The sequence below is a fragment of the Gossypium arboreum genome, chromosome 5, assembly GCF_025698485.1.
Source record: "Gossypium arboreum isolate Shixiya-1 chromosome 5, ASM2569848v2, whole genome shotgun sequence".
Classification (NCBI taxonomy): Eukaryota; Viridiplantae; Streptophyta; class Magnoliopsida; order Malvales; family Malvaceae; genus Gossypium; species Gossypium arboreum.
The window spans coordinates 23,184,836-23,256,924 of NC_069074.1; the positions used below are offsets into that span (position 1 = coordinate 23,184,836).

The following is a 72,089-nucleotide window of genomic DNA, read 5'->3' on the forward strand; positions in this document are numbered from 1 at the left end:
ACCAAGATGTCATCAATAAACACAACCACGAACCGGTCCAAATATCGCTCAAGATCCGATTCATCAAATCCATAAATACCGCGAGGGCATTAGTGAGCCCAAACGGCATCACTAAGAACTCAGAGTGGTCATATCTCGCTCAAAGCGGTTTTGGGTATATCCGAATCTCGAATTCAAGAATCGGTAATAACCCGATCTCAAATCTATCTTTGAAAACACCGAGGCTCCTTCAGTTGATCAAACAAATCATCAATACTGTGATAACGGATATTTATTCTTTATCGTCACTTTATTCACCGACGATAGTCAATGCACAACCTCATGGTTCCGTCCTTCTTTTCACAAACAATCTTGGTGCACCCTAAGGTGAGAAACTTGGTCGAGCGAAACCTCTATCCGTCAACTCTTGCAACCGAGCTTTCAACTCTTTTAACTCGGTTGGTGTCATACGACACGGAGCTATCGAAATTGACGTAGTCCTGTACAAGCTCAATACCAAACTCTACCTCCCGAACAGTGGTAAACCCGCAATTCTTCAGAAAAACATCCGGTATTCACAAACCACGCGCATGATTCGGGTTTCTTTTCTAATTCTTTATCATCAAGTATATACGCAAGGTATGCTTCGCACCCCTTTCTTACATATTTCTGGGCCAACATTGCTGATATTACAGCTGGCAACCCCTTTAAGTCCGTAGACTCAACTTGGATTATCTCGTTATTTGCGCACCTCAAATTAATAGTCTTGCTTTTGCAATTCACAACCGCATCATGCACGGTCAACCAATCCAAACCAAGAATAACATCAAATTCATCAAACGGAAAAAGCATCAAGTCCGCCGAAAACAGAACCTCAATTACTAGGGACATTTCTTACACACTTTGTCGACAAGCACGAACGACCCAAGAGATTTGACACCGAATTACGAACTCAAGAGACTCAATAGGTAAAGTCTTCTTGGATGCTAAGGTTTCGCATATATAAGAATAAGTAGAACCAGGGTCAATCAAAGCAATCACATTAGTATCAAAGAGAGTAAAAGTACTGGTAGTAATAACATCCGGCGAGGAAGCATCCTCGCGTCTTGGCAGATAGCATAAGCCCTAGCAGAGCACGAGCCTCGGATCCGGTCGTAGCATCTCTAGATCCTCTCGACCACCACTAGCATTTCTCGTGTTTCTAGATGGTCTACCTCGGCAAAGTGGTAGCACTCGGTTTCCCACTCGGTTTACATTCTGCTCGCACAATCTCGGGCAATCTTTGATAAAGTGGTCAATCGACCCGCACTTGTAACAGAGCGGTCATGGAATCTACAACTTCCGAATGCCATTTTCCACAATCGGCACTCGTTCTATCTCGACGATCATTCCCCACATCGGCGATCAAGTGACTCGTGCACTCGCAGGGTCGATCGCGATCTCGTCTAGAAAAGCCCAAGTGTCTCTAGACCGCCTAAGCCATCTCTAAATTTCTTCGATGATCGTGGGAAGGGCTTCCCAAGACCTCTTACGAAACTCCCTTGCTCCCGCCTCACTTTTCTTTTCTCCATATCGAGCTCCTCGGCTTTGCAAGCTCGCTCGACAAGTGCCACAAATTCTCGGATTTCCAAAATGCCAACATACGACTTTATATCATCATTCAATCCATCCTCGAACCGCTTGCACATTACGGCTTCGAGGAAATGCATTCTCGCATGTCTGGCTAAGCCTTACAAACTTTCGCTCATAGTCGATGAACCGACATGGAACCTTGTTTAAGTTCAAGAAATTCCTTTCGCTTTTGGTCAATGAATCTCGATCGATATACTTCTTTCAAACTCGATTTGGAAGAACTCCCAAGTTACTTGCTCTCTGGTACGACGAAAGTCAACGTGTTCCACCAATAGTAAGCGTAATCACGTAGCAAGGAGATAGTACACTTTAGGCACTCATCGGTGTGCAAGATAGCTCATCGAGTACCGGATAGTGTTGTCCAACCAAAATTCAGCTTGCTCGGCATCATCATCTGTCCGTAGCCTTAAATTCGGTAGCCCCATGTTTTCGATTCATCAATCGGGGCTTATTTGACCTTATTTGGTCAATTACGGAGGTATTATAGGTCTTGGGTGGTATTTGTCGGGAATGGAGGTTGTGGAACAGCCGTATTAGTTCGAATGTATTGGTTGAACCAATCATTCATCACGCTATAGAAAGCTTGTCTAGCTTCATCATTCGGATTACTAGCATTAGGTTGAGAGTCCACCGGCGCTGTCCCTTGTGCGGGAGCAGCGCTACACTCTCAAGATCATCACTACCGCTTCGGTCGGGATCGGGATCCATTACTATAAATAAACACATTTGCAAATGTCAGAAATCACCACACTATCAAATAATCACATAAATGGCATGTATAGCTAAACCCAACGCATTACGGTAGTCCTAGAATCGACTAAACCGTAGCTCTGATACCAATTTAAATGTAACACCCCGCACCGAGACCCGTTGAGTCGGACACGAGGGGTTTGCAGACTTAAATCACTCGCTTTCACAGTCCATTTTAAAAATTTCCAGGCAGTTGGCTAACTGCATCACTGTCACTTTAAAAAGCATAAATTGAGTTCCAAAACTCGAAAATTAGTTTCGTAATTTTTCCCTGAAACTAGACTCATATGTCCATCTACAGATTTTTTTCTAGAATTTTTGGTTGGGCCAATTAGTACAGTTTATTAGTTAAAGTCTCCCCTGTTACAGGGTGCGACTACACTGACCTTCATGCATTACGATTTGGATATCTCCCTGTACAGTGCTTCAATACTGATGCCGTTTGTTTCTATAGAAACTAGACTCAAAATGGAATCTATAAATATATGGCATGACTACTAAATGTCTCTGGTTAATTTATAATGAATTTCCAAAGTCAGATCAGGGGATCCAGAAACTGTTCTGGCCCTGTCTCATGAAAACTTTAACATCTCATAATATACTGTTCATATGAGTGTTTCGTTACTTTCCTATGAAAATAGATTCATCAAGGTTCGATTACATAATTTATTCGCTATTTAATTCCATTCCTACTATTTTTAGAGATTTTTCACATCCATATCACTGCTGCTGCCAGCATCTATTTTTAAGGTAAACTTTACCTATTTCATGATCCTCCATGGATCAACTAGAGTTGGTCATAATCAAACCTTGATGAATCTATTTTCATAGGAAAGTAACGAAACACTCATATGAACAGTATATTATGAGATGTTAAAGTTTTCGTGAGACAGGGCCAGAACGGTTTCTGGATCCCCTGATCTGACTTTGGAAATTCATTATAAATTAACCAGAGACATTTAGTAGTCATGCCATATATGTATAGATTCCTTTTTGAGTCTAGTTTCTATAGAAACAAACGGCATCAGTATTGAAGCACTGTACAGGGAGATATCCAAATCGTAATGCATGAAGGTCAGTGTAGTCGTACACTGTAAGAGGGGAGACTTTAACTAATAAACTGTACTAATTGGCCCAACCAAAAATTCTAGAAAAAAATCTGTAGATGGAAATATGAGTCTATTTTCAGGGAAAAATTACGAAACTGATTTTCGAGTTTTGGAACTCAAGTTATGATTTTTAAAGTGACAGTGATGTAGTTAGCCAACCGCCTGGAAATTTTTAAAATGGACTGTGAAAGCGAGTGATTTAAGTCTGCAAACCCCTCGTGTCCGACTCCGGCAACGGTCTCGGGTACGGGGTGTTACAGCTCCACAACGGAAACAACCTCCAATCAACTTTCTACACTCCTCTTTGTGTCGGTTTCCACAATGCTCACATATTGGAATTTTAGTATTCTGAACTGGACTTCGGATACTGCCAGTAGACACAGTAGTCTGTCTTTTCCGACCTTGATCACTCCTTTCCGATCGAGAACTAAATCTCCAATTACCTTGTGATTCCTTTGACCGCTGTGGACTTGAACTAACCATTCTGGGACGTTTTTCAGTCGAACGAGCAACTTCAGACTTTTTATCCCTTCCGAGAATTTGTTCAATCATCTTAGCTCTTTCCATTAAATCCGCAAACTCAGTGATTCTAAGAGGCATCAACTGTAGTCTAAATTCATCACGTAATCCTCTTAAAAATATTTTACATTGGTCAGCTTCAGTCGGTACAAACTCAGTGGCATATCTGCTCAATCTCAGAAATTCTCGTTCATAATCCACTATGAGCATCTCACCTTGTTTCAGTGTTAAGAACTCTTGTCTTTTGTCCTCTATGTACATTTCTCCCAAATGCTTATTTTGAAACTCTTTTTGAAAGAAGTCTCAACTTATCTATTCCTCAAGTACATTCTGAATCACTGATTCCCACCATACTAAAGCTTCCTCTTGCAGTAATGAGACAACACACACTAAGCTTTCTTGTGGTGTACATTCAAGTTGCTTCAGAACTCTCTTTGTAGTCTTTAACCAATTTTCAGCAGTAGTCGAATCAATTCCCTTTGCACCCAATAATTCTGTAGCTCCATATTTTCTCAATTCTTTAATTGGAGCTCTTCGGGTAGTAGGGATAGAGGACGTAGCAAGCATAGTTCCTACCGCTTTTTGAAGGGCATCGGCGATTATTCTAAAGACTTCAGTATTATCACTTCCAACATTCGGTTGATTTCCCACTGGATTCAAAACTTGGAGTTGCAGACTCCGATTCATTCATATTATACGGTTCATCATCTTCACTATACATCTCTTGATCAGTATCCTCAATGCTTTTATCAGACATTCTTAATGCAATAAAACAAAAATATTCAACAAACATATCAGCATCCAATCCCAACTCAAATTTGACTCAGTAATGGCATGTACCTCTAGATTCACATTGACATTCGATTTAGTTCTAGAACCGACTAAACCTAATTAGCTCTAATACCAATCAATATTGTAACATCCCCCTACCCGAGACCGTTGCCGGAGTCAAGCAGGAGACATTACAAAACTTATCTTAGCACTTAAACAGTTTTTATAGTAAACTATGTCTCTGCGTCACGGTGGCTAAAAAAATCATATCTCGTGTTACGAAACTTGAATCCAATTCCGTAAATTTTTCCTGAAACTAGACTCATATATCTACTTACTAATTTTTTTCTAGAATTTTTTTGTCAGGCAAATTAGTACATTTTATTAGAAAAAGTCTCCCTTGTTTCAGGGTTTAGCTACTCTGACCCTTGTGCACTACGAATCAAATTTCTTCCTGTACAGAAATCCAATGACTATGCCATTTGTTTCAATTAAAAATATACTCAATAAGGAATCCATAAAAATAAATTTTGAGTCCTAATTCTTAATACACAATTTATGGTGAATTTCTAAAGTTAGAACAGGGAATCCAGAAATTGTTCTAACCCTATTTCACCAAAACGTAAATATCTCATAAAATACAACTCTTTTACCTATTTTGTTTCTTCCATATAAAAATAGATTCATTAAGCTTCAATTACATATTTTATTCATCATCTAATTCACTTTATACTATTTTTGGTATATTTTCAAAGTTGGACTACTGTTACTGTCCAAATCTGTTTTAGTATAAAATGTTGATAACTAAGTTTATAACATCTTCATTTCTTCTCTCTACAACATTTACCAACAATTCCTCTTATTACTCTTCACTAACATATCAAAACATACCATACTTAAGGTTTTGGTAACATTTACAAAACATACCAAAATATCACTTAACAACTTAGATACTTTCAAAATAACCAAAAGATATCCTAGGTACAATGCCATTTTCTAAAAAGATAGAAACTTCACCAATTTGAGTTTGGGGATCGGCTTGTATGCTGAGTCCTTATAGTTTTGTACCTAGCCTGCGCACGGAAACAAACCGTACGCTGAGAATACTCTCAGTGGTATTTCTATAAACAATAGCTTAATCAACTTTAAAACATGATAATTCAAACACATTATTGCTATTATTCAATATCAATCAGTACTTTAATAACCTTTACTTTATTTACCCTTATTAACATAACTCGGACATCGACGGATACACGGATCCAACCCACACTCGGGATAAGCACATAGTGCTTCATCGAAATAAATCCGAACTTTAACATTATAGTACACAAAGTACTTCATCGGAACAAATCCGAACTTTAACGAAGAGTCGACACATAGTGTCTCATCGACTCAATGTCGGAATATCCCAATACTTCCAATTCCTATGACATGTCAACTATATCCGACTAGCCCGACAATCGTTAATAGGGTATTCAAAATCACATTCATTTCAATATGGTAAAAATACTTACCTCATTCACATTTTCATACAATATAAATATCAAATATAGCAATAACGATTAAGCTCGGTTTATAGAAATACAAACCACTATTTATCGAATTTAATCGATATCTTCATTCACTTTCTCTTTTCCTTCTTTGATGACGTATCCGGTGCTACGTTTGCTACTAACAATCATACAATTAAAATCATCAATATACTAATTCATAAAACACATTTTTCACTTTCTATCAAACTTTTACAAAAATTCCAATTTCGTCTTTTTCCATTACTAATCTTTTTTCTTTAACTTAAGCTTCATATTCTCTTTTAATCAACTCATTAACAATTTCTAACTCATAAAATTCATTATAAAACATAAATTTTGAGCTCTATTCAACTTAATCCCTATTTAAACCTAACTTAGAATTCTTTTAATAAATCACTCAATTTTCACTTCTAACTTCAATTCCTATCAATTTAACCCATAAAACCTCAATTTATTCAACTAAATCAATATCTAAAAATTTTCTATTTTTCTTCATTTTAACCTCATACATGTAGAACTTTGAATTAGGCATCCATAAACATAAAAATCATAAGAAAATGAGCTAAAACAACTTACCAATCAAGCTTTAGGGCCTTAATCCTCAAATTTCCCTTTTCTATTTCTTTCTTTCTTTCTTTCTTTCTTTCTCACGTTTGCTCTCTGTAACTCTTTCTATGTTTCTTTACTCATTATACTATATTATAATATTATTAACCTATAATAAATATAAAATTAACATGTGTAATAGCTATAACATAAAATATCTTATAGCTATTACACATATATACCATCTATTACACATGTTATATCATACATTCACACACATGGCACTTAGGGTCTAATTGCTAGATTAGTCCCTTTTACTTCTTTAATCTATAATTAAAATTTTATTCCTTATGCAATTTAATCCTTTAAACTAAATTCAAGCTACTTCACTTAATTAAACACTAAATAACCATTCAACTATAATCCATAAATATTTCTAATAAATATTCATGAATAAATTTCACGGAAACAGTACTCAAGACTCAATTTCTGATACCGTAACTTTCGGTTCATTACAGTGATGAAGTCTCCAACGATCCCCGAATCCGAGCTAGCTTTAAAATCACTATAAAACACAGAAAAAAACAATGTAAGCTATAAAGCTTAGTAAGCTCGTATGAATTAATAAGCAAACTCACCATTTATTTACAATCAAATAATATAAACATAATAAGCTACAAAGCATTCAAATCAAAATGTTATCTTGTATTCAATCAAAACTATAACCATGAACTTATAACTTCCACAAATTCGATGCTCACATAGTTTCCGTACATACTTGTACTATTACGTATCTATTCTCACCATTTCATATCTTCGATATACCCGTTGAACCATTTGGAATATAAGTTGGATACTTAGGAGTCTCGCACCCTAAGTGCTAATATCATAGCCCGAAGCCAACTCAATAAATCTCACACCTGAAGTGCCAATATCATGGCCTGAAGCGAACTCAATGAATCTCACGCCCGAAGTGCTAATATCATGGCCTAAAGCCAACTCAATGTAACCCCTAATGACATGTCATTTGTATCCTACTCTATTCTTAAGGTTCAATCGGGATTTCCAATGTTGAACTGTCGTCGAACATGTCAGCAGAGTCACACTCATAATTTATAAAATATCAAAGCATTTTAAAATAAAATTAAATAAAGCTTATTATATACGAACTTACCTCGGATGCAAAAATGGCAAAACGAGTCGATTAATCTAAAATCTTGTTCTTTCCCTGATCTACGTCCGTATTTCACTTTTCTTGATCTATATAATATCAAATTTAGCTTATTCAATTATTCAATAATATCTCTATTCAATTTAGTCCAAAATACACATTAAGACACATTTACACATTTGCCCCTAATATTTTAACTTTTTTACAATTTAGTCCTTATTCCATAAAATCAGAAATCCATGCAATTCAAACCATACTCCATGTTGGCCGAATTTAATACAAGTCCATAGCAGCCCATATTTTCATTTATTTCACATTTTAACCACAAACTTTCAGTATTTTTCAATTTAATCCCTAAATGACAATTTTACAAAAAATCACTTTACAAAACTTGTTTATCTATCAACAAACACACATTTTCTACCATCAAACATCAAAGCACACATGTATTCATCAATGGTAAAAGCCTAAACCTTTAACATTTTTGCACAATAGTCCCTGGGCTAGCTAGATTAAGTTGCAACAATCTCAAAAACATAAAAAACACTAAAAACCGAATCAAAAATCACTTTCATGCATAAAGAGTAGTTGGCCGAATGCTTGAAACTCTATCTATGGTGTTTTTCTTAGCTCCAATCTGTTAGGTGAAGAAGATGGACTAAAAAATGATTTTATTAAACTTATTTATTCTTTATTTATCAATTTACAATTATAACCTTTAACTAAAACATTAATTTTCACTTAAATAATGTCCATCTTTTTCCACTAACTTTATAAATAAGCTAATTACCACTTAAGGACCTTTACTTTAAGGTTCCATAGCTATTAAACACTTTTAATTAATAGAACACAAGTTTTACACTTTACGCGATTTAATACTTTTTATCAAATTAAACACTCAAACGATAAAATTTCTTAACGAAAATTTCACACAACTATACTATCATACTGTAGACCTTAAAATAATAATAAAATAATTATTTTGACTTTGGATTTATGGTCCCAAAATAATTGTTCCGATTTGACTAAAAACAGGTTGTTACATAAGCTTTAAAGCTTAGTAAGTTCATAACATATAATTAAACTTACCATTATTTCATACATAAGGTAAGTATATAAGCAATATTCAATTAACTTGGCCATAGCCTAAACACATATCCTCATCAAACATGTTAGTCATGTATTTCACAGAAATACCAAGAAGCATATATGAGCTCAATAATAGTTAAATTGCCGTATACATATACTTTCAACATCATGAGTCCATATAACATGTACAAATTATTTCCATGTATTTTATATATATTCGAGTAATAGTTCATTTAGAACCCATGTTATCTCATATTAGAACTTTACCCATTGAACCTTTTAAAATATCGATAGATACGAGGATAGTACACACGAAGTGTAAAAATTTGTAATCCGTCAATTCATATTCAAGAATGCTCATACGAGCACATAAATAGGAAGCTCTCTCTCGAGCCATATAATAGGAAGCTCATAACAGCCATAATCGGGAAGCTCATAAAAGCCATTATCGGGTAGCTTCAGAGAGTCATTAATCGGGAAGCTCATGAAATAGCCTTTAATTAGGAAGCTCCGAAGATCCATATATCGGGAAGCTCATAAGAGTTGTTGTGTGTCCACAACATATGCAGGATCACAACCAATCAATATGCTCAAAAGAGCTATTAACGGGAAGCTCGTTAGAGCCATATATCAGGAAGCTCGTAAGAGCCATATATCAGGAAGCTCAAGAGAGCCAATATCAAGATGCTTATGAGAGCTAATAATGGGACGCTCTTGCTAGCTATGATGTGTCTGCAACACATGCAAGACCACAACCAATTCGGAAACCCTGTATTCCATCGAATTTTATTTGTTCAAACGGAACTTAATACTTGTCAGACATTGGCAAATATGTGATTGATTTTCATACATAGAAATTACACAATTCACATACACAACATTCAATTCAAACATATAAAAATATAATTTTAGTTACACAAACTTACCTCGACAATGTTCGTGTACTCAAAAGCTACTAATCCGTTACTTTCTCTTTTCCACAATCTAACTCCGTATTTGATCTATCTGGATCTATACGAATGAATTTAACATCAATTTATATTCAATTCAATCCAATTCATATTTTTGGAAAAATTACCATTTTACCCCTATACTTTTAATTAATTACGATTTCATCCTTAGGCTCAGAAAATGAAATTCATGCAATTTAATCCTTATTCTAAGCCTAGCCGATTTTTACATATAACATTATCATCCCATGCATTTCATAAAATTTTGAATTTTTCCATGAATTTTTCATCTTTTCAATTTAGTCCCTAAATCATGATTTCATCAAAATTCCCTTAACAAAAGTTGTTTATCTATCAACAACCTTTCATTTTCTATCATAAAACTTCATAATTCGTACATATTCATCCATGGAAAAACCCTAACACTTTGATAATTTTACAAATTAATCCCCAAGATAGCTAGATTAAGCTATTACAATATCGAAAATATGAAAATTATTAAAATGGGACAAGGATGCTCACCTAATTAAGCTAAATAAGCTTGTCTTTCTTCAAGTATCCATAACTAGGGTTTCCATGTTTTTAATTTAGGAAAGATGATAATATGATGATATTTTACTTTATTTTATTATTTATCATCTTTTTATCTTTTACTTTCCAATTTCATCCTTTTCTTTATCAAATTTTCCATTGATGACTAATCATACTTATCTACTAACTCCTCTTAATGGTCTATTTGCCATATAAGGACCTCAAATTTTGAATTCCATAGCTCTTTGATCCCTTTAGCTACTAGAATTCAACTTTTGCACTTCTATGCAATTTGGTCTTTTTTATCAAATTAGACTTATAATCAGTAAAATTTTCTTAATGAAATTTTCATACGATATTTCTATCATAATGCAAACCATGAAATAATATAAAAATAATTTTTCTTCTGGACTCGAATTTGTGATCCTAAAACCACTGTTTCGATTTCACTGAAAACGGGCTGTTACACACTCGTATTTTTGAGTTACTTCATTTTGATTTATGGGGGTTTCATGATACTCCATTTTGCAGATCTCATTATTTTTTAGCATTGGTTGATGATTTCTCTCATGCTGTTTGGCTATATCTATTAGTTAATAATGAGGTTTTCAAGATTTTCATGTCATTTATTGTTATGATTAATCGTCAATTTTCTTAACTGATAAAGTTTGTTAGAAGTGATAATAGGATGGAATTTAATTGTCTCCAAGATTATTTTCTTACAAATGGGATTATTTTTCAAATATCTTGTGTTTGTACTCCTCAACTGAATGGGAGAGTGGAGAGGAAATATCAGCATATTTTAAATGTGGCTCATACTTTCCGTTTCCAAGGAAATCTGCCTATATTTTTTGGGGGAGAGTGTATTTTGGTTGCTTCTCATCTTATCAATCGAACTCATTCACCTCTTCTTCCTGGTAAAACACCCTATGAAATGTTGTTTAGTAGACCTTCTTTGTTTGATGATCTTTGAGTGTTTGGTTTCTTATGTTTTGATAATAATCAATGTTTTAAAGGTGATAAGTTTGCTAAAGGAAGCTGAAAGTGTGTTTTTATTGGGTATCATTTTGGTAAAAAAAGGTTGGTATTTATATGATATGGATTTTAAAAAGTTTTTTGTGTCCCATGATGTGAAATTTTTTGAGGATATTTTTCCGTATTTGGATGAGAATTTTACAACCATTGAGCCCGACCCTGTTGCTCTGCCATATGGGAGTGCAGGCGTAATTTTTTATACATATTTTGGTGAGTCAGAAGTGTTGCAGCCCGCGGTAGTTCCTTCACTTGTCACTCTGTAGCCTGTGAGTTCACCACATGCGGATTCTTCGACACATGTGGTGTCTTCTTCTTCCTCCAATGACACGGTGATATATAGGGCTTTGGGTGATGATGCACTTGAATTGGGACGAGGGCATGGGGAGAAATTCCCTCGGTGAAGCTTTGGGATTTTGTCACTCATACCACTATAAAGAAAAGTTCATCTCTCGCCTCACCTACTTTAGAGCCTTCCTCGAGTACTCCATTTCCTATAGTGCATTATGTTGATTATGACAAATTTACTATGAAACACTGAAATATTTTTGTAGCTATTATTGTAGGGGTTGAGCCACAGTCTCTTAAAGAGGCTATGAAGAATGCAGGATGGCGTAGTGCTATGCAAAAGGAGATTCCTGCTCTAGAAGATAATGACACTTGGTTTATAGAGACACTTCCTCCCGAAAAGAAAGTTCTAGGTAGTAAGTGGGTTTACGAGATTAAATATAACTCTGATGGAAGTATTGAGAGACTTAAAGCCAATCTTATTGTTTTTGGTAATCATCAGGTAGAAGGCATTGACTATAATGAAACTTTTGCTCCTGTGGCGAAAATAGTGATTGTTCGTGCTTTCTTAGCTATTGCAGCTTCAAAAAATTGAGAGTTGCTTCAGATGGATGTACATAATACTTTTCTGCATAGTGATCTTAATGAAGAGGTTTACATGAAACTTTCTCTAGGTTTTTCCCCTGATAAGCTTGATATGCTTTTTCATTTGCACAAGTCTTTGTATAGGTTAAAACAGGTTACTCGATGTTGGTTTGCTAAACTAGTAACTACACTGAAAGGGTATGGATTTCTTCAATCATATCCTGATTATTCTCTATTTACATACACTAAAGGATCTGTACACATTAATGTGCTAGTTTATGTTGATGATTTGCTTATTTCTAGGAATGACTCCGTTGCTTTGAAAACTTTTAAGGGGTATCTCAATTCTTGCTTCCATAAGAAGGATCTTGGTGCTTTGAAATATTTTTTGGGGATAGAGGTAGCTCGTAGTTCTTTGGGTATATTTCTTTGTCAAAGGAAATACGCACTTGATATTATTTTGGAGAGAGGTCTTTTGGGAGCAAAGCCCACAAGATCGCCAATAAAGCAAAATCATAGATTGACACATGCTACATAGGCGATTTTGACTTATCCTGAGTCATACAGATAGTTAATGGGTCATTTGATTTATTTGGTAGTAACCAGACTTAATTTAGCATACTCGGTTCATATCTTATCTCAATTTATACATAAGCCGAGGCAGAAGCATTGGGACGCGACTCTGCGTATTTTTCGGTACTTGAAAGGCTCTCCTGGTCGAGGGATTCTATTGAGATCTAATAGTGATTTGTCCTTAAAGGGGTAGTGTGATTCGGATTGGGTTGTTTATCCCTTAACTCGGCGCTCGCTTATTGGCTGGCTTGTCTTTATGGGACAATCTCCTATTTCCTGGAAAACTAAGAAAGAGCATATTGTTTCTCGTTCTTTCGCTGAGACTGAGTATAGGTTTATGGCTTCCATAACTTGTGAGCTCAAATGGCTAAAGGAATTGCTATTGAGCTTAGGTGTTTATCATCCTAAAGTTATTCCTTTATTTTGTGATAGTCAATCTGCATTGCATATTGCATAGAATCCTGTATTTCACGAGCGTACTAAACATATTGAAGTCGGTTATCACTTTGTTAGAGATGCAATCCAAGATGGGTTGATTGCACCTTCTTATGTTTTAACCTTCGTTCAATTGGCTGACATTTTTACAAAGGCACTTAGGAAACTGCAATCTGAATACCTTCTTAGCAAATTGGGCATTTATGATCTGCATGTTCCAACTTGAAGGGAATGTTAGGATATTATTATGCTATATTATCTTTTAGGAATATATTGTATATTATTGTATATCTTTTAAACATATATTTAAGAATATATTTAGAAATATATTATACTATGTATAAATATTATCTCAGTTATGTAATCAGAATCTCACGAGGAGTTCACCGAGGATGCATGCAAGTGATGGACCACAACAGCAAACAAATAATCGAAGGTGCGTGAAGTTTTGATAATTGTTACAAACTAGCAGGTATGGTGAAATGTTAGAAATCTACAAAAGATGATCCAGAAAGCAGGCATAAACAAATTCTTCCCTTACTATATTTATATACAAGTTAATAAAATTATATTTAAATTATCGGAAATTGGATCGTTGCAGAGTATGAAGTATTCTAAGTAAAAATATGAAGTATTCTAAGTAAAAATTGGGTGTTCAAATGATTTAAATTTTTATAGGTAAATTGAATTGAAGGATTGAAATGAATTGAATCCACATTCGAGATCTGAATCTAAATTAACATCTCTTCTATACATATGCACATACTACATTATAAAAATTAATTTACTAAACCAGAAACCCATTTTTTTCCCTCGAGATTACAATTTGCAATATAAACAAGAGCAACACCAATGACACCTTTTCATTCCGTATAATATACAAAGCAAGACTTCACATCCACAATTATTTATTATCCTTTATTTTGGCACTTTCTTTCATTATGCAACGAGTATAGACAAACTCATCTCTCTAATTCATTTTTGCTGTCATTCCGTGTCCCAATGAAGAAAAATACTGCAAATCATGATTCCCATTGGCAATTTCCGGAGCATTAACAGACGCAGCCGCCAATGCCTTGATGCACGTTTCAGCATCGGGGCCAATAAGGCTAACATCGTAGTTCGCACTCATTGCATCTTCACTCAGTTCATCACTTATCATCCCGAACGACCTGATAGAATTTTTATAAACATTCTGGCACGTTTTGAGAGCTTCCAGAGTCGCTGGTGAACTCGGCTTCTTCATCATTTCGACGATGACATTCAGCGTTGTGTGAGCTTTGGCCACCGCCTCTTTCATGGCGACATCCACGAGTTGGTTCACGCTCTTCGCGGCATTCGCTTGGGCGTTGGAAAGAGCTTTCAAGCAGAAGTCGTGGTCGAGGATCGCGTCGTCACTGCATACTTTGGCAATGAGTGCTTTAGAAGCTGATACCCTTGACGGAGAAAAGACATTGACAGACAAGAATAATATTGTGAAAATTACATTAATGAAATGACTTTGTGATGCCATTTCAATTTGAGTTTGTATTGAAAGGGTTGATGGATGTTGCTAGGTTTTGTTTTCGGATGAATGCATTGATTAGTAAGATTTTTCCATAGTTTCTTCAATTCTTTTGTAGGAGAAATTGTTTTCGAAAGAGTTGATTTGGGATGAGCAGCGACAACCACAAATTTCCCCTTCTTTTTATAGCATTAGAACTGAACCTTAGTTGATGGCTAGAATTACGATACAAGTTCAACCATGAATTTACCGTCTGTGAGATTTTTAGTAACGTTTTCTTCTATTTTCTTTTATTAATTTTAAAAGGATTAAACCAAAAATAATATTTAAATTATATCATATTTCTCAATTTAATACTTAAATAGTATTTAAATTATAATATGTTATCTCAAGTGATATTTAAACTGTATTTTATTATTCTAAATTACTTCCACCGTTAGAAAAACACTTAACTAATCATTTTGTGATGCAAGGGACTTTAAAATTAAAAAAAAGTCCAAAAAAAATATCTTTACCTTAAGTTTTTTTTTTTAACTGTAAATATGCATGTCTCTTGTTCTTCATCCAAGAACTTCGGCAAAAAAAAATTCAAGAACACATCAAAAAATTTATCCAAATTTAATATCTGATGACAAAACTTAAATTCCAACAAACTTTTCTTTTCCCTTTTAGACTTCGATTTCAATACATTTCCCACACCGATTCAAATTTCATATATTATTTTTGTTAAAAGTAATTTTCTCAAAAAATTTATCTAATAGTTAAAAAATCCATTAAAAGAGAAGAAAAAGTGTGATGGAGATGGAGAGATTGTCAAACAACTGAAAAGGTTTAATTTAATTAAATTTGATTTTTATAATTTAAATTTTATTTTATTCTTATAATTAAATTTTAATTTAAAAATATCACATATTAAAAATAATTGGTTGATTTTTTAACGCATATTACAAAATGATTTGTTAAATGATTTTTTAACTGCAAAGATAATTTGAATAACAAAATCTAGTTGAAATACCACTTAAAGTAACGAAGCACACTTTAGGTACCATTTATAATAAAAAGAAAATTACATATCAACTTTAAAAAAAGCATACTTGTTATACTTCCTTTAAATTTGGGCACGTGTCAGCATAATAAACTATTCGAAAAACAATCATAATTAGATCTTCAACTCTATCTGATTGTCTTAATGATAAGCCCTCCTAAATCTCTACTCTCCATTCAGCTCTTAGTATCAATAGCAACTTATAAGTTATACACCCACTTCCTTCTAAAAGACCTAAATCTCTCGCTTTTAGTACAGTCCACCTATTAGACAAGCATTATTGCCAATCACTCATTTTTTAAGTATGAACACTCCTTAAATTTAAACACATTCCTAAAAACTATCATGCCCCACCTTAGCATAACAACCTCGTACTACCATAATAGAATGGGTCACACGATACACGTCCTCCCTAATAACAACCACTCTATAATGTGTTGTCACGTCACACTAATAGATAAAAATATCTCTCTTATTAATTCATTTCTAAAAGATAATAAAGGGACCTTAGAGTCCTTAAGCAATCTTTGAGCATTTATCCCTTTCAATCTCCTCCTTAGCTACCTTCATATCCTTTTTCTTTTTCAGCTTTCTGCCTCTCAAAATGAATCAACCTATTCAACACCATCACATCTTCCTCCTTATCTTTCTTTTTATTCTACATTATATTAACAAATTTGAATATTGGAATTTGGTATAAATATGAGGATTAAACAAAGAATGTTGGAAGGAAACTTGCAATGAACACGTCCGTAATGAGGCTGATAAAAGATGTAAAGTTGTTATGAAGTTGCTTTGAGTTACTGTCAATTCATGTTATGGCATGCACCACAAGCATTTTTGAGTTGGGATTCTTTATTTTTACCTCGTAAATCAAACAATGCAATATACAAAATGGAATATTATGTGCAATACGATTAAAAATAGCTTACAATTGATAATTTTAATTTTTTTTAAGTAAAATATAAAATAATTACAAATACATATATAAAAAATAAAATAATAAAATAAATCAATACGAAAATTAACTCATCAAACTAGAACCCAAGTAGAGGTGATCATGGGCTAGGCCCGCCCGGGTTCGGGCCAAGTTTAGACCCAGCCCGACCTAAAATATGGGCTTAAAAATTTATCCAAGCCCGCCCTACCCATATTAAAAAAATTTTATTTCATTAAATAAAAATTTTAAAAATATAATAAATCAAATATATTTAAAAACATAAAACAAATATTAAAACAAATAAAAATGATACTAAAATAATTATTAAAACAATACACAAATTAACAATATAATAAAAATGGTTATATTAAAATTTTAAAATGATTAAAAATAAAATAAAATATATTAATATATAATTCGGGCCGTGCCGGGCTGGGCCTGGACCAAAAAACTCTTACTTGAGGCCCGGCCCGTTTTCTAAACGGGCCTCATTTTTTTACTCAAACCTATTTTTTGAGCCTATATTTTTACCCAAATTATCCTATTTTTCGGACAGGCCTTCTGGGCCGGCCCATGATCAGCTCTAAACCCAAGTATACAGCCTAAAATGAATTTTCTTTTTTGAACTTTTGACCCTTCATTAGAAACAATGACTAAAACGATAACGGAGTGTCGCGTTGCACCGCGTTTTTACAGTCGAAACGATGTGTTGAGGTCGGGACGGGCGGGCACTGGACGTACTCTGTTAAATTACCCTCCTTTTTTTTTTTTTTTTTTGGCTCTCCTTATTGGTTGATAAAGGTGAAGATTATAGAAGATTTGGAGGGAAAAGAGGAGAGCGAGCAATGCCAGTGGCAAAACCAGAATCGTCTGATTCCAGGGTGATTGCTCATGTTGACATGGATTGCTTCTATGTTCAAGGTTTTTTATGCGATTTAATTTTATTTATGTATATGTTACTTAGGTTTCCGACCAGTTCTTCATTTTCCATTTCGGTTTGTTCTGTTCCAATTTCTCAAACTTGTCTTTCTCTATGGAATCTCAATTTCTGGCGTAATTAATATCGTTAAACATTATACTCTATAGTGGAGCAAAGAAAGCAGCCGCAATTACGGGGTTTACCTACTGCTGTTGTACAGTACAATGAATGGAAAGGAGGGGCTTTGATTGCAGTCAGCTATGAGGCTCGTAAATTCGGGATTAAGCGGTAATTATAATTTTTAAAGTAATCATTTTCAGGATTCTCAATTGATAAGCTGTGTTTTCTTTTTTCTTCCCCCTTTTTTTTGTATCTTATGTGTGGTTTTCAGTTCAATGCGTGGCGAGGAAGCAAAGGAGGTTTGCCCACAAGTTCAGTTGGTCCAAGTGCCTGTGGCCCGTGGTAAAGCTGATTTGAGCGGGTACCGGAATGCAGGCTCTGAGGTGCCGGCGATTTGATGAACAATTGTACTCTTTCAAGTATATACTTTCAGTAGTTCATTAGAAACCCATCTTATTGCTGAATTTTTAACAAAATTCACAGGTGGTATCTATTCTTGCAAGGAGAGGTAGATGTGAAAGGGCTTCCATTGATGAAGTGTATCTTGATCTTACTGATGCAGCTGAAATGATGCTAGCCGACAATCCTCCGCAAGGCATGGAGACAATAGATGAGGAAGCTCTTAAATCACATATTCTAGGGCTAAATAATGAGGTTTACTGCCATGCTTTGGATCTTTTGTCATAACATTTAATAATGCTTGATGTTGGAGTTATTTACGAGTTAATGGCACCTCTGTTGATGGACAGATGCCAACATATGTGAGTTTAGCTTAAGTGCAATGTCCTTGGAACATAGATGCCTCTATCGCTACGAAATCTAACAAGTTTGTAGGCTTGTATATGTATCCTGTCTTAAATTTTGGTCTCTAGTTGGGATCATTGTGTACATATTTGGCATTTTTGCAGTGGTAGGATTTTGCACCACCTAAGATATTATACTGTATATGCAACTGTGCAGGACGGAAGTGACGTGAAAGAAAATGTTAGGAAGTGGATACATAGGCACAATGCTGATCACCGTGATAAATTACTAGCTTGCGGTATCCTCATTGTTGCAGAACTTAGGATGCAGGTTTTAAAAGAGACAGAATTCACTTGTTCTGCAGGCATTGCTCATAATAAGGTAGCTAAAAGTTTTTTCGCTCATCTGTAGTTTTTCTGCCAGTACCATAAGGTTCTGTATAAAGGTAACTTTTACTGACCTATGACATCGTCCTAATGCTGACTTTATCACCAGATGCTGGCGAAACTTGCTAGCGGCATGAATAAACCTGCACAACAAACTGTTGTACCTTTCTCATCTGTAAAGGGATTGCTCGATACCTTGCCTATAAGAAAAATGTAAGTTTCTAAAATTTCTGGATGTAACTGAAATGTTGAGTGAGAAATAGTTAATTTCCTTGAGGAATGATATATAAACATCCGCAGCAGAGTAGTTACTTCTCTCCTAATTCATGACACATTATTTTGACTAGAAACTTTCTTGCCAGGAAACAGCTTGGAGGCAAGCTGGGGATTTCCTTGCAAATGGACATTGGTGTGAACACTGTTGGAGATCTATTGCAGTTTCCAGAGGAGAAGCTTCAAGAACGTTATGGCATAAATACAGGGTCAATACCTAATATTAATGGGGCTTTTGCACATGTCTGATATATCTCAGATCATTACAGCTTCTCTTAAAATTTAAAAATTATGCTGCATCAAGAGCTGTTATCTAGCACTTTCCAAATTTACATTTAGATGTTGACTTCTTGTTTTAATCTTTATATGGTCAAGATCCACCAGAAGAAATTACCATTTTAAGATTTTCTTTAACATTTGCTGATTCATTTAACAACTATCTAAATCTGGTTCCTAAATACCTATGTTTTGCATGGGATGTAGAACTTGGCTGTGGAACATTGCAAGAGGAATCAGTGGAGAAGAAGTTGAGGGACGCCTTCTCCCTAAGAGCCATGGTTCTGGAAAGACATTTCCTGGCCCTCGGGCATTAAAGACGGTTCCTGCTGTAAGAGTTTTTCTTAATAAAAAGTGCTCTATGATTTTAGCATGTCATGAAGTCAATGTGTTAATCTCCTGTGCAATCATTTTACCGTGTAGAATTTTGTGCAAACTAAAGAGCATATTTTGTGAGCTTGATCCCTAAGTGTTGGAATTTATAAATAATCATGCAAATTGCAATGCAGTGCTGTCTAATTATGCAATGCCAGTAGTGCTTAAAGCCCCTACGGTTCCCTAGATTGTGGTCTATGATGGTGGTGTCTCTTCTTCATATTCAAGGAATGAAAGCATCAAACATTTTACAGTTGTTGAAAATATTCCAAGTGTCATAAAAATGATAGTCTTAGATCTATCATGCAATGACTATAGCTTTTCCAACACCGGTGCCCTGACTTGTGCTGAATTCGTTATTTATGTGAGTCACGATTGTTGTTAGAGGGATGCTTGACAGGGGTGGCTAACGGAAAGTTTTCTGCTGCAAAAACTGGTGCTGAAATTGGAGAAATGGTTTTCTCAACTATGAGTCTTGTGTACAAAGAAATGATCATAGTTGGTGGAAAAGGGAATTGCTCTGCAGCTTTTTGTTTCTAAATTTGCTTACTATCTGCATTTGTTATATAGCCTTATATCAAATAATTTACTAGCTTCCATCATTTAGTGATTCCTTCAAAGCATTTTGGGTCATTTAGCAATTCTCACTAAAGTTCATATTGTTGTAACTTGCCTCTTTATATGTTAACCAGGTGCAACACTGGCTTAATCAGCTTTGCGAAGAACTTAGTGAACGACTTTGCTCTGACCTGGACCAAAACAAAAGGATAGCACACACGTTAACTCTGCATGCTAGAGCATACAAGGTACCCATCTTTTATCCTTTAGTCTGCATCTCTATGTACCTTTGGCATCTTTCTATTAACCAACCCAGATTCTTTTATACGATGTGCTAACTCCAACATTCTATTTTGCTGATTATGAGTATTTCTACAGTCCAGTGACTCAGATTCTCAGAAAAAGTTCCCCTCAAAATCTTGTCCCCTAAGGTATGGGACTGCCAAGATCCAGGAAGATGCCTTCAACCTATTTCAAGCTGGATTACGCGAGTATATTGGATTTTATGGTGGTAAGACTCGAGGAAGCCATTGTAGAGGATGGGGAATAACATCTCTTTCTGTTTCAGCCAGTAAAATCGTTCCCATACCATCTGTAAGTTCCAATGTACATTGTTTGCAGTAAATGATGACCTTAACATGGTTTTTGAACGACTAAACACTTTGTATTATGTGTTATCTTTAATATTTTTGGCAGGGAACATGTTCAATTGCGAAGTATTTTCATGGTCAATCTACGTCCCACTTTTCTTCAATGCAATCGTCGGATAACCTTAACACTGAAGCAACACTTTCGTTACCCTCAGGTCTTCTTGCTTTTCTGATCATTTTCTGGCCTTGTTTATGATTGTAATGCATTTCTAAATGGGACTAGGTGTTCGTTCAGGTAGTGAATGCTACTCAGAGGTGAATTTATCTGAACCAAAAATTGATTTTCCTAAGGAAGAAAGCTGGATTAAGGATACTGTGCCTGATTTAGATCTGCAAGAACAAAAAGTAAATTTCTTGAAGACGAAGTTACTACTGTTTAGTTTTTTGCAGATTCTCTTCTAAATGGCAGTTTTAAGATGATTAAGCTCTCAAAAGAACAAAAATCAACAAAGTTTCTAGATGTAGAATATTTAGGAGTTTTTCATTTCCACTGCTAATTTTGAATTGTATATAAAAATTTGCAATTTGGCCAGTGATTCGTTTTTGCAATTCAGAATTTGATCATGCGATGCAAGCAACATAGATCTTTAACTGTTGTTGTTTTTCCTTCATTTTAGAAAGCAAGATATTAAAGTTTTCTTTGTCTATAATGTGTAAGCCTCTTGATACGTATATAATGTATGTTGTGTAAGAACTATTAACCTATTTTCTGATGTATTCTGTCTTATCTTCTTATCGTTAAATGCTTCTGGTAGTGAACAATCATATTACGAGTTTATTCTGTCTGCAGGATCTATCTAGTACTCTATCAGAGAAGACACAAGATGGGTTCATCCAGGAGGATATTTCACCATTATTACTCTCAGGTGATATCTTTTGGTACTTGCTATTTCCGTTGGCTCCCTAACTTCCCTTTCTAGTTCTGATTTTGTTGTGTTTATTGAGGAACTTAAGGTTGCTTGGAACAGAACCGGAGTAAACAACAATGGGATTTATCTAAGGATGAAAGTCAATTTAAGTCAGAATACAAGGAGCGAAAGGGAAAAAGATTGAAAGACAAGGTTCAATCATGAATTTTACTTATTTTATCTTCCTGTGTTACTGCTATTTTAGTGTTTTTTATACTGCTATCTAGAGAATACTTATCATGATCTGGTTTGCTTTGATGGAGAAAATGGTTTTAATATCTAGAAGTTGAACTTTCATGGCTTTTCGATTTCACATTAATCATTCAAGTATATTCAAGGCGGAAGCAAAGGGGAAAAAAGAGAAGAATTTTAATGTTTTCTGAAAAAAATCATGATGCAACTGATTATACATTAGGGCTGCTCATGTGGAACTGGTTTCAGTTTATGCACTTCATAGTTGGCTCTTGTTTCGATTTACGCCACCAACTTTTGCTTAGCTTCTTTTGACATTTTGACTCTTAACAGGGAACATATTCAATAATAGAACTTTTTAAGAGCTACAATCCCAATCCCTCTGGCTCTTTTTTGTCCCATGAGTACAACAGAACTGTTGGAGGCACTGATGTTAGTAGTAGCAGTTACAGTAGAGATGGGGAAGAAGGAAGAAGGGAAGCATGGGGTTACAACATTGATGAAATTGATCCATCTGTGATGGAGGAATTGCCGCCGGAGATCCAAGATGAGATTAAAGCATGGATGCAGCCTCATGAGCAGCGGCCTAATAATATGGTCAAGCGAAGTTGTACCATCTCTCATTATTTCTCACCCTCCAAAAAGTCATAATTATGGAAACAATGATTATATGCAGGATGGATGGCGTCAGTGTGTATAAAATCAAATGAGAAATGTATGAGTCAGATGACACCAAATTAAGAGGATATCAATATGAATCTTCTACTTCCATGTATAAAATTAACCATTTTCATAAGCCAATTTTGAATTTTATCTGACACCTAAAGCTAGCTGGTTGAAGGTGTGGATCTGCATGGTTGGTTGTGTTTATATTTTTTCACATCAGTCGACTGTATTCATTTTCTTAATCTTTTGTGGTCATACCTTGATATAAATGTGAAAAACTAGTATTAATTAAAAATAATTGATAGCACTACATGTATTTGGAACTATGGTATAGATTCTAAAAATGTTTTAAATTACTCATCAAAGTATCAGTATTAATCAATTACATCTGTCTATCAATCTAGTTAACATGTGGATCAATTTTAAACATGCATGTACATATTATATGAACTGCTTGAATTTGAAATGTTAAAAAGAAAATTTTAAATTCAAGCTATGCATAAGGTAGGTACACATATATTTATAATTTGATCAATATGTTATGTCATATTCAATTAGCATTTAACGTCAAAATTGACGAATAAATTGATGAAATGACTTGATTAATACAATACTAAAATTTTTATAATTCAATTAAAACATTACAAAATTAATATTTTAAAAATTCAATTAGATGTTTAAAAATAAATTAAAATCGAAATGCTAGTTTTGAAAACCTTTGATGCCATCTACTATTAAAAATGAAAAACCTGAAATCTTATTCTAAAGTACAAGCAAATCAAATCCAAGTTACAAGGTAGGCTTGCTTTGCAATGGTAAGCCATATCACGTTTATTCTATATTAACTCTGCACATACTTGCACTCTTCTTAACCTGTTTGTGTTTGGTTCACGGGTTGCGACATTTTTCAGTATTAAATCGATTATCGTTCAACCAGCCTAATAGTAGCGGTGACAAGAAACAAGTAACAAAACAAAAATATTTTTTCCCAACAACTAGGTAGGAAATATCAAGAGCAATAAATGTTATCATATTGAGTATTCTCTTTCTACCAATCATGACAAGCTTCCTCTATTCTCGTTTGTATTCCCTTATATTATATGGGTTTAAATAGGGAGCTGTTTCAATGAATGACTTGATTCACCGCATTTTGAACATTACTCTTTTTCTTTGGTACATATCAAATTGAAGTAAAAAAAAAATGTCAGGACCAGCTGAAGAGATGTCAACATCTCTTGTTTTTTATGCCTAAAAAAAAATGTCAGGACCAGCTGAAGAGATGTCAACATCTCTCGTTTTTTATGCCTAGCCATTCACTTCTTTCACATCATGAGGATCTGCAAATTAACTATAACGACTTTCTAAGTAGGAAAAAATCCTACCTGCGAAAGAGGGAGAGCCACAGGTCTCGTTATGAAGGGAGACCGAAAGGACTGCCAGAGATGTACAAAAAACAAAGACCGCTGTTGAAAGCCGAGGAAAACTGAGAAAAAGACTGAGGAAGCAAAACAAAAATCGAAGAAAAGGAAAAGATATACGAAACAAGGGAAGAACCGAAGAAGGGTGAAAAGGATGAAAGAAAGAAGATGGTGGGAGAGGGAGGTGACCAAGGAATGGTGAGCCACAGCCGGTGTAATGGTTGGCTGCACTAAAATCGAAAACCTAAGGTTAGAAACGAAGAGATGAGGATAAGCACGGATAGAGAGATATTTGTTACGCTTGATTTATTTTCTTAACATCAATGAATATACTTCTTTTTTTATACAATGTTTACTTCTATCCATAATCAATATACGATTCTTCTATTGTTTCTATTGTTTTGTATAAATGTCTCATACTTTCATTTTTAAAACAAGAACTATAGAAAACGGATACCTTTTCGTAACTTATTATCAATTGTGTGGTAAAGCTCGTCTGCTTTTACATTGAATACGCCCTTATCAAAATAAACCCTTCTTTCAGAGGCCAAAAGAGCTTAGGCTAAGTCGAGGCTAATAGGAATGCAGAAGTTAAAAATTACTTCAAAATAAATCCAAGCTGCTACAATGACTAGGTATGAGCCTATATAGTGTATATATAACATTAACATTAACATGCAAAAAGTTCTTATACGTTGAAAATTATAATGCCAAGCCAAGAACACGAATTTGGTTTTGAATTTGAGAATTGAGTCTTTAACATTCTTATTTTCCATCTGAAACAAACAAATAGAAACCAAATGACGAGGTACATATACAACTTTTGTTGGTAGTTAGACCAACCAAAACCATTGGATAAAGTCTGTAAAAAAAAAAAAAAAAGAAAAGCATTGTCTCAATGACATGTTAGAACCAAGACTAAGCTAAGGCACAGTACATGATATTAATTATTTAGACTTATGTTACCCGTTTTTACTTTTACCTGTCTAAAATATTCTGCATGTCGGACTCTTGACTCTAATGCTGCATGGCAAAGGACGAAATGGGAGCCTCACAATATGCGACAGTTCAACACTAGTAACTAACTAATCAGGCAAGTTGTGATGATACGGCAAGAGTGTAGTGGCAGTAACATTGTCTTAATATTCAACGGCATTTGAACCACTGTGCCAAGGATCCCACACATTGCTGCATCATATTATCATCAGCAGCTACACCAAGAATTGAAAAGCTATGAGAATCTAGAAAACAAAGCAACAGTATTTACATATGAGAACATGGGGTCAAGGTCCCACAAAGAACTCACTGAAGATGGAGCAAAGATGATTTCTTACCACAACAATCATTCCAGAGTGGGCACCTATTAATCAGAACTATCGCAAATATGTTTCTGATTCAAGGCCCATCTTATAAGCCGCTCTGATGATGCCAATGAGATATCTTTAACTTCAAAAACAACGTGAGGATGACATGAATTGTTAGTCTCCCCTTTCAGGGATCTTACCTGATTTGGATTTGGCTCCATTATTGGATAAGGCATCTTTGTGCTCACTTGTCAAGAAACTCATAATCACTCTGCAGTAACCATTGTCATGTTATATGCTGACTCAGGTATATCAGCAATGCTTTTCTTCTGCATTTGCTATACATAGTTTGTAGCAGACATACTAGAGGCAGATCAATTGTTAAGTTATCTAAGAAATGAATTAGGAGGTTATTTGACATTCATCACAGCTGGAAGGAAACATTCTTCTGAAAGCATTGCTGGAAGTGCAGCAGACAGCAGTGGTCAGACATGGACTTCTTCACCACTCTCCTACACTATCAACCTAAGTCACTAGGTATCCATAAAAACATCAACAAGCAAAATAACCTTTTGGAAACCATTGCAGTTGCAGTTTTGGCAATTGCTACAACCACTGCAGTAAACAGCATGAAGAAAACTTCACAATCCAAACAGATAGCAACTTCAGGGAATACACTAGTAATATTGTTAGTGATAATTCCAGGGTTCGCTCATGCCAACACATCAAATTTCAACACCCTTTTTTTCTGGCCAAAAGAATAAAAATACATCACTGTTATATATTGCTTGCTAATACTTTTCCTATGTATGACACAGATAGATCTAGGTGCTTCCTCTTCTGTTGCTGCTGGAATGAAATGGACTAAGTAGTACCTAGTAGCTCTTGGAGCCCCTAAGGGGTAACCACTGTCCTTCTGGTAGGGGCACTAGCGCAGGCAAGATACACGAATCATATTGCATGAGCACAAGTGATCAGACCATGGTCTTTTGTCCATCCAGACTGGAACACCAAAAACTGCCGTCTCAAGTGGTCTGATTGCTTTCTTTTCAAGCTTGGATGTCTTAACAAGCTAGCCATCTGTGAGCATTCTAGTCATATTCATGTTGATGGCTGTTGCACTTCTTGTGAGGAGATACTATATAACTGCTTCCTCGATAGGAACTTCATCTGACTGGAGATTAAGGCCTCATTATTGGACAGGTTACATAGTAACAATTCCACTTTGGTTCCTGGGGACGTTGGGAATATCAATTTTCTGCCCAGCTGAAGACACCAATAGTTCAGGGGGGTCCCAAGGGTTCCATGTTCTCCATTCGTGATGGGGTATTTGAACCTTAAGCTTTAATAAGATTTGGAATCTCGTCAGGGGTAATGCTGGTTTACTACATTTTCTTAGCCTCCATATAACTTATGATGTGGAGTATCAACAAAAGATGTTAAGCCCTGACGGCTAAGAAGGAATGCATAGCTTAGCCTATCATGTTCCACTATCTACTCGTCTTTTTGGCGAGTTGTCCACCATCTATCTCCAGTCCATAAACAAGATTGCCAATAATGTTCAGTGCAGCATTCTTCAGCTATAAGCCCTGTGTTTTACAGTTAAAATCAGATCATTACTCTTGTCATCCCCAAAAAGAATCTACTTGTACGATGCAGTGAAAAGACGAATGATATATTAAGGTATATCATACATCTAGACAGCAAAAGATTCCCAGCAAGACACTGTAATCGTATTCTGCATTTTTAGGCACTGAAATAAGCATTTCATAAAGCCTTTTATTTAGTCAATTGGGCCTCTGTTAATGCACCCGTTGGGGTTGGAGGGGATGGGGGGATGTGGGACATCAATCCTAAGACCTACACAATTGCCTACATAATGATATAATTCAGAGCTAGAGAGGCAGGTTTCATTTCATTGATATAAAGCCCAATGTGTGTTTGATGCATTTTCCAATTCCTAGAAAAGACATAATTTCATGTTATTCAATATCTACCTAAACTACTTTTATTTGGCTAGGTCTGAGTACCTTGGGCATAGCTCAGCTGGAGCAACAGAGAAAGAAAACTTATGCAGACATATGTTAATGCACATGTTCAAGTTATGTCAAAATGACAACAAGTGAACACTCGTATATTAAGGGACCATAACTTGTTTACCTTGCATTGTCAGTCTCCTTCAACCTTTGCCAATGTCTCAAGCATTCTGATTGTGAACCACATTTCAGCAATTTGAAGAATAGTCACAGAAATAAAAGGGAATGAGACCATCCCCTATCCAAGATACAAGAGAACATGAAATGAAGTTTAAAAGAGAGTTGTAAAACCATGTCAAGAAGAAACATTTTGCAGTTAACAGATTGACTTGTATCTCCATTAAAATCCTGCAGATCCATCCTTGAGGATATTATTTCTCAATGTAACTATGATGAGAAAAGAAATTATTCTGCTCAGGGATGAAGAATATTTCAGAATTAACCACTTAAGGATTTACAAAATCACAAACAAAAGAATTAAGAGTCTAGGTTTCTCCAACACTTGTCAACGGCAGCTTGAACTTTTTGAGGTTTACAGAGCTCTTGGACAACTCTTTCCCAAGTAGATGCTTTTGGTGGCAAAAAATTCTGTAGCATCACTTGCACAATTCTGGAAGCACCAAAAACTCTTTGCCTGTTTAATAACCGGATGACAAGCTCATCTAAAAACTCCCTTCCATCTTGAGGAGGGTCTAGCTTCTCTCTCAGTGTTCTCAAAAATATATTGCATGTGGCTATGTCAGGATCACAGGCCCTATCCAGCATGCCGTTTAAGAGATCAATGGCATGGGAAATGCTATTTTGGTTGCATAAAGCATTAAAAAGTATATTATAGGTGACCACATCTGGTTGAGATTCAGTCTCTTGACAAAGCATCTCATGAAAAAGTTTCAAAGCTTCTTCTATTGAGCCAGCATTGCAGAGGCCCTGAATCACTGAACTGTAAGCCACTGCATCACGTTTACAACCTTTTTCTAACATCTCTCTCCACACCATCATAGCTTTGCTGAGATTACCAACCTCACAAAGGCCATGGATCAGTATGCTGTAATAAACCTTGTTGTGAATACATTCATGTTCTGCCATGTCTTTCCATAGCTGGACTGCCTTATGGCTATTGCCCGCCTTGAAGAAACCCTTCATCAGGGAGCTATATGTATAAGCATTAGGGGTGCAACCCTTGTCTATCATTTCAGATAGAACTTCCTCGGCTTCATTTGGCTTTCCTTCACGACACAAACCATCTATAAGAGCACTATAAACAACAATGTTTGGTTTACATCCTTTTTCCATCATTTGAGTCCATAGTTTCCTTGCATCCTCGGACTTACCACCCTTGAACAACCCACTAATAAGGGCTGAGTAAACATATTCATTCACTCCATACCCTCTTTCCTGCACAGCAGTCATTAGCTTAACTGCATCCTCCGCTCTCCCTAGCTTAACAAGCCCATTAATGATGGTTCCATATGTGACGTCATTAGGAATACAATTACTGGACACCATGCGATCCAAAAGACTAACTGCCTTATCCAACTTCCCCTTCATACACAAACCATGAATGAGTGTGTTATAAGTGACCTGGTTAGGACAACAACCTTTGAGAAACATATTGTCCACTAGCTTGGCAGCGCGAACCAAGTCACCCTTTTTGCATAACCCATTAATCAATACATTAAAGATAACAGGAGAAGGGAAACAACCCTCGGTTTGCATCTCGTCCAACAAGGAAACAGCCTCATCAATCCTATCCTCCTTGCATAATCCATCCATCAATGTACAGTAAGTATAGACATCGGGCGGACATTTCCTCAGAGGCATTTCTCTGAACACCTCGACTGCACGATCGACCCATCCCAACTTACACAAGGCTTTAAGAAGCAGATTAAAAGTGAGCACATTTGGAGAAATGTTGGTGTTCTTGGCATTAACGGAACGATTATAAAAGTCCAAGGCTCGATGATAAAAGCCCTCTCGTATAATGACGTTGAGAACAGAATTAAAGGACTTTACAGTGGGTATGCAATGAAAATCATGGGACATCCTATGGAACAAATCCACAGCTTTATCGGGTAAATGGGCTCTCCCATAAGCCTTGAAGATGACTAGAAAACACTTCTCAATAAAAACTCGGTTTTGGAGCTTCATCCGACATAAAACATTGTCTAAAGAAGCAAAATCAGCAGTATGGGCATAGTGGCGAATGAGGGAATAGAAAGTGGAATCGCCTAATCTAAAAGAACCAGATTGGGGAGTGGAGTTGAAAAGCTGATCGGAGAGAGGCGGGCACTGGGAGGATCCTTGCCCTCGGGACACTTTACCCGGGAATGAAGAGAGGCCCCTGCAGATTGTGTTGATAACACTAAGCCTTGCCATAGTGGACTGAAGCGCAGACAGCAATCGAATGAACTAATGTTGGCAACGCATTCAAAATTCAACAATCCACCATTTTTTTGAGTTTGAGAAGCATACAGTGAAGTACAAGCAAACACACCGGTCACCGTTGCCCTACCTTGCTTGCTTGTGCTCGGTTTTTTCCCCCTAAAATGTAGAATATAATTTATTTTCTTGCTTTTAATTTATTACAGATTATAAAGGCTTTATTATGTTATTTTGCCTACCAAATCAGGTGCGTGGAATATTGGCTTTGGATCCACGGTGATTGTACTACGGTGAAATCTTTTACCTCATATCGAAGTACCATTCATCTAAAATCACACTAATTTCTATTTTTAATCGGCGGTCCGTAAACCGTAATAGTAACAGGAAATGCTTTGTTACCTAAAACTCCCAGAAGACACCTAATTCACGGCCAAAGCGGGACCCAAAAGTAAAGAAAAGGCAAAAAGAAGTCAGAGTGAGATGAGGTAGAATTTTGAAAATTAAAAAAAAAAAAAACTTACCATTAAATACCATTTTTTCTTTCTCTCTCTTCCGTTGACTCGCCCTTTCCACGATGCTGCCACCATTGACCTTCCCCCTTCTCCCCGTTCCTATTCTATTTGCTGCCTTATTATTCACTCTCTCGTTCACATGACTGAGCTTCCTCCTCCTCTTCTAATCTAACTTTTTTCTTAAAAGAAAAAAAAATTGGGCTTTTTTTCCTCAAATGGATCTAGCTCCTGCTTTAATTGTTGCAGCAATTTCCAGCTTCTTTTCAGTATCTTTAATCTTAGCTTGCATCTTCCTAATCTGCAGATCCACCAAAAAACCCGCTCCCCCTAATCCTCCTCAAACCCGTTCCTTAAACCGAACCCGACCGACCCCTAACCCTGCCGCTCTCACCGCATGCGACAGCGCCGCTTTCGATCCATCTCTCACCCGCATCGACATGGCGGAACTCTCTGCCGCCACCAAGAACTTCTCCTCTGATCTCATCATCGGCGACGGCAGCTTTGGCTACGTTTACAAAGCTACTCTGTCCAACGGAGTCACCGTGGCTATTAAGAAGCTCGACCCCAATGCTTTTCAAGGCCTCCGAGAGTTCCGAGCTGAGATGGAAACGCTAGGTAAGCTTCGCCACCCAAACATCGTTAAGATCCTAGGGTTTTGCTCTTCGGGTCTCGATCGGATTTTGATTTATGAGTTCATTGAGAGAGGGAGTCTCGACCAATTGATTTACGGTGAAGATCAAGAAAACCCGGACGGCAGGTTTCTATGTTGGTATACGAGGAAGAAGATAGTTCTTGGGATAGCTAATGGTCTAGCTTATTTGCATGGACTGGATACACCCATCATCCATAGAGATATTAAGGCCAGCAATGTGTTGTTAGATCGGGATTTCGAAGCCCATATTTCTGATTTTGGTCTGGCTCGGCAAATCGAGGAGTCCCAAACACACGTATCCACACAGGTGGCCGGGACAATGGGCTACATGCCGCCGGAGTACCGTGAAGGGAACACAGCGGCGACGGTTGTGGCAGATGTTTATAGCTTCGGAGTATTGATGATCGAGATAGCCACCCAAAACCGCCCCAATTGGCCGGTGAGGTTTGAGGGGAAAGTTATAGGACTAGTAGAGTGGGCTCGACGAATGGTAGCTCAAAATCGAGAAATAGAAATGGTATATCAAAAGATTCCGAGGGATGCGTTAATTCAAGAAGAGGTTAAGGAGTATTTTCGAATTGCGTGTATGTGTAGCAGTGAAGGATCGAAAGAAAGGCCCGCAATGATACAAGCTGTAGAGCTTTTGAATCAAATTTCGACTTGAATTTTGCGTTAGGAAATTTTCTTCTTCCCTTTTATAAGAATGTTGTATTATTTGGTTCATGATTCTATCTCTAATTGGGGATAGGATCATGTGAATTATGTAAATAGCTTATCATCATTTTGGCTAATAATCAAATTTCCATTAATAATGTTGATGAGAATACATTTTCTCCAACTTGATGTTCGTTTCAGCATCTTTAAAGAGTGGAATTCTTAAAAAAAAAAATTAAATCACTCTTTTTATTTGAATGCATAAAGAGGTTTAAATATAGGTTTAAGTAAAACATGAAGTCAAAAACGAATTTTGAGTTAATTGAATTATATTATTTGATTTATTGAGTAATTCAAATAAATAATTTAATTTTTCGAGTCTAAATAATTTAAATTTTGTAATTCAAATAACAAAGCCATATGTAAATATTTTGTGGTCCCTATCAATTTCAAAATGAGTAAATTAAACATTCTCAACAACAAAATTACAGATAATTTTCAAATATTCAAAATATTTATAAAATTATAATTTTTATCTTTTTAAATTATAAAAATTCAAAAAATTTAAAGAACACATAAAAAATGTTTAAATTTTAAATTTTCTAAGATAACAATTTTGAGGACCTAAACGGGTAAATTATCAATTCGGGTTTATCATACTAAACTATTTCTCTTATTTTGCTTTGAAAAAGTTTTCAAATATATAGTTTCAAATTTATGTGCTCTAATAGTTTTATTGTAATAAGATTTTATTTTGATGTGTTTAATTTTTTCAATTTAACTTGAACAAATTTTCTCGGTTTGACTTTACTACAATTTTATTTCACTTGACTTGATTTGGAAAATTTTCAAACTAAGCTATAATGATAAAATAGGACTCCCCAACTTTTCATTCAATTCAGTCGAATGCTCATCTCTAAATGACATAAAAAGCCAAATGATTGGATTCTCGATTTTTGAATTAACTATTTTAAAACAAATGATGTTAATCATTAAAAAATATAAAAATATATTTTAAAAGATTAATATTTAAAAATAAATATATTTGCAAAAATCAAAGATCAAAAATAATCAAAACATAATAAAAATCTAAACTTTTTGTTAAAAATAAAAAATAATAATACCCTATTTTTCAATTGCTCGATTTGAAAGAGTTCAAGCTATTTCTAGTTATATGTCACTAGTTGAATCGGTTGGACTCTCGATTCTCAATCATTTAATTCATTCATCCAATTAAATCAAATTAATCTTAGATCATATCTTACCTTCTTGAGAAAATGCATTTACCGCATTTAGTAATTCATGTAATTTAAATCTCCTTCATCATTTTGTCCATTCATTCAAAGTCTTATTACGCAATTAGTTTAGAGTTATAGTGAGCTAGTGAATGGGTCAATTGAACATATATAATCATGGATGAAATAGTTTATAACAGAATCGGGCTGTTCCGACTCGATTGGCATAGACATTGTTGCCAATGTAACAGCCCGATTTTGGGCCTAGCCGGAACAGTGGTTTCGGAACCACTAACCCGAGGTCGGAGAAATTATTTTCAATATTATTTTATGTGTGATGGCATGTTTATAAAGATGCATGAAAATTTTGGTGAATTAATTTTAGCGTTTATGAGCTTAATCGCGAAAAAGGACTAAATCACAAAAAGTTCAAAAGTTTTAATTTGATAGCTAAGGGAGTTAAATTTCCATGTATCATAAATTGAGGGTCTTTAAAGGGCAAATAGACCCTTAAAATAGAGGTGGTCAGCCATAGAGGGGCAAAATAAGGCATGTTGACTAGGTTAGGTGGGTTTTAGTGACAAAATTGGTTAAAAATAAAATTTAATAAAGAGCGAATGATATTTTATTTTCTCTCATCTTCTTCCCACCGCTCATACCAAAAAAATAGGGATTTTTAAGCTTCAAAAATTTCAGCAACTTAGAGCCTTCACAAGTAAGTGATTTTGATGATTTTCCTTGATGATTTTTGCACTTTTAGAACCCTTGTAACATAAGCTTTCAAATGAGGGGACTATTTTGCAAAATGGTTGAAAGCCTAGGTTTTACCATGAGTGTGTACATGTTGTTTTCTGAAATTTTATGGAAGAAAATGAGTTATGGTAGTGTAATAAACAACTTTTATGAAGTAGTTTCCATGAAAATCCTAACTAAGGACCATTTTGCATAAGTTGTAAAATAGGTGATAAATGTGTGAAATAATGAGAATTTTGGGTTGCTTTTAGTATAAAAAAGTGATCAGCTAGTCTTGGTTAGTGAGAAAATGTAATAAAAATTGATTTTCGGACCTAGGGTAAAATAGTCATTTTGTAAAAGTCTAGGGGCAAAATGGTCATTTTGCCCAATTTTAAATTGTTGAGTACTTAGATTAATAAAATGATTAAATTCGTGAATTTTTATCATTATAGATCAAGAATTACAAAATCTAGGCCTAGACTAGGGAAAAGCCAAACTAGCAGTATAAGCCGAGATAGCCGCCAAATTTTGCACACCGAGGTAAGCTGTATGTAAATAATACAACTGCATTGTCATTATATGTGTTTGAAATGATATAGCATAAAATTTCTTAATTGTGGTATTAAGATAACAAAACTCCCGAGCGAACCTTAAGAACAAATCAGATATTCGTGCCATGACATTAGGGTCATTTGTGCGCTAGTGTAAGACATGTCTGGGACATGCATCGGCCACATTATGAGAGCCAGTATAAGACCATGTTTGGGACATGGCATCGGCATTGAGACGAGAGCTAGTGTAAGACATGTCTGGGACATGCATCGGCCTCGCGATGTAAGCCAGTGTAAGACATGTCTGGGACATGCATCGGCTACGAGATGTGTTAGTGTAAGACCATGTCTGGGACATGGCGTCCGCCTCGATTTTAATAGTCAGTGTAAGACCATGTTTGGGACATGGCATCGACTTGATGGATGAGCCAGTGTAAGACCATGTCTAGGACGTGGCATCGACATTATACCCTATGTTTGAGGCTTAGTGAATATTCGATAACATTCTAAACGGTTTAACGGTGAAAGTTACAGTTAAAGTTAAACAAGAAAAGTATAACCATGTTGTGAGTGGTACAGGTACCTATTTGAAATGTATAAGATGTGAGCTCAATATATGCTATGTAAAGTGTATTGGCTAATGATGAGTAAGTTGTGCTTATGCCTACTTAAGTACTATAAGCAAGATGATGAATGGTAAAGATGTTGTTATATTTATTGCATGCAACTTACTAAGTTTTATGCTTACCCTATTTCTTTCCATTTTCTTATAGTGCCGCCTAATTAGCTCGTGGATCAACAAACATTGGAGGCATCGATCACACTATCAATCGAAGCACTTGGTATAGTTACATTTATTTATTTTGATTATGGCATATATAAGACCCTGACTCTATGATTTTGTGTCATTGTTAATTGGCCAAATGTGTTGCCTTACTTTAGCATTTTGATTCATTTTGAATAAGGCCATGGAAATGGCTAAAGTTAAAAGTTGTTATATGAATACAAGAAGTTATTTCATGAATGGGTATTTTGTTGGTTGTTTTAGTAAATATGAAATGTGTAAAGGCCTTAGATGTGGTTGTTGGATTGAGGAATCTTATTGTGATGACCTTTAGCATGATAGATGATGTTATTTTGTGTTTCAGTGTGGCAAAGGGCTTGGTAAATAGCCCTATGTTGTCCACACGGGTAGACACACGGGCGTGTTGTTCGGCCGTGTGTCCCCTGCATGTAAAAATTTCAAGTCAGTTTGCATGGTAGTAAACACACGGGCAGAGACATGGCCGTGTGTCTCAGCCGTGTGAAGGGCACGGCCTAGCACACGGGCGTGTGCCTTGGCCGTGTGACCCTCAAAGATTGCTGATGTCATAAATAGAATGTCAAGATTTTTAGACACGGGCATGTCATGGCCGTGTGAGGGACACGATCCTTAGACACATGCGTGTGTCAAGCCGTGTGAAAACCCATGTAGGTTCAAATTTGGAATTAAATTCACACGGGTATGGGATATGGGCGTGTCCCTAGATGTTTAGGCCGTGTGTGTCACACAGGCCATTAGCACGGGCATATCATAAAGACCACACGGGCGTGTTACCCTTTCACACGAGTGTGTGTCCTATTTTCAAAGAGTAATTTTTTAAAGTTGGTTAAGGACCCGAACTGGTCCCGAATGGTTTCGAATGGACATTTGAGGCTTCGTAGGCCCTGTTAAGGAATATCAAACAAAGTTCGAAAAAGTTTTAAGTTTGATCAAGTCTTAATGATTCGAAAACATTGGAATGTATGTGTTTAAGTGAGGTAACGCCTCGTATCCCGCCCCGGTGTAGGACTTGGGTGTGGAGTATTACAGCCAATGCAGAAAAACGTGGGTTCGAGTGCGCTGAAGCGCACTATCCTCCTATTTTTGAGTTTGGGAGGGGCTATGGGTAGTTATAGGCATTATGTAAAAAAAAAACCAAATATGATCAAAACCTTTAATGAGATTGTTCATTAAAAATAAAAATAAAAAAGTTTTTTATTATAAAGTTCATCCACTAAAAATAGAATGACCGAACTCCTTATTAATACCATTAAGAAAGCTACTTATATTAAGTTTTAGTTCAATCACCTTGCCATATTTGTGTTATCTCATAGAATATTTGTGATCCTAAGTTAAATCATATTTATCATCGTTGTATCTTAGACAGTGAAAATTATCATTACATATGCCAAGTAAAGATAAAATCATTTTTCAAACAAAAAAATGATAAAATCACGTGTCTCATACAAATTACCCATGATCATGTTCTATTTTTACAATTCATACAATGCTAATGAGATATATCTTTACTCTTTTTATTAAGCTATGATTCTATTATTATAAGTAAAATCATGTCATGAATAATAAGTCATATACCCAACATACTAACTTTTAACCTACTAGACTGAGAGCAAAGATTTTCAATATAATAAAGTATATGAGTTATACATGCATGATCATTCACTTGCTTAGAATTTAGGAAAGGCACAAATGAATTAATTTATAAATAAACCTAAGACTAATCTAGCTTGGATCATATTTATCATATTATCAATTTAAACAATCACATTTATGTCTTTATTTCATGGGAGTCAATCCAGCTCCAATAGCCAAGATGACATAATAGGCGTAAAACCATAAGGTGCCCAAAATCTCGGGTACGCCAAAAAGGTATCGGGCAATGACATCACCATCGACTGCTACATGGGTGCTTGCATCAGTAGCAATGGGTATGCCGACATCTGTCCCGACACGAGGTTTGACATCGACTTCTACTTAGAGGTGTAGTATGTGGGGGATGGCGGTGAAGTGAAATATGTATCTGCAGGAACAGAAGAACCGGCCATATGTGGCAGTGGTCCGTAGTACAGTAGTGCTTGTGAATAAAACACATGATTACTTAATTGAATAAGAATACGTGGACCGAAGTAACTCGGATATTGTGTAGCCAAAAGCAGTATATCTTCTGCTGAAAAAGATGAGAAACCCGTCATGTGGCCGCGTCCCCTCCTAGTATGTTGTGGCGGTCCGTATGACCTCTTTGCCCGAATTTGTCGACTCTTCTCCTTCTGTGATAGCAGATACAACTTCACAAAAACTCTAAACCATGCCAAGTAATTATCAACTGTCATTGTGTCCACTGAGAAAAATTGTTCATGAACAGTTATAGATTGCATCCTACAATTTCACGCTACGATGTGCTCCTCCTACCACTTCAACCAGTCGATGTTGTCCTTCCCTCGTATGTCCACCTTGTGCAACTCCTTCAAGTGTTGAGATGGCAGCGAAATTCGTTGCCTCTACCCGAACTGCCGCAACATCCGTTCTATTTCATGCATTTCCACTGTCGCGTACACTATCAACGACACATTTGCGTCCTACATCTGCCGATTACGCAACACTTCCAGCTGGAGATGCTGGATATGACATCAGTGTCGGCGTACAACATCCATTCATATTGAAAAGAAAAATTATAAATATCGTTATTTATGAATTTTTTTACGAATCATTACATAATTAATGTAGGTTCAAAAAAATAGGTAACTAACCTCTAATATCTTCTAAATCCTCGTGTAGTCCTACGTAGCTTAGCCTATGGTTCCACCTGTACAAACGATATATTAATCGAAACATATAATAATAAATGTTATTGTACAAACCACGTATTTATTAATAAATAATGTTTACCTCGTCACCAACGGGAACATATATGGGTCGATCACCTTGGGACGTAGAAATGGTAGTCGCCACCAAGCCCACGATTACAGCCGGAGCAGACAACCACCGATCGACGTCGCACTCGGTAGCGTGGCTTGACACATCTCTCGATTCAACGTGGACGATACGACAAATCCCCAACTTAGTTTCCCGCACTCATTAAAGTCCACTAGATGTAGTAGTCACCTTACATGCACCAAATTTTAAGATTTTTCGGGCATTAAAATGCCCCTGATTAACCTCATGATGTATGTTTGGGTGTATTATTATATCACCTCATCTGTTTAGTCTTCAGGGTCTTTAGGGAGCTCGTTGAAATTATCCTTCAACCAGTTCATCAATATTCAACCACCTTTGAACTTGCCCGAGACATTTCCCAACAGTGATTGGTAGAGGGCCACTTTGCTCAGAACGATCGTAGATCCCATGATGACTGGCCCATCCATTGTCAGACCGAGTTGTAGCGCTACATCTTAGAGTATGATTGTACACTCGCCGCATGGAAGATAGAAAGTGTGTGTTTCGGGCCTCCATCTTTCCACCAACGTGCTAATTAGTTGCAAATCGAGTTTGCAACCCCAAACATACGAGACGCATGTAAGAATCCAACTACTTGCAAGTGTCCACGAATTTTAGGGATCACAGGCTTTCCCATATTATGGATGAAACCCTCCAGAGCACGATTATATGCCTATTTACACAATAGAAAAATATAATTGTAACAGCCTGTTTTTCAATGGTGTTAGAAAACAATGGTTTCGGGGCCACCAAATCTGACGAGTAAGTTCATAAATATTATTATTTAATATTTACGAGACAAATGTGATTTTTAAAAAGATTTTTGATTTTATAATTTATGTTATATAAGTGATTTATTAAGTTCAAGTGGTTTTAGAAAATGAGGTATCAGGACCTTATTTTTAAAAACTGAGCGGTAAATATTTTTATAAATATTTACGAAGTGTCATTAAGGTGGTATTAAATTTTTGTTGAAAAATTTTAACGTTTCGATAATTAATTAATTAAAATGATCAAATTAAAAAAATGTATTCCGGGACTCTATTCCAATAAATTGGACTCGTAAATATTTTTAATAAATATTTACAAAGCTAGTTGTGTAGTTAATTAGGTTTCGATTAAGTGAATTTGCTTGAATTAAAAGTAATTATGTATAAGGACTAAATTGCATATAGGATGAAAGTTGAATTATAGATTAAAAGAAAAATTTAAGGGACTAAATAAAAAATTATGCCATTGGCATTAAATGACGCGGCATAAGAATGAAGATATAGTTAAAATAACATATATAATATTATAATAATAAACCTTAATGTTTAAGTATATATATTATATTATATTATATTATATTATATTATAAAAGAAATAGAAATAGAAAAAGAGAAAGATAGAAGGAAACACAGGAGGAAAGAAAGAAAAAGGAAAGAAAAGGAGAAAGAAGGAGAATTAGGGTTTCAAGGGTTCAAAGCTTAATTGATTAGTTAATTTAGTCTATTTTTTTGTAATTTTTATATTTTTAGAATCCTGGTATTAAATACTACCTGATCCATGTCAAAATTTTAGAAATTATTGAGTTTTTAAATGTTGTTTATGTTGAATAATTTGAGTATTAGAGACTAAATTGTAAAAAATTTAAAATTTAGGGATTTATGTGAAAATAAGGAGTTGAATTTAGTCTAAAGTGGAATTTGCATAAAAATAAAGAATTAAATGTAAAGAATAAAAGTTAGTCTCGGTTTAGGGACTAAATTGGAAATTAGGCAAATATTGAGTAAAAATTGAAATATTCAATATGAAATTGAATTGTGTTATATTAATGAATTTTAATTGTTTTAATTTCGTAGCTAACATCGTACCGGAATCCTCGACTAAAAAGGGAAAAATAGCTCGGAAATTCTTGTTTGTATTTCTACAATCCGAATCTAGTTATTGATTAATTACTGAAATTTTTATTTAATGTATATGATAAGTGTTGAGGCGAGTAGTTAATAATATGATAATTGATTGAATGAATGAATTAGTAGATATATATATTGAATGGATTGATTTTTGAATTGAAATGAATATATGTGTATATATGAAAAACAGTATTGGATATTGATTATATCTGAAATGTGAAATTACACCCTATTAACTGTATCGGGCTGAGTCGGGTATAGATGGTATGCCATAGGATTGGAAGAGTTCAGGAATTCTTCGACATCAAGTCGATGAGACACTAGGTTTCAATTTTATTACTTCATATTAATTCGATGAGGCACTGGGTGTCAATTTACTTCGGTTTAGCCGATGAGACATTAGGTGTCAAATTTTTACTTCGAATTATCCAATGAGACACTAGGTGCCAAATTGGTATGTTTTGGTTAGATTTGTGTATCCGTTCGAGTCCGAGTCGTGTTAGTAGGGGTAAATGAATAATAAAGTTTTATAATTGATATTGAAATGGCATGGTATGAGAAATGGAAGTGAAATAGCGAATTGAAAATATAATGTGAAATATGTTGCAAATATATGGAATATATGAGTTACATACTCATGAAATGAATATGGTGTGAAAAGCTATTTATATAGCAAGTATGAGAATTGAGATACTGTGAAACAAATGAAATATGATGTGGTTGTTGAATACTTAAATAATAATATGTGTTTATATTTCAATAGCATATTTGAAATTTCTTGTCTTTAAATACTCGGATTATAGAAATACCACTGAGTTTTTACTCAGCGTACGGTTTTGTTTCCCATGCGTAAGTTAGGTACTTAACTTTTGATTGCCGATTCAGCATCCAACAATGACCCTGAACTCAAATGTGGTGATGTTTATCCTTTGTGTCAGCATGTACCTAGGGTGTCTAAATAATAGTTATTTTGTGGTTTGATTGTAAATGAGGTTATAAGTTTAATTTTGGTTGGTTTTATACATATAAATATGTGTTTGTTTTTGAAGCCATATTATAGCATGGTAAATTGAACTAAATCTAGATAGGTGCATGTGAATTTAATTTTATGTTTAAGTGCTCATGAACTAAGCAAATTGATTTGGATTTGATATGTTTATAATTTGGATTAAAATGATGTTTTGACGATATGAAATGTTTGAAATTTCTGGCTATTTGATCTGTAAACTCCGGTAATGCTCCGTAACCCGATTTTGGCGAGGGATACGGGTTGGGGTGTTATAATAATTATAATAAAAAATTAAATTTAATATTATTGAAATTAACGAAATTTAAATTTTGGTCTTACCATTGCTAATTGGGCAGCGAAAATATACTTGTCGTCAAAGCGGATTAGGAAGGTGGTCATTCATAAGAAATCGATTTAAATGAATAAAAATGAGATAATTAAAAACAAGAATATCGAAAATGTAACATCCCCCACCTGTATCCATCATCGGAACAGGGTATGAGGCATTACCGGAGCTTATCGAATCATTATTAATTAGGGGAAAAAGTAAAATAAAGTAAACATGTAATATTTAATAAATTTGTATAACATGATAATTAACTTACGGCTTCTCTATATTCAACATAATTATGCAAAGCATAATAATTTGAATTGATTATAAGCCATAATACCTATTCTTATCACATTGTTAGTCATATAATTCATATAAATATCAAGAAACATGTATGGGCTCAACTTTCATTAAATTTCTCATATGCAAATACTTTTACACATCATTTATTCACATAACTTATTACAATCATATCTATGTATTTTAAATACGATTTCATAACAATTTGTTTTGATTTCAGACTATCTCACATTGGAGCTTTACTCATCAAATCATTTGAAATACTATCTTTATACAAATAGTACACTTGAGTTGCCCAATTCTATAATGATGAATGAACACATTTATAAAATATATTCCATGTTCATATATCATAGTCTCATGTCTCCATATATCAAATATATAACAATCATTTTCTTGTGTTTCAGATAAATACATATAACCATACATAAGCATGCCATTCACTATTTCTTCTTGTCTATCAGAATTTCAAATGACAGATTCATGTGAACGAGCTCAATAATAACCATGAAAATACTTACCACATTCTTTTACACATATTCCACTTATAACATTTTTTTTTATATTTGACTTGACATAAACTAAGCAATACCGGATATTCATTTATTAGGCAATATCAAATATTCAAATTATTCTTTAACATATATAACATTTAATTCAAACATGAATTTATAACATTTTTCATTTTAACAAAGTTTAACATTTACCAAATATAATCGAGCATGTGATCAATTTATGCATAAGTGACTCACATATTTTCCTCCTCCTCCTCTCCATTCCACATCCTTAATGTACATAACGCACTTGTAAGTAACATTATCTATAATTTTTACTATTTACTTATATGAATATTCAAGCTATCCATCTGTGTCATAGTCACTAAAATATTTTTATCTTGAGCTAAAGAACTCCGAATTAAGATCCGCTAATTTTTCTTGAAACTATACTCATATATGTTCTTACCATAAAATTTTAAGAATTTTTGGTTTAACCAATAAGTACAGTTTATTCTTTAAATTCACCCATGTTCTGCTATCTGACAGTTCCAACCCTTCTTCACTAAAAAATAATTATCTCCTCGTTTGGGATTCAAATAATGTTCTTGTTTATTTTTCTTGAAAATGAACTCATTCAAGATTCTAAACTTATAAATTTAAGACCCTAATTGTTTTTCTTCAATTTTTGATGATTTTCCAAAATCATAACAAGGGAACCCAAAATCCTTTTGACATTGTCTCATAAAATTTATTATATCTCATGATTCACAATTCCATTGTTTACATCGTTTCTTCTATAAGAAACTAGATTCAATAAGATTTAATTTCATATTTTATTCATCCTCTAATTCAATTTTTATAATTTTTGGTGATTTTTCAAAGTTAGACTACTGCTGCTGTCCAAAACAGTTTTAATACAAAATGTTGATTTCCATTTTACTCCAAATTTCACAGTTCATACAATTCAGTCCTTGCTCAATTAACCCCTCAATTGAGCTAATTTTTTTCTCAATTAATACTTTAATCTATCATTTTAAACTACTTCATAACCCCTGAAAATTAGAACTTTAGCACTAGACCTTAATTCCAAACTCTTTCATAATTAGGTCCTAAAATCAATTTCCATCAATTTTACTTGATAAAATCATCATACATAAAAATTAAAGCTTCAATTATATATTTATTCATCATATGCTTCCGGCACTCATCCATAGAAACTTTAAAAATTAGTCATGGAATCAAAAACTAATGACATAGTAAGTTGGACCCAATTGTAAAGGTCCAAAATCTTAGAAATTTCAAGGAGAAAGTAAGAATTAAACTACATGAAGCTAGAGTATGAAAACCAGCTTGAACCTTTTCCATGGCTATTTTTCAGCTGATGAAAATGAAGAGAATTCTAGATATTCTATTCTAGTCCCCTTTTTATTTAGTAAATTTTGTTATTTTTCCATTTTGCCTTTATTTCCTCAATTTTCCTGATTTTTCTCTGCTTGTCCCGCCCAAAAGTATCTCCTTTAGGCTTATTTTCACTTTAGATCCTTCCTCATTTGACAATTGAGCTATTTAATCCTTCTAGCAACTTTTACACATTTTTCAATTTAATTCTTTTTATTTAATTAATCACCCAAACGTCAAAATTTTCTAACCAATTTTAATACTACCTTATTGACACTTCATAAATATTTATAAAATATTTATGGCTAGGTTTATAAAACCGAGGTCTCGATATTTTTTTATTTTTTGACCAAATAAATATTTATAAAACACAATTTACTATTTCAAAAATCTTTTAAAAGCTATATTTGGATCATAAATATTAAATAATATAATCTATGAGTTCATTTTTCAAATTTGGTGGTCTCAAACCACTATTTCCGACATAGCTGAAATTTGGGCTATTACAGAAAAATATTAAAAACAAGAGAGTTAGTTGAAAGGCTTGAGAGGGTTTTAGAGAATTGAGAGAGTTGAGAGAAAGATGTGAATGAAAAAAATAAAATTTGAGAGCTATTTATAGGGTAAAAAAAAGTTACCATTGGGTGTATTTATTTATTTTTACTGTTGGCGACAACGTTCAAAAAGCTGTTGGAATCTGACCATTAGCTCGAAAGCGCGTCTAGTTGGACGAGCTTTCCAGTTAAATCGACCTAAATCCCTAATTGATTTTAAAACCAGCGTAAAACCCTAATTAAAAAGAATTGACATATAGGCATTAGTTTACCAAATCCACCACCATGTTCACAATAGTCTTATCCTTTAACTCTTTGAGATGGATTTTCTTGGTGATTTGATATTCATTAGAATCTTCTCCTCTATTATCTCAGTTGTTGGACGAAATCATGATTGTATTTATTTAAACATTTCTAACATATTCAACCCACAATATAGTTTTATTTTATGTAATTAATGCAAAGTAACATTATTCAAAATAATAAGTAATTAACATAATTAACTCTAATATTAAATAAGTGATAATTAATTTACTTCAAATTCTATTCAAACTCTATTTTACATCAATAAAATTAACTCTATTTTATATCAATAAAATTAACACAATTTAAAAAGATAAAAGTAGCACAACTTTATTTATGTTAAAATTTTAACTAATAATGATAAATTTTAATTTTAATTTTAATTTATCATAACTTTTTCTCTTATATTTTATACTTAAAGTTTTATTCAATAATTAATTATTATAATTATAATTTAATTATTTTAAATGTTTAATTATTAGAACTTCTATTAAATTATAATTTTTAAATATATAATTATTTCAATTTCTATTTTATTTAAACTTTTTAACTAATAATTCTAAATTATATATTACAAATTTAGTAATATGATAAAATAAAAAAGGTTTTTACCCAAATAAATTAAAAAATTAAATACCCAAATAGGTTGTCAGCTGGATTATATACAAAAATTGTATTTTTTTTTGCCAAGCCTATCTAACAGGCGCAAAGCCTTTTTTTATATTAAAATGATTTTTTTTAAAAATAAAATATTATTTTTTGTTTTATTTTATAATAAAATATTTTTTCCGGTCAGATATAAACCCGTAGAGAGATCTGAAATGGTATGGGTAGGTGACGCCTATCTGACAGGCGCGACTAGTTGAGCCTGTCAGATAGGCACGATTGGTGGGACTCACAGGCGGGCTGGTGCTTTATTTTTCCCTATTTGAGTATTTATTTTTTAATTTATTTAGGTAAAAACTCACATTTTAATAAATCAATCAAAATTGTCAAATAAATAAAAATCAAATAAAATTACATTATATAAAAATTACATTAAAAAATCACAAAACATTAAATTAAATTCTAACAATTTATATAACCTAATCATAAATTACTAACAAAATAACTATAAAATTATTTTTTAAATATATATTACTAAAAATCACAAAACCTATACTAAACACTAACAATTTGTAACCTAATCCCATAATTACTAACAAAATAAATAACTATAACACAAACAATTTATAAGCTAATCATAAACTACTAATAAAATAACAATAAAATTATTTTTTAAAATTTACATTACTAAAACTCACAAAACACAACAATTTATAATAAATTACTAACAAAATATTTAACAAAATAATTTTAGATTACTAAAACTCACCAAATACTAAACTAAACACAACAATTTATAACATAATCTTAAATTAGTAATAAATTAATTTTAAAATAATTACAAACACAACAATTTATAACGTAATTCTAAATTACTAACAATTTAATTTTAAAATAATTATAAAAATATTTTTATATTTTTAATAAAAATAAAATAATAATATTTTATTTAAAAATAAAAAATATTTTAATATAAAAATATATTACGCCCATTAGATGTACACGATCCAAAAATATACTATTTTTTATATAATTCAGTTAACAAACTATTTGATTATTTAATTTTTTAAAAATTATTTGGGTTAAAACCCAATAAAATTATTCTTAAGTTTTTTTTTTCCAACTTGTGTTGTTATATGTAGATATATAATACACATTATAGATTACGATATTATTCCCATTTTTCAAAAGTCCACCTTTTATCTCTTCTTTATCTTCTATCCTTCCCTTTTTCGGCAAGCATCCGCTGCCGGAGAACCCAATGTTCTCCGGTTTTCAACGGCAGTGGACGGTGGTTGGTAAAAAAATTTCAAGTAACTTTTCCTTTTTCTAGAAAATTGAAACGAAACAAAGATCTTTCTTTCTTAAAAAAAAAAAACAGCTTCGACACTTGAAAAAAAAAATCAATCTTTTTTCATTATTTTTTTTAGGTTCTCCGGATCTAGGGATATGGTGGCTTCCTTACGGCCCCAAAAAATCGACATGCAAGCCTTCAAGAAACACAATAGCACTTGAAATATGCTTAAAGAAACACAATAGCACTTGAAATATGCATTTGGTGTTTTGGGATCTTTGTGTGTGTAACCGATTAGTATTTTGATGACAATGGTCTCTGTTTTGGTTGACAATAATTTTGTCTGATCGGTTCTTTTTGTGTGTGATTTTGCAGGTCTTTATAATTCTCAAAAGTTTTTACCAAGACATTGTTTTACAATTTCGATTCTGTCTTGGGATTCAAGGTTTTCTATAAACATATTTTTCTTATGCATCAAACATCAAAGATATTGCGTTCGTGCTCTTGATCTGAAAGAAACTCGAAAACTTCACACTATGATTTTTGTTAAAGTTTTGGTATTTTAATATTTTTCTGTATTTTTTTTTTGCTTCTTTTTGGAAAATAAAATAATATATATATGACATCATAGGGATAATAATAGTAAATTTCACTTAAATGCATTCAATGTGCTCCTTGACTTTACTTAACCATGTACGGCGGCTGTAGATTTTTCAAAACTTGAATTTTCATTATAGAGGTGTGAAAGTTAATTATAAATGTATTTAAAACTAAATTATAAATTACAAATTTGCAATCAATAATTTAATATTCATTAACAAATACTTAATGACAATTACACGTAAGTAGGTGTGTTCAATTGGTTAATCGACTGAACTATCATTAATCGAATTAATTGATCTTTTAAAACTCTTAACCCTTAATCGAATTAAATTTTTTAAAAAATTAACTGAACCGAATTAATCAAAATTTATATATATATTTTTATTTTTGGTTAAAATAAATATAAAATATATAAAAATTAACTGACTTAACCGACTAATTAATTTATATTTCTAAAAATTAATCAAATCTACCGAATACTTATATATTATAATATTATTTATTAAATTCAATTAATTAAATTAATTGACCGATTTTAAACCGAATTAACCGTTAACAGAACTTTCAAAAACTTATTAATCAACCCCCGACGAAATTAATTCGATTTTACCAGAAATTTGCACAACCCCACTTGCAAGGGTAAATAAAGGAAAATTTATTAGATATCCCCCTAATAAACAATTTTTACGTATCATCCCTTCAGGTAAGCATTTTTTACGTGTCAACTCTTTATCTCTTTCCCGTACCCTTTTCTCCATCAATCATATTGCAAGAGAGTAAATTGAGTTTCCATCTAATTGGAGACATTTGGGAACACCTTTAGCAATCACCTATTTAAGAGAAATTACGTCTAAACCCGTACAAAACAAAACCAATACATGGTCGACTCTAAAATAAATACTAACATAAAATTTGTAAAAGATCTCAACTCCACCCATTTTGCTTGCAAATAATAACGACTGCTATAATACTACTCCACCTGTGTATGTATTTGAATCCACTGTTGAGTTTCAAGTATTGCAGTTAATTGGATCTGCTATTACCCCCCCTCTTTTGGACCCGATTCCCGAAACTTCGGTTCCTCAATGATTTCCTCCCAACATCATTCCAACCATTAGTAGCCATTGAATCACCATGTAAAGGGAAATAAGGAGGCGATGAGGCTCCTTTCAGTAACCTTTTAGTGGAGAATTCCTGGGTAATTAGCTGTTTAGCTGAGGATGGGTTTCCCAAGGGTTCACCGGAGGAGGATGCAGGAGTTGCTTGTGCCAGACCCTCTTCCATTTCCATATTACTACCCACCACATCCTCTTCTGGAGCTATCTTCCTATAACATGCGTATGCAGCGACACTAAAGAAAGCCAATGAACCTAAGCTTATCATCGCCAGCATCAGAAAATATCTGTCCAGATGACTTGTGCTACTTTCGTCACCAAACCACCCTCTGAAAGCAAATCTGGTTAATATACTAAGAAATTTCCCCATTCCCATCACGATTTCTTTGAACGGTAACTCGTAAACTTTCATGGATCCCGGGACGAGGTTATAGAAACAACCCTCCATCCCTGCCTCAACAAGTCCTCCCATGATTCCTAACAGTAAATACTGAGGAGTCAACCACCAAGATACTCATCGGAATCTGCTCATCTTCGCTTTTGGGGATCCCATATTCTTTGATTAACTTCAATCTGCAAACCTCCACCTTCCAAGCTGTTATGCAACACAAAAACGAAACAAGCATTCCGAGTGTAATTCTCACGACAAAAGCACGCTTTCGTTGGTTTTTGTTACACAACTTTGAGGTTACAAAATCAACCAACCCCGCAGTTACGAAGGTTGTGAAGGAATTTAGGACAGAGAAATAAATGAGAGGAATTCTGAAACCGTTGCCGATTCTATTTTCCAGATAGTCACTTTGTTCGAGGAAGAATGTGGTGCCTGCTGCCTCCACCAGACAATAGACGAGGAGTGTTATCCAAATGGGGACTAATCTTCTCCAGCTGTTCATGATCTGTAATGTAATTTTTTTTCGGGTGGTTCTTTGCTGTAACACCTGATGCCTTGCACAAAGAACGAAGAAGCCGCTCCAGTTATTATTGATGAAATCAGGATAGATAGGCGGCTTGAGATTGAAATTACTATAGTACTAATGAGGGCACCAAGAAACCAAGCAATACACCACCAAAACTGGTGTCGAGCCTCGGCCCTTTTCCGGTTCTGATACTCTGCCTCTGCCACTTGGGAGTTCTGGTTCCGACCAAACTGATCTTTGAGAAATGCTTTCAGAGTTGGACTTCGTCCACCCTTCCCCAGGGTTACAAGTAGCAGTGCCACGTAAAATATTCTACTGTCTTTATACTCAAAACATAATATCACTAATCCCTGTAATTATTAAGAGTATCGAATTAGTTCCTTTATACTATCGTATGACAGCTGAAAAGCTAGCTTTCTAGTGATGAATAAACGTCCCTACTCACAGTGATGAAAGCTGCAGTGGTGTAACCAACGGCCTTGAATCGACCCAAACATTCGTCTGCTACATAAGCGACGATAGCTGCAACGAGTAGTGATGCGCCTTCTTGGGCATTGACAATGGCGGCAGCTATTGGGAGACGGTAGCTTTTCCAATTGCTTGTGATGAAAGTTATCAGCATGAAAAAAAATGCATGCTCTACAAACGCATGACTGAAAACTAAACCTGCATTTCGTGTATGAAACTTATCAACTCATTTTAGCAAATGAACTAAAACGGCTAAAATTACCTGAGATGAATAAAGCAGCTTTGGAGAAACAAATATAATAAGACGCCCAGCTGGATACTTCTTGAGCCATCTCCAACAACATTTTAGCTACTGAATCTGAATTTTTGCATGTGTTTATAATCATTTAACTTGTATTATTATATTTATAGTAACCCCTACCGTGGAAAAATATTACTACCGGCCGCAATAAACCAAACGAGAATCTACCTTGTAAGTGCATGCCTGTGACTGGTGGAGCCCGGTTTTTAGAATAACATTATTTGCGTAACATGTACGGAAGTAACGGAACCATATTTAATACATCCACTCTTTTAGAGTTGTACAAGGTGGACTGGGTAGGACTGTTTTCTTGATGTGATTCAAAAATGACATTAAAATTTTATTTTAATTTTACTTAAATAAAATGTTAAAACTCTAACTTATTTTGTTTGTATTAATATTTTTATATTATTTTTATATAAAATAAATTTAAAAATATTTAATATTAAATATAATAAAAATTAAAATAAATATTTTCAGACAAGTTATTTTTAAAAAATTTAAATAACACTAAGATAAGTGCAACTTGACAAACAAATGTTTCTAAAATAGTAATAAAATTAATAATAAAATAATAAATATATAATATTCAAATAATAACAACAAAATAATAGTAATATAATAATAAAATAATAGCAAAACAATGAAAAAAGTAAAAAAAAAAGTAGCAATATTTTTTTTACAAATTTGGGTCGGGATAGGCCCATAAAGCTTACTCAAGGCCTGATCCATTTAAAAAATAGGCTTGATTTTTGTTCAAACTCATTTTTCGGGCCTATATTTTTGCCTAAGCCTTCTCACTTTTGATGTGACTCGCTTATAAACAACTCTACACTCTTTAAACAAAAATATTGTTTCGAACAAAAATTATAATTATATTTCCTCCCATAATAATAATATATAACAATTATAATCATTTTCCTCCCTCAATTGTATTCGTATTTTAATTAAATTTTATAATTTTAAATGGGTGAGAATATCTAACTGATTAATCTAGATTATTATATATATTAATATTTATTATATAGTTAAAAAATTTTAATATAAAATATAAAATTAAAAATGTAACTTATAATTAATTTGATATGCATAATTTATAAGAATGAAACATGATAATTAGATTATTAAAATATTAATCTTAAGAAATAAAAAAAATGTATGAATAGATCTTTCTCCTTTTAAATATAATATGGACGTGCTTAATAATATAAAATAACTCAGGAAGTTAAATGCAACTTACTTATGATTAATATAGGTTTATAATTTTTATTTATTTATACAACTACTAAAGAAATACAAAATATATCAAACAAGTAAATTAAACTTTGAGAATAAAACTATTTTACCTCTTTAAATAAATAAATCAACCGAAAACAATTATTTAACCCAAAACTTCATTGCTAATAGCCTAATACACATGATAATAATCCATAAAGACACATGGGCAAACATAACTTCTCGTTTAAGGACATTGAAATGAAGTAGACGAGTCAAACCGACATTTGTACATAAGAAAACAAGTGAAAATAAAAACGGAAAATTTGTCATTTCACATTGGTAGTTGGTACAATGTCGGCAAATTTCTTTCTATTTTTCTCCGAGACATTCACTTCAAGCCCTGCTGTCCCGGTTGGCGTGGCCTATTATCATCCACACTTTAAGCGGCGGTCACTATGTAGAGATAGGTGGATAACAGTTTTCACAATATTTTCCAATAAGAGTAATTGTTATGACTCGAAGTAGGTTATATTTAAAACAGTAAATACTATCATTGAGTTAATGTATAGACGAGGGAAACAAAGAGTTACCCACTAATATCTTTTAATTCAAAAATACTTGTTATATATTTGTTTGTATTTTAAGAAGTTTATAATTAATTATTTTTAAGGTTAAAAGTTAAGTTATAAATTTTAATAAGAGTTTAAATATATTTTTATCATTATATTAATTATTATTTTATAATTTTTAAAAATTAAATAAACATTAAATCATTTTGATGAATTAAAATATAATTTTATCATTATTAATTTATAATTTTATATATTTTAAAGGTAAAATGTATTTTTTAAGGAAGACCTTACTCCTCTCATAAGACTCCTAATCATGATATCAAATTAATTATCGAAGATCTTCTAAAACATTTGAACTCGGATCGTGAAACTCTACAACCAAAATTTAATTAACAATATTACTTACATTTTTATATTTTGAAGATACACTTTTACTATTTCATCAATAATTATTATTTTTTATAAAAATATTGCTTAATCTTAATTTTTATATTATTCTTATTCTTTTCATCCATAGTCATAATACTGATTTATTTTTTGTAGATGGACACATCACACATTTATATATTTATGTATTGTTCATATTTTAATTTTCATTTTATCTAATTGATATTGTTAAAATAATTTACAATATGCCACATATTATCATTATTTTTATCATAATAATATTTAAAGTATATTTAAATAAATTTGGCATCTAAAATTTGTTGTAGGCAGGGTTTAACCCATTCGTATATTTGCATTATTTTATGTTACTTATTTCATTGTTTTGGATTAGTATTTAAGGTAGTTTTTTTAAAATTTCATTAAAAATATATATATTTTAAAAAGAACATTAGATAATTCGTTGAGATCTTTATGTAGTGCATTTAGAGCAAAATCAAGAGGTTGAGACCAACAATGAACGTCAAAGTCCATTCTTTCTGCAGCCTTTGCTAAGCAATTAACTACCATATTGTATGTATTTGTATTTTTTAATATTTTTTTAATATTTTACTATACCCCTATAAGACACTTATCAATCCCTTTGACTCTATTTTTAGAATCTAAAGACTCTACTAATAGTGTACCAAATAATTTTTCGTATTGTTTAATGTTACTTATCGTGCTATATAGTAGGATTAGAATTCTTGTTTGTATGATATAATAATTAGAATTCATGTTTGTATAGTATAAATAGTATAACTCCTGGCCTAATGGCAAGAGCATTTGTATTCGGGCATAAGAACTTGGGTTGAATCCTTAACATCCCCACCTCTACCCCTAACTATCAAAAGAAAATAATAATAACTTATTAGGTTTCTAATCTTATTGCGTTAAATTGTTGATTTTGTATAAGAATATAAAAGGACAAAAACACCCACATAGTAATGCAACTTTGTACAAAAGCACCTTCTTTAGTCATTTTTATCCAAAATGACAACCAATTAATTCATAACATTAATTTAATTATTAACTTAAATAATAGTATTAATATATAAAATTATTATTATAATTCTAAATTTAGTCTTAACTCGGTTAGTATTGACATTAAATTTGTGCTACATTATCAATACACCCTCAAGCTTCACTACATTGGGATGATCCAACTTCAGTAATATCATTATTTATTGTGCCATAAATTTCACTCTCCCTGGATCTGATATTTCAAACCGGAACTTCTTCACTTTTGTGCTCCATTATCTGTAGTCCCTCAAGCTTCACTACATTGGGATGATCCAACTTCTGTAATATCATTATTTATTGTGCCATAAATTTCACACTCCCAGGATCTGATATTTCAAACCGGACCTTCTTCAAGTCAACTATCTCTTGTATCATTTTCTTACCATAGAATTGACAATTTTTCAAGTTATACTTGCATCAGCTGCTCGCCTGCTCACAGAATTAAGGGCAATAATATCATCAACCTTCAATAAATTCTTGTTACTTGGATCAAGTGTGGTAAAAAGCAACTCAGATCATATAAAACAACCAACTTGGTCTTGTCCAGTTTAGATTATTCAACACTCTAGCTAGCCAAGCTAGCAGAGAATGAGAGCATCAAAGATTTTAGTGAATCTTTTTTTTTTTTTCTTTCTTTCTTTCTTTCCAGCACTTCCTTTGCTGACAAAATTGTTTGCAACACATGCATCGATGATGTCATGTGTTTTATGATATCATCAATGAACCATTTAGGCCATCCGTCAACCATAAGCATCGTTTGAATTTTGCTTTGTGAGTGAAATAAGAAGAATCTCCTTTCTTGTTGTTCTTTGTCGGGTTCATTCTTTGTTGTCTTGCTTTTTCCAGTGAGACAGGGAAATAATAGTGAAACTAGAAACCCTGATCATTGAATTGTGCTTGTCATTGCTGTACAAATAGCTGAAACTTGAGAGTGCAATCCCCTTAATACTTCCATGGGAAAAACTGAAGAGTTAAGATTGGAATATTCGAACCACTAGCACTTTTGCCATTTTAGAATTTAGAAGCTGCAGTGCAAGATAACGTGTGACAAACAGAACTTAAGAGGGGCTTCATCATAGAATATAGAAAAATAAAAACTGTCCAATAGGATGTTGCCAAGTCATGATACTGAGCCCACAGGAAGGGTGTTAGCTATCTGAGTTGGCTAACTTGTCTCATCTGTCAGAGAGCAATTGGGAAGGGAGGATCCTCCTTCCTCACACCTTCTAAACTGCTGCTGCGACCCTTAACCCTGAGCAACAGGACCTAAACCTGAATCTATCATATTTGGTAGACATTGATATGTAAGGATTCAATCAACCCTACATTTTTATCTTATAATCTCCTACATCCTACAACTTCAACTATGGATCATGATATTTAGCTGTTCAACAAACTTTGTGAGCTTTTGAAATAGTTCTACAACTGTGTGATCTTTTTTGCCTGTTGGAAGCAAGCACCCCGAGGCATTGATTCAAAATTTTCACAATAGATTTTTAAATTTGCCAACTTGTTGCATGACATTGCTATTTTTGGCCTTCTATGACGGACCATTGATTATGATGCTATGCTGCAAATTTTTTTTTTCGCCTTTTCCTCTAATCATATGGATTTTATTTTTTCTGTAAAATAAGTTATTTAAGAAACATTTTTTACGTCTATTTGATGTGTAATTTATGTCTATTGTGAAGTTTACCATTCATTATGGTAACTTGTACCTATTTCCTCTGGTGCTACTCAGCCCTTTTTTTCCCACTGAGTTGAAACTTGTTTATTATATATATATATTAACGTATCCTGCCACAACACTAGCAGGCAATTTCTCCAACTTGAACTCACGATAGCTGTGAACATCCTTGGCCAATGAACCAAACACTCGGGTTCAGTCCAAAACTTTCTTTAACCTATCGAATTAACTAGTTTCTCCTAGCCTTTTTACATTTTATCATAAGAAGCTATTCAAAATGTTATAAAAACTTAATTACTTCATAATCAAATTAATGCCACAATCAGAGGGCTCACTAACTGATTTAATGTGGTGTAAACGCGATGAAATGTGCTCATTCCTGTACCAATTCATAACTAAAATTACAAGCAAGGTGGCTAATATTCAGCAGAAAAAAGCTACAAACATAAAAATGAAGAACTTGATGACTTGAAATCCAAGCAAATTGTTGAGATACAGCTTGTTATAATTGATTGGTGAAGCAGCAAGAATGGCAAACAACTTGCTCAACAAGTTGCAGACAAAACATTGGATATAACTTACAGAAATCATAAAGTATGAATAGCAGCAGCATTGTGGTATACAAGAAAAAGAGTCATTCCAAATCTATTATCCCGAAATTCGAGAGCATGATCTTTACTTGATCGACAAAATCCGAGCCTGTTGCATACTCGGTTAACATCCCAACAGCAAAACCAAACATTGCCCATCTGCAACACCAACATCCCCAAAATCAATTACAAACAGTAAGTATTTTTATGTCATTACAAGCAGCCAGGATAAGGGTTTTAGAACAAGTTAAATGCAATGACAAACTAAACAGAATAATGCTTAAAAATGTGAAAAGAAAGTTCAAGTTTTAGAGTGTGTCTGTGTTGGCATGTACATACATACATATAATATATATATCTTCTTCCAAGGAAGATATTTGATTGCTTCAATCAAAATCCGTTATTAGTGGAGACTTCTGTTCTATGAACTATTCTCTCAATATCAAGCAATGTGCTCATAACTCATATGCTATGGCTATGGCTATTCTCCTAAAGTTATCAAACAGATTTATAAGGTTTTGAAATCAAATTTCAAGAATATGGTTGATAAAATCCATATCCACACACCCCAAATCTCAAAACATCCATAAGATGGCAAATATCATATCCGCACCAAAGTAATTGTTGTTCACTCAGTTCTTAATTAAGACAAAGCAAAATTAAGGGTAAAAATAAAAGGCATAAATAATAATTCCATTTACCTTCCATTAGCAATCTCATTCTTCCCAAGGAACCCAAAGAAAGGCCCTTGACTAGATTCCTCAAGCTTCTTCTGCTTAAAGTATTCTTGCAGCTCCTTTGCCTTTTGTCTCTGAAACTCCAAAGTGATCACATTCTGGTCCCCAACAGCTGCCGCTGAACGCGGCGGAGACGGAGGGGAAGAAGAAGAAGGAGGTGTCGGTTCTGGCGGAGGAGAAGCGGAGGGAGAAGAAGGTGGGACGGGTTTCAAAGGAGGTGGTGGAGAAGGTGCCACAGGTCTTCTCAAAGGACCCTCAGTTTGAGAACTCCTTATCGTCACAATATAAGGCTTGGGTGGTACAGACAATCTACAACTGGTCGAAGATGAGGCTGACGAGGAACATGGAGGTGAAGCAGAAGAAGGGTTTGGGATTTTCAGACATGAAATTGAGGTTGCCATAGACATTAGTATTAGGTGGTTGTTTTTTCTTTGGTTTATCTAAACTCTGGGGATTTTTGTGTGTACTTTTTATGATCTTACAGGGTTACGATTTGTGTCAGAACTTAGAAGTGGGGTGTGTGGATAAGGCATCGCCAAGTTTCAACGGACAGATGGCTTTGAATGTATGTGTACCTGTCCATTTCGACATGAGACCATTACATAGAATAAAATTATTATTATTTATTATTATTATAAATACATGAGATAAAATAGTATGAAATAAATAATATAAAATATAAATATGTTTAACGCATATTCTTAAAATGAGCACACAATTTCCATGAAAATAACAAATATTTGATACATAGGTATTATATATACTTTTTATTTTATAAGTTGTATTAAAAATTATCATGTATATATTTTTAAAATATTTATTTTTAATATTTTATTGAACTCTATAAGAAACTTGTTAATCTTTAAACTTTAATTGTGAAATAAAAAATTACATGATAGTATACTAAATATTATAATTATTTAGTTTAATTTTTTAAATGAGATGAATATTAGAAAATGGGGGTTTAGTATTTGAAAATTATTAGGATCAAATCACTTTTGGAGCTTGAACTTGGTAATTACTTTTATATTTAGGCTTAAACCTTTTTTAGTCTTTAAATTTGAAAATAATTGTTAAGTTCAGATCCTAATGTAAGAGTGATTATCAAGTTCAAAGACTAACATATGAAAAAAAAAAGTTTAAGTCCTAATGTGAGAACAATTGTCTAATTCAAACCCTAACAATAATAACAATTACCAAGTTCAAAAATTAACTTAGATAATAATAATAAAAACTCAAACCCCAATGTGAGAGTCGTTCACACACCTAAAAAAATTATTTAACCAAATTATTGAAGAATCAAAATTCTCTGTTTTTCTTTTGTTAATTATTTCAAGAAAGGTTGAAACTAGAAAATTGGTTTAGGGAACAAATCATTAAAATAATTTGTGATTTCACAAAATTAAAAGGTATTATAAGCTAATTTACCAATTTTGGGGGGTCAAGGTCCATTGCCCCTGTTGTCGCCCTTCGTTTCAGGAGTCTCCACCATACTAAATCCAAATTTATTTTTGTTGAAGTTCTTGGGATGTTTTGGCCCTTTTAACTTTGTAATTCTTTTTATTGGATTTGATTTTGTTAGAATTCAGAATTTTTTTTTTCTAAATAAATCTTGGGTTTGTGTTTGGAGATTCCTTTGGATCATTGGACTTTGATTTCAAATTTTTCCCCTCCAATTAATTTGTTGAATTGAGGGAGCTTCGGAGAATTTAATTTATTTAAAGACTGTCAATTCTTTCTACTTAGACTTGTGACAGCTCTTCAAACATTTTTTTTTCCTTAGGATTTGTGGGAGCTTTAAAGAATTTAGAGAAATTTGGATGCACCACTAGATTAAAACGGCAATATCGATTAAATTATTTATTTCAATGATAATGTAATAGTAAAATTAAATTTAGTAGTAGGACTAGGAGATGTATTTAATAAAAGTGTATATAGGTATATTATTTATATATCTCTTAATAATATTTAAAAACAATACATATTAACTCTAAAAAATACATATTATTACGTATATTAATTAAAATTTTTAATTTATTAACTAATTATACAATTATATAAATCTATTATTATATTAAATAAATATCTTAAAAATAAATTAACCAAATAAAATTTTTATAATAAATAACTTAAAATATTTTTATAAAAATGAATAAAATTAGAACAAAAAGTATTGCCAGGAAAAAAAATGGAAGAAAGTAATTATAACACTTGCAAGAATTCTACCTAAAATATCTAACGATTTTAACTCTCTTTTTTTCGCAAACCGTGACAAATGGTATATTTTTAATAGATTCGTTTAGGGGCATTTTACCTAAATATGTCATTTAAATAATATAATTATAAAAATGAGCCCTTTTTTTACGTTATTTATCGGATTAGGCTATTTCTCACGAAAACACGTCCACGTAAGTGCAATTTTAGAGTACGTGTCAACAAAACGCTCCCTTGGGGGAGCGCTTTGTCCACATTAGCAAAAAATGCGTCTTGAGGGCGCGCTTTGTTGATGTGGTCAAAGCTCTCCCCCAGAGGAGTGTTTTGCCCGTGTAACGGTCAAATTTTTTACCGTTGGCTTCCAACGGTACAAAAAAAAATCTATAAACCCTTCCAAATTATTTTTTCACATAAATCTCTCAAATTTCTATAATTCTCTCAAAATTCCGTTCCCTTTAATTATTTTTCACACAATTCTCTCATAATTCTCAACATTCTTTCAATATTCCCTTAAAAAATCTATCAAATTTCATTGAAATTTTCTCAAAATTCTATCAAAATTCTTTGTTTAAATTTTTTTTGAATTTAATTTTTTTAAATTAAAAAAATCCGATCGTGTTAGCAATGGCTGGAGAATTAATCCGTCTTGATAATAAGCACATCTCCGTTGATCAAATGACAATGATAAGTGATAATTTTAAATTTTCAATACTATTCGATATTATTTTAATTTATGCAAATTTAATTAAATTTGTAATACTATTTGATATTTTATTCATTTATGCAATTATAATTACAATTTCAATACTGTTTGATTTTTTTTCATTTATGATGTTTGCATTAATTAATTTATGCAATTTTAATTAATTTTTGTTTTATAAATTTTTATAATAGTCCGTAGATTGGGTGTTGCAATGCTACATCCGTAATATGTTTGGTCTTCCATCGCCGTTGATCGAGAATTACTTGCGAGAAGCGGGATTTCGGCACGTGGCCACGATAGGCCGAGGGTGCAAGTTGGCCCCGAAACTAATCGTGCATTGATAGAGAGGTGGAGACCCGAGACACACACTTTTCATCTTCCATGCAGAGAGTGTACTATCACTCTGGAAGACGTGCATTTGCAATTGGGATTGCCAATGGATGGGTACGCAGTCACCGGGTCCGCATCATCTACTGATTGGGAAGCCATATGCTACGAGCTTTTGGGTGCTATACCGGATAAAATTAACAGAGGTCAGGTCGAGATGGGATGGTTACGAGACACATTCCCGGAGCCGGATAATGATGCGACTGAACTCGAAAGAATACGATATGCTCGGGCATATATTCTTGAGATGATTGGAGGTTATTTGATGCCGGACTTGTCAAGAAACCTCGTACATCTGAGATGGCTGCTGAAACTCGTAGATTTTAGAGCAGCCGGTGAATTGAGTTAGGGGTCTGCCGTGTTGGCAACATTGTACAAGGAAATGTGCGGGGCGACGCGACCTAACAAAGCCAAAATAGGAGGTTGCCTATCACTACTGTAATCATAGGCACGGTTTCGCTTTCCATTTTTACGTCCTCGAGTTGACCACCCATATACATTTCCACTCATAACGAGGTAAGTTTTACATTAGATTTTACAATTATTACGTAGATTTAGAATATAATTTTATGCTAAAAATTTATTTAATTAGGTGGAACCATTCGGCGAGTTATATCAGAATACCTACCTCTCTCGAAGATATACGACTTCTATTAGACCAACGATCGGAAGCAGAAGTAAGAATTAAATAAAATATATATACATAATAAAATAGTCATTTCGTATTTAGTGTTTAGTATTATGTATATAAGTAATATTTTTATCATGTTCATATAGTTTCAATAGACACCATATGAGGATCCGGTAATTCGGGCAGTAATTCTAGATAAATTCTTTCAAAATTCAAACGTTTGGCATGTGAAGGTCCCATTGGTGAACTATGCTATCGTGGAGATACTTCAGTCAGATAGAGTATTGCGGCAATTTAGATTCCGACAATCGATTCTCGTGGCACTTGAGGTGTTTGATAACGAGCACAAAGTCGATTTACGGCAACTGCATACGGATTGGCCTAGATTCTGGTCACACTATATCGAAATGTGGGAAAATCAGTATGATTATATACTTAGTCGGGAACCGATCATCGTTCCAGAGTTAGGGTGCGTAGCGGAATACATGCCATGGTTTAGGATCCATGACAAGCCATATTTATTGTCGGAAGAGGAGAGGCGACGACAAATTCGTGCCCAAAGGGAACGACGGGGCCCTTTAAATCCAAGAAGAAGGGACGACGACGCAGGCCCATCAACAACACCCACACAATCATCAGGCCCAATAGTTCAGCGGACGACACCCACATCACAGCCTTTTCAGATTATGTCAGGTGCGTATCTTAGGCCTTATATGTATCCTAACCCTTATATGTTTCCTTTTCCTAGTCCTATAACAGGTTGGAATCCATGGCCCGGATCATCTCTGTTCCCGATTACTCCGAGTCAACCTCTGATCTATAGGCCGTCGTTGTATGAGGGATCGCACGAGGCATAATTGGGGAGCTCTTCTTTCTATCAATCTCCATCACCTTACGGGATTCAAACACCGCCGCAATCATTATTCTATCAAGGTGGGTCATCTTCCCAACAGCCACAACTAGATCCCCTGCCGGAGGAAGCATAACCCTCGCTGGAACCTGATCGAAGGAGGAATCCAGTATGGACCCGTCGATGACCCCCATGTGGCACTAATTCCAACCGCTATGGACATTGATTTTTTTAATATATTTGTACAAACTTTTTTATATTGTTTCATTTAATAAAAATAAATATTTTTTTAATAAGACAATTGTAATACAACATAGTTTCATTTAATAAAATATAAATAATACAACATAGTTTTTTACGACAACTATCAACTATTTCGATTTGGACATTATCTACTTGTATGGCCTGGGTTCCTACACCATCCGCACAACTTCTGATTATTGGTTATTTCTCGGATATCCATATTGTTACGTATTCTAGTCGAGCAAGGTCGACCCTTTGGTTTGCGACGTAATTCTCTATCCGGTAGCAGCTTAAACGAACAAGCGATACTGATGACGATTATGTTCATCTCGTGCGGTGGGAATACGTGTCTCCACACGTTGTACATGGTTTCTAGTTTGTACACTTCGTCGATGTACCTCATGGGATCTAGACGGAGATTCTGACAAGCTGCAATTACACGAGTGCATAGATAACAAAATGCGTCAAACCTCCCACAGTCGCAAGTCCTATTTCTCAAGTGTACAAGATATTACCTGCCAATAATACCTTCGTGCAGTCTGTCAAACTCTGTCACATGAAACCATAGGTTGTCTCGGTCATGACAGACTGTGTGCATGGTGTTCGCCCGCGCATTTGCCTTGTTAATTTATTGCAATACCTTTACGCATCATACACGGCCTCCTTGCATTTGGCCTTTATAACTCGCTGCTCGCTTCTGAAATAGTGCCGTTAAACGAAAATATGTCTCTCAAAAAACTGATGTTATCGGTAAATGACCTGTTTCTTTTAGAACATAATTTATGCATTCAGCCAGGTTTGAGGTCATATGACCATATCGTAGGCCGCCATCGTATGCTTGTGTCCACTGTTCGAAAGGTATGTTACAAGGTAGTCTGCGCCTTCTTCGTTAACTGAACGCAAAACTGCCAACATCTCATGAAAACGGTCCTTACTTATCTCATACCCTGCCAATATAAGTTGATAGCGAAAATTACATACCACTTTTCTGTTTAAAATAAATTCAATATTACAAACGAAATTACATTAATAGATATTAAATACCCATGTTAGTCACTTGTTGTTTTTCACTTATAAATCGAAATTGCATGTAGTAGTTGGACGCAACGTGCCTTAGGCAATACCGATGGTGTATGCGATGCCATAGGCTTCCCTGTCGCTCAATTGCGGCTAGTATTCCGGTGCCTCGATCCGATAGGACGCAGATATTAGGTTGGAGGCAGACATGCCTCCTTAACCTATAAAGAAAGAACTCTCAGTCATCAGCTGACTCCCTCGGTGTTATTGCAAACACAAGTGGAAAGATTCTCCCACTGCCATCCTCTGTCACAGCTAGCAATAGCCGATGGGTATATCTACCGTACATAAATGTACCGTCAATTTGTACCAATGGCTTGCAATATAAAAATGAGTCTTGGCATTGCTTAAAAGTCCAGAACAGATGATTAAATACTTGGCATCCACGGAGCAATCGGTCGTTGTAGTACGCAGGTTCAGTTTCAAGATCTATTCTTGCAACTTGGGACATATCTCTTCAACACCTGACACCACTGCCACACTTCATTATATGAAGCATCCCACCCACCATGAATCTTTTCCAACGCCTTCTGCTTAGCTATCCAAGCCTTGCGGTAAGAGGGTGTGTACCTCAATTGGCTACGAATATTGGCAATTAAGATCAGCACTGAAGTTCTGGGATCAGCCATCACCGTCGGTAGTATTAAGGTAGCTAACATATCTGAATTCATCTTGGGATGATCTTCCGAAACACCTGTCAACGAAATACGTTAAAAAATGCAACAGTATGTAATAACAGTACCATTAAAAAAATTTAAACGGTTAGTGAACCTGTACCGGCAGCACATGTATGTGGACCTTTGTACTTTTTTATCTCCCACAAGCTTGTTGTTTTCCTCAACGAGGCCATGATTTTCTATGAACAATTATTGTCTTACACTGCACACTTGGCCTCAAACTTATTGGATTTGGATTTAATCACGTTGTAGTTAACCCCGTTCATGATGCTATGTTGTTTTAATGCACCAAGAAAACTATCTTTATTGGAAAACTCCTTACCAACTTCTAATTCGCCTGAATCCAATGAAGAACTTGTATGGTCACGCCTTTTGTGTGGTAGATCTGGAAACTCCAACGTATCATCTTCAGATAGATCAATATTATGCATGTTGGCTGGAAGCGAGTACGCCTTGAATCGTGGATCTTCTTCTTCATCATCTGAACCCCCTTCAACATCTTCAGGTATGGTCGGAACAAGCTCTGGTTCAGAAAATAATACAACTTCTGCACCATTAGGGCTGGCCTCTCGAGGTGGATCCACATTAGACTCATTATCTGACCCATCATCATGTGTAACTTAAAAGGTCCCCTCACCGGTGGACGTCGTAGGGAGTACATCATCCCTCTTTATGGACGTTTCACAATGTCTTCAATTAGATGTGGATTGCCAATTACTAGAAGTTGATGTCATTCCTCGGTACGTATTTCCAGCATTAAACATCGACCCACTAAGGTGCATGTCTCATCCACTAACGGAGTGCCGTGCAAGGGTTGAGTATTCCATATTGCTGCTAAACATGGGCACTTTCGTGTTTTGCCACCCACTAACGGAGTGTCGGGTAGGGGTCGTGTACTCCTCTTGACCAGCAATAAATGTTGAAGCTGCAAATGCATCATTTGGTGATGAAAATTGTACATATAACTCAAGATAGGGTGATCCACTAGCGAGATGAGTCTGCACCATTGCCTCCAAGCTACGAGCGCCTTTGATGTCGAATGAGTCATATGTCACATGATCAACTGAAACACAAAATCGATACTTAATAGACAAAACTTTCATTGACGTCGTTCCAAAGTTTTTGGGCCTAATTCTTTTACGAAGTTCTATCAAATCTAAGTTCTGGTTAAAAATCAGTCTTGCTGTGTTCTCCGATAAAAAAAAAACACCGTTCTTGATGTTACAGACCTCACCATCATAGTAAATAACAGCACTGATACGTTCATTCATCTTCAAATTCTTTTCTTCTTAACCTCTCTAATTTTTTTGTTGTAAGTTATGCAACCTGAGAATAAAATTTGGCTAATTTATAGCCTCATTTTTCTATAAACTACTGTAGCAAAAGAGCGTCCACGTGGGAGCTTTTTTCAGAAATTTTGTTGACAGTGTATCCTGCTTGAAGCGTTTTCGACACTATTTGTTTAGAAATGTCTACTCAGAATTATTTTTCTACGAACTACTGTAGCAAAAGAGCGTCCACGTAGGAGCTTTTTCCAGAAATTTTGTTGACAGTGCATCCTGTTTGAAGAGTTTTCGGCACTATTTGTTCAGAAATGTCTGCTCAGAATTATTCTTGCAGAAACCCTAAACCTTAAAACCTATGAAAAAAAAATATATTGCTTATATGTTTTTTCTAATACCCTAAACACAAATTTATTTTAAAAAACTAAAACCTAATCCCTAATTTAATGAATTAACCCTAATACACTCTAATTTAGTATTTAGTATTTAAAATTAATAGTTAATTTAATGAATTAACCTTAAAACCCTAAATTCTAATTTAATTATTTTTTTCTCGAAACCCTAAACTTAGCATAACGCCAGTATGTATATATGCTGCAATCATATTATCTTTGAGAATTTTTTTTTTGTATGTATCAATTAACCTTAAATTTAATCAATTAACCCTAAACTCTAAATCAGTCCATAATTTAATCAATTAACCCTAATACCCTAAACTCTAATTTAATATTTAGTATTTAAAATTAATAGTTAATTTATACCCCAATTCAATTAATTATTTTCCTAAAACCCTAAATCCTAAAACACTAAACCCTTACAAAACCCTAACTCTAACCTTAAATCATAAAAACCCTAACCCTAAATCAATTAAATAATAAAATCTTAACCCTAAAAAAAGGCAAAACGCTCCCCGGGAGAGCGTTTTGCTGACACGCACTCAAATCGCGCTTACGTGGACTCGTTTTGGGAAACGGCCTAATCCGTAAATAACACAAAAACGATTCATTTTGTAATTATATTATTTAAATGAAATATTTGGGTAAAACACCCTTCGTTTAGATTAATATTAATATAATTATATTGATAAAACTTTGAATGAATTTCAGTTTTTTAGCGCATTAATTTAAAATATTGTTTAATAATTGAAATTTTCCTTTACATACAATATATACTTTTTTTTTGTTTTACTTTAAACTGAATATACATTATTTATATAAATAAAACATGAAATATAATTGTTAAAATATTGATCATAAAAGGAATTACTAAATTCATCGATTATGTATATATATATATAAATGATAAAAAAACTTCGGTTAATATAATGAAAGAAGAAAGGTTGTTATATGGTTAATATAATAAAAGAAACTTTGCAAACGAAAACCTCAAAAATAAAAATAACATTGCAACATTTTAAATTAATTTGTAAAGTGTTATTTTTTTATTCTATACGCAATGTATAAAATAATAATAATAAATTTAATCATTATCATTTATATATTTGTTAATTTAATTTTATCCTTTTAGTTAAATTTAATCTTCAACCTTTTAAAAAACCAAATCATTGTTTTCTAATGAAAAATTTGAGTAAAATATTAAAATTTGAGCTTAACAACCTGTACATAAAACAAGTATTGCCATGTCAAAATAATACATAAAGATTGCCACACATTTGCCATCCCACATAAATTTAATATTTTAATTGATATTTCCATTAAAAACTGATTTAGTTCTTTTGAAAAATCAATGCTCAAATTAGGTTAAAAATAAAGACCAAATTAATAAAAATATTAAATATTAAAACTAAATTTACTCAAAAATTATTAGAGGATGCTGAATTTTTTTAAACATATCCACTTAACTACTCATATATGTATGACCAAGTAACTAAACTATTCAAAGAACTGGAATAGACTTGGAAAATATATCCACACAACCCTACACAATGACAATAATACACGTGGAACCTGGAAAATTCCTGAAACCACCTCTTTACTAGTAAGCTAAGACCTCATAAGGCAAATTAAGAATTCTTGAAGAACTTTATAGGTACAATATTATATCTAAATTATTTTATTCAATTACACATTAAAAAAAACAAAGATGATGACTCAGACGGAAATTTTAATTAGATAACCAACCAGTTACACCTTAAAACATCAGAATAGCGTCAAGTTAACAAGTAAAAGTTATAGCAATAATAATAAAAAAGAGAAACAAATTGAAAGCCTGGGAAAGATGATAAAAATGAAACATCAAATTATTAAATATTTAAATATAGACACAAAAATATCAATCCAACTAAGGTGGCCCAGAAAGACAGCTCCTTTTCTACAATTAAAAAAAAAAAAAAACATTTTGCTTCTTCTTTGCCCAAAATTCAATTGAACATTTCCAAGATTAACCTCTTTTACCTGACAATATGCATCATTCAACTCAAGATATGACCCAAACTACATAATTGTACACGAACAACTTCTTTCACTTCCATTATCGAATTCATCGTCCGATCCACCTGTTTCACTGACATTAGACAGAAACGTACAATTTCATCACCATAGTTCAAGGTAATCTTATGATAAACTCAAAAAAGAAAAAAAGTGAATAAAGACTGAAAGAGCGAGGGATTGGCATGCAAAAACATGAAAAGAAGAACTAACAAGGAGGATATTTGAACAGTTAAATAAAAATAAACAAGAAATCTAGGATCTTCACCATCTAAGAAGTAAGAAGCGATACCTGGTTATGGAATTACTGCAAACCAAACGAATGTGCACTATGGATAACATATTTAACAGTTTTGGAATAAGGAACTCAAAGGAAAACTGGTAGGTTACTTATTAAAATAGCATGCCAACGGCATACAATGCACACATTTCTTGCGAGTCTTTTGACAAAATACTTGGGAAAAAAAACAGAGGATGAAGACTGCTAAGTGATTATCTGCCTAGTGCTATATAAGAAGACAATATTACCATTCCAAAAATGCATGCTGACATGCATCTCATAACAAAACCACATTCAACAGCTCAACTAAAACCTAAGGGGATATATATGTATTAAGTATGCATGTATATTTTACTAGTGCATACCTTGGAATTCTAAATAAAAGTGTAATCCAGGAGGGAAAGCTCCTACAAAACCACAGGTATGTTTTATAACACAATTGTTTGGTCCCCTATCATTTTCAGTATGGACCAGTCCTCAAAAACATAATGCACCATTGATATACCAACCGAACACTCTAATCAATGACAAGCAAGCAATGATCCAACATTGATGTATCACAACACCTTCAACAACTTAAAGGCGTTCACACATAGAAAAACCATTAACTCCAAATGTAATTAATGTTCAATCTCTACCAACCAAACACCCCTTTGCATGGATTTAAAATAAGATAATCAGCTGTCTTCCTGTTTAGTTGCTTTCGATGTGTCAAAATTTGATGACCAATTAAAATTGATATGAAAATTACATAATTCTTAAATCCAAAGTACACTTAAAAATTTGAACATCACATAAAAATTTATTGAAAAAAAGTTCTAAAACTTTCAAATTTTGAGTTGACTTCTCAAGATCCATGATAAATCTAATATCTTTTCTATAAATGAAGTTAACATATTAGCTACCCAAGTGATACATTCAAGAGTGCTTTCTCCTTAATAATAATAAAATAAAATAAAATAAAATAAAATAAAGATTATTTTTCCTCATAGAATAATCACAGTGATCTCAGTGATCCATGATCAATCCAATATCTTTTCTATAAATGAAGTTGACATATTAGCTACCCAAGTGATACATTCCCTCATAGAATAATCTCAGTGATCTTGTGTAAAAACTCAGAAGTATGCCCACAACTTTAGCATTTCTAATAATTTTCTTCTTAAGCTTTAAAATATTTTAGTCCCAAGAAAATTTACTTTCATCTATATGATTTTGTAGGTTAACTGTCATTACTCATCGTAATAACACAAATTACCACCAACTAGGAAATAATGATGCATTCCACTCAATTTATTCAAATGATAACTTAAACAGGAGTAGGGCATGTTAATCACATTTTGAAAGCCTAAAAACATGTCGGCTTCTTACATAACCTCAAAAGAACACATATACGTGCCTCAGGTTTCAGATTTTGAGAACCAATGCTCTAAAATCAGATCTATGTAAATCATGAACCAGGACCTATGCACTCATGCATCGTAACTAAGCAACCAGTAGCAAGGCTTCCTATACATTTACAACCAAGAAACCAACCCAAAGTTTGACAAAATTTAGCATCAACAGAGAAGTCCAATTCATATGTATGGGGCATGTTGTAACATCATTCAGATCCAATTTCAAGTTTCCAACATGTTATTTTACTGTTCAAGAAGTAAATACCCCAAACTCAAATTTTCTATTGTTACCATTCTTAGAAAACTATGTATCAAAATAAGATTGCACAAAGCTGTTTTGATTTATAGTATTACACAAATTGCAATGGGTGTCAGCAGAATTCAGAGAAAGTTTTAATATTTTCTCAAGCAAGAAAATTTTGATATATGAATGATCACACTATTTTACGACCCATGGGGCATGAGTGTCCATAGAATCATGGGGGATGCTATTCAATATTCAAAACTCCCTTAATAACTAGCTATAGAACAATAAGAAGTGTAAGTTCAACATGCACATAAACTAAGACAGAAAACGTATCATGATGGCATATAAACTTTAAAAAAATGTTACTGCATTGCCCTAGAACTTTAATTAAGAGCAGAATTTATCGTACCTGGGCTCAAATTCCCTGATTTCGGCTAGCTCACTACCATGAGCATCTGTCCACTGTACCTTTCTTCGTTCTGGATGACTAGGGATATCACCATCCTTTTCCCCTGATGCCTCATGGTCATTAACATCCTCAACAGGAATGAGAGTACTGATTGGTCGCTTCTTCAAACTACTTTTAAGGGCAATCTCTCTTACATTACTATTTCCATCATCAAGTTGATTTGCATGATCATTAGTTTTATCCAAAACATGAAGTTCTGGCAAGACATCCTGCTGTTGAACGGGGCCAACTTTCAAAGCTGATGCGGCATCAAGTCCAGCGGAAGTGCGACCAAAGCAGACAAAAGAGGTGCACCCGCGGGAGAGCCGGTTCTTGATGGAAGCCAGTTGATTCAGGTCAGGTTCAGATTCTTGGTCCACCAACTGGTAATGATTCCACGGCGAAACTCTCATGGGCTTGTCCTCGTGTTTCTGACCCAAGAGAAGAAGGGCCAAGCCCTTGCTATACCCAGACACTGAAGAACTGAAGAACCCTCCTCCTTCTACTGTCAATAACATGAGTTCTTCTCATCTGGGGCACCCAGATAACACCTTTGTTTTTCTTTTCAACAACCCTCAAGTTACAACAAATTGAAGCAAACTAGCCCTAACTCCATCCATCCATATCTCACAGTCAGGGAAAGATATGAAAATTTCCCAAACAATCAAATTTAACAATCAATTAAAGGCAAAGCACTTAAAATTTCATATGTAGTAACTAAGGAAGTGCAATCCGAAGCAACCAAAAGTTATTGCAGCCATAATAACTATTGAAATTATCAACAATGTCAATCCTCTTTAAAAAATTTACTACCACACATAATTCATATCCATGAATTTATTAAATAATTATTTAAACTTCAATGCATTAATTTTATTATTTTTAAGCTCTAAAGAAAAAAAATCAACAGAGTTAGTATTTTATACACTGGACCAGCTCACAGCAACACTCAATAAATATAGAGAAACTCTTAAGAACATCCATGGCAAATAGAAAATAAAAAAATTTAAGAGTGATTTAAGATCTGTCTACTTTTGATGTAACAAGGGCCAGCTTAAAGCAGTGCTTTCTGTTTGATTGAAGTGAAACCATTAAAAATGGAACACATAGAAGTTGACAGTGAACATCTAAAATTAAAAGGAAAAAAAATGAAATGATTTGCTTTCCTTTCACTTTCTCGGGAAACAAACAAGAAATCAGATCAAAAAAGGAGCTTTAAAATTTACCTGATGGAGCTTAAACGGATCTGAAGTGTGTAGAAGAAACTCAAGAAAATCAAAATTGGCGGCGCCGGAATGTTCAATCGAGGCGAACGTACGAATTAATCGACGAGATTTTGAAAAAAGGCCGGGCAAAATAGGAAAATAAAAATAAAAGCCGAAGAAAAAAAAAGAAATATTAGAGTAGGGGGAAATAAAAAGAAAGAGTTTATGTTTAGCTGCTAAAGTAATCCTTGTAAATATAAATAATTTAAATATAAATAATTTAAATATAAATATAATATATATTAAATTATTGAATCAATCATATTTATTAATAATTTTTATAAATAGTTCTAAGTGAATGATAAGGATAGTGACATCCACGGCGGAAGATAGCGATTAGCGGTGGGTCCCCTTTTTTTCTTATTTATTTTTTTTGGATCTTTTAAGAGAAAAAATCAAAAAAAGAAGAAAGAAAGATATGATGGGAAATTGTGTGTTGGAAAGGTAAACTCATAATTAATAGGTATTATGATTTTTTTTTACCTTCTAACTTTGTTTGTTTATAATAACATTGCTGTTGAGTCTTAATCAGTAATTAAAATATTTAATTTTTTATCAACCAAGTCTTAGATGGTTAATCTTATTGTTATTGTAAAAAATTGAACAAGGCTTCAAATAAATTTAAAGCACTCCATTCTAAGAACAGCAAATTATGAATTATTTAAATATTCTTTGTTAGTTCCTGAAATCATATACAATTTGAAAAAATTAAAATGACTAATTTCGGATTGCAAACTTTTTTTTTTTTTACCAATAACTTGATTGTTGGGTAGATACTCCTGTTCAATTGCGATTCAATATTAAATACTCATATCGACACATATTATAATTAAATTTAAATATTTTATAAGTTAATCAATTTCAAATTCAAATATTAAGAAAAAAATGGTATAATTATGTAATCAGTTACCATCCATACCTAATCAGATTCCATCCATACCTTTTATTAATTTTAAAAAAAATCAAAATTATTTTGGAGTTTAATTTCCATGGTGACCCTTTGTTTATTGGTATCTCAGAATAGTGATGGAGGTCAAAGGAAGGCAGATTAAGGTTAACGTTGGTGGAATAAAGCCATAGCCACATATTCCTAGTTATAATGGTTTTAATAATGAGCTAGTGCTAGGCAGACATGGCCTCAAGCAATAAAAGGAACTATGCATAGTTTGGTTTCATTTATTATTTTGTCAACCCACCTTTTTTTTATGGCTATTTGTCACATTTATCATTGCATCATCAAATTCTTACTGCTATGCTATTTGACTGACTTTTACAAATATACTTTTGAATGATTGAATACAAGTTTTTTAACCCAAAAACAGAAAACTGTGTGTGAAATGTCTTAGAATTAAATTATTAAAAAATGTTAAAAAAATAGTTTAGAATATTTATTTGGCCATTGTACTTTATACAAGTTTTTTCTTCTTTATATTATAAGATATTTTAAATATTTTTCAGCGCAAACCATGTTCAAAATTGTTTTGTATGAAGCAGTTATCAAAGTATAATAAGGCTGTTGTAGGATTTCATAGCTTGAACAGAGATTCTACATGAACAAAATGATCAAAACCAAATAAGCAATCACAAGGAATTCTTATAAAGTAAAATTTGAGAGAATTTTAACAAGCCCTAAGAAAAAAATTTTCCCCTTAAAAAAGTAGCTGAATTTTGATTGAACAAAAAATGCTTTACTATGAAATTTAAACCCTCCAAGCAAATAGAACTGAAACACAAACCAAGCACATAGACAACACACTACACTATCTTTTTCAAACGCCTTCAAACAGTCACCTGTGCCAATGTGCTTTT

The 72,089-nt window shown here is 33.7% G+C and overlaps 6 protein-coding genes and 1 long non-coding RNA gene across 8 annotated transcripts in view; 3 read left to right on the top strand and 4 right to left on the bottom strand.

The window, feature by feature from the left end:
- The first annotated feature begins 17,613 nt into the window (after positions 1 to 17,613).
- LOC108450200 (DNA polymerase eta) lies at positions 17,614 to 23,211 on the top strand. Of its 2 annotated transcripts, XM_017747716.2 has the most exons (15): positions 17,614 to 17,905; positions 18,071 to 18,191; positions 18,295 to 18,406; positions 18,507 to 18,677; positions 18,984 to 19,148; positions 19,263 to 19,366; positions 19,516 to 19,635; positions 19,910 to 20,033; positions 20,770 to 20,883; positions 21,014 to 21,229; positions 21,332 to 21,440; positions 21,521 to 21,630; positions 22,076 to 22,151; positions 22,240 to 22,346; positions 22,719 to 23,211. In XM_017747716.2, exons 1-15 carry the CDS (start codon positions 17,830 to 17,832, stop codon positions 23,034 to 23,036), a joined length of 2,043 nt encoding a protein of 680 aa, XP_017603205.1. In that variant the 5' UTR covers positions 17,614 to 17,829; the 3' UTR covers positions 23,037 to 23,211. The 2 variants fall into 2 exon arrangements, with proteins under 2 accessions (XP_017603205.1, XP_017603206.1); XM_017747717.2 differs by lacking the exons at positions 17,614 to 17,905; positions 18,071 to 18,191 and having other exon boundaries at positions 18,305 to 18,430.
- Positions 23,212 to 26,338: 3,127 nt separating this feature from the next.
- Positions 26,339 to 30,843, bottom strand: LOC108453552 (pentatricopeptide repeat-containing protein At4g20090). Its single transcript, XM_017751710.2, has 3 exons — positions 30,713 to 30,843; positions 27,934 to 30,610; positions 26,339 to 27,362 (listed from the first exon to the last, which is right to left on the bottom strand). The coding sequence occupies exon 2, from the start codon at positions 30,183 to 30,185 to the stop codon at positions 28,287 to 28,289; it is 1,899 nt and encodes a 632-aa protein (XP_017607199.1). The 5' UTR covers positions 30,186 to 30,610; positions 30,713 to 30,843; the 3' UTR covers positions 26,339 to 27,362; positions 27,934 to 28,286.
- On the top strand, positions 30,749 to 32,179 carry LOC108453553 (putative serine/threonine-protein kinase). The gene has a single exon (XM_017751711.2). The coding sequence runs from the start codon at positions 30,919 to 30,921 to the stop codon at positions 32,017 to 32,019; it is 1,101 nt and encodes a 366-aa protein (XP_017607200.1). The 5' UTR covers positions 30,749 to 30,918; the 3' UTR covers positions 32,020 to 32,179.
- A 14,131-nt stretch (positions 32,180 to 46,310) lies between these two features.
- Positions 46,311 to 46,862, top strand: LOC128293282 (uncharacterized). The gene is made up of 2 exons (XR_008283454.1): positions 46,311 to 46,496; positions 46,614 to 46,862. It is a non-coding gene; the product is annotated as an uncharacterized LOC128293282 (long non-coding RNA).
- An 8,284-nt stretch (positions 46,863 to 55,146) lies between these two features.
- LOC108451904 (light-harvesting complex-like protein OHP2, chloroplastic) lies at positions 55,147 to 56,699 on the bottom strand. The gene is made up of 2 exons (XM_017749610.2): positions 56,096 to 56,699; positions 55,147 to 55,553 (listed from the first exon to the last, which is right to left on the bottom strand). Exons 1-2 carry the CDS (start codon positions 56,536 to 56,538, stop codon positions 55,439 to 55,441), a joined length of 558 nt encoding a protein of 185 aa, XP_017605099.1. The 5' UTR covers positions 56,539 to 56,699; the 3' UTR covers positions 55,147 to 55,438.
- Positions 56,700 to 66,435: 9,736 nt separating this feature from the next.
- On the bottom strand, positions 66,436 to 70,464 carry LOC108453721 (uncharacterized). Its single transcript, XM_017751993.2, has 3 exons — positions 70,242 to 70,464; positions 68,977 to 69,621; positions 66,436 to 66,719 (listed from the first exon to the last, which is right to left on the bottom strand). The coding sequence occupies exons 2-3, from the start codon at positions 69,531 to 69,533 to the stop codon at positions 66,650 to 66,652; spliced, it is 627 nt and encodes a 208-aa protein (XP_017607482.1). The 5' UTR covers positions 69,534 to 69,621; positions 70,242 to 70,464; the 3' UTR covers positions 66,436 to 66,649.
- A 1,319-nt stretch (positions 70,465 to 71,783) lies between these two features.
- Positions 71,784 to 72,089, bottom strand: part of LOC108453798 (uncharacterized) — a 4,217-nt gene continuing 3,911 nt past the window's right edge. Inside the window, exon 3 of the mRNA XM_017752102.2 lies at positions 71,784 to 72,089. This exon is cut by the window's right edge and continues 548 nt beyond it. The gene's annotated coding sequence lies outside the window, so the exon portion shown is untranslated.

Coding starts and splice junctions, on each gene's coding strand:
- LOC108453721 (XM_017751993.2), bottom strand. CDS start 69,533: ATGTTATTGACAGTAGAAGGAGGAGGGTTCTTCAGTTCTTCAGTGTCT. Junction 66,720..68,976: donor ATCAGGGAATTTGAGCCCAG/GTACGATAAATT, acceptor GTCTAATGTCAG/TGAAACAGGTGGATCGGACG.
- LOC108451904 (XM_017749610.2), bottom strand. CDS start 56,538: ATGTCTATGGCAACCTCAATTTCATGTCTGAAAATCCCAAACCCTTCT. Junction 55,554..56,095: donor AATGAGATTGCTAATGGAAG/GTAAATGGAATT, acceptor TTGGTGTTGCAG/ATGGGCAATGTTTGGTTTTG.
- LOC108453553 (XM_017751711.2), top strand. CDS start 30,919: ATGGATCTAGCTCCTGCTTTAATTGTTGCAGCAATTTCCAGCTTCTTT.
- LOC108453552 (XM_017751710.2), bottom strand. CDS start 30,185: ATGGCAAGGCTTAGTGTTATCAACACAATCTGCAGGGGCCTCTCTTCA.
- LOC108450200 (XM_017747716.2), top strand. CDS start 17,830: ATGCCAGTGGCAAAACCAGAATCGTCTGATTCCAGGGTGATTGCTCAT. Junction 21,631..22,075: donor TAGATCTGCAAGAACAAAAA/GTAAATTTCTTG, acceptor TTCTGTCTGCAG/GATCTATCTAGTACTCTATC. Junction 22,347..22,718: donor GAAAAAGATTGAAAGACAAG/GTTCAATCATGA, acceptor GACTCTTAACAG/GGAACATATTCAATAATAGA.